Source organism: Bos mutus, chromosome 12 (assembly GCF_027580195.1).
Source record: "Bos mutus isolate GX-2022 chromosome 12, NWIPB_WYAK_1.1, whole genome shotgun sequence".
Lineage (NCBI taxonomy): Eukaryota > Metazoa > Chordata > Mammalia > Artiodactyla > Bovidae > Bos > Bos mutus.
In genome coordinates, this window is record NC_091628.1 from 16321190 (window position 1) to 16393278 (window position 72089).

The 72089-nt window shown below is 44.0% G+C and overlaps 1 protein-coding gene across 1 annotated transcript; it reads right to left on the minus strand.

Moving 5' to 3' along the window:
• Positions 1–2246: 2246 nt before the first annotated feature.
• RUBCNL (rubicon like autophagy enhancer) lies at positions 2247–30398 on the minus strand. The gene is given in 15 exon segments (XM_070380282.1): positions 2247–4401; positions 5811–5864; positions 5867–5900; positions 7096–7249; positions 9925–9986; positions 11280–11518; positions 15239–15303; positions 17021–17166; positions 18770–18902; positions 19673–19733; positions 20478–20576; positions 22674–22884; positions 23347–23429; positions 26951–27577; positions 30258–30398. Coding segments are annotated over 14 exon segments (1989 nt in total). The 5' UTR covers positions 27486–27577; positions 30258–30398; the 3' UTR covers positions 2247–4288.
• Between the last annotated feature and the right edge of the window lie 41691 nt (positions 30399–72089).

Sequence of the window (72089 nt, forward strand, 5' to 3'; positions counted from 1 at the left end):
TGGCAACCGGCTCCAGTATTCTTCCTGGAAAACCCCATGGACAGAGGAGCCTGGTGGGCTACAGTCCATGGGGTTGCAAAAGACAGACACAACTTACAAACCAAACAACAACAAAAGTCACAGCTGATTACTTCCCCCCAAGATGCTGCACGTGAGCTCAGGCCGCTTCTCTGTTCCAGCAGGCACCTGAGTGAGACAGAGCCTCTATTACCATGGCTGGGAGGAACCACAGTCCAGTCAGATGTGTACACTGGCTATTCCAATGGCTGCATTCTTCCTCAAAACAAAAATTCACAAGTATCACTTCCTGGGTAGCTCCTGTGCACTCTTCCTCAACAAAAGATGTGTCACACACCCGTGCGCAAGCACGAATACATACTCACACAGACCCACACACTCACCAGTGCCTCACAGACATGGCAGCCTGAACACAGAGCCCTTCATGCAACGCGTGAGCCACAGCAACTCCCGCAAATAAACACAAGGGAAGGATGCGAGAATGCCCTCGGCACGATGCCACCAACTTGGGGGTGACCAGCTCTTACAAGTTAAAGGTGTCTTTGTTATCATTTCCAAAAGAGACCACGGAAGAAGTGGAGGCTGTGACACAGTCTTTGGAGGCAGGCAGAATACGCTACCTGTGGGAACCTAGGGAAGTTATTTCTCTTCTCTAAGTCCCAGTGTGCTCACCTGCAAAGAGGAGATAATGACAGGAACCTTGTGGAGCTGTTCTCAGGAATATCAACATGTCCCTCGGACTCTGAGTTCCTAAGAGGGAATGTAAGCTATGGGTAAGACTAAAAGATTATCAGAACTTCCCTGGTGATCCAGTGGCTAAGACGCCTCGCTCCCAATGCAGGGTGCCTGGGTTCCATCCCTGCTCAGGGAACTAGATCCCACATGCCGCAGTTAAGACCCAGCGCAGCCAAATAAATAAATAAATAAAATATTTTAAAGGAATAAAACATTGTCTTAAATCTCATCTCACTTATCCTCAGTTCAGTTGCTCAGTTGTGTCTGACTCTGCAACCCCATGGACTGCAGCACGTCAGGCTTCCCTGTCCATCTATGTGCCTAAATTTCTATTTAAAAAAGACCCAGCTTAAATAATGAAAAGGGGCCCTGTTTTGGCAGAGGTACCTGAGACAAGAAAACATGGACAGAATGAGAGAATACCCGTTTCACAGGAGACACTCATTTCTTGCATGGATTCAATTTCACCCCAGGACTACCCCGGTGGCTTTGCAGTAAGGAATCTACCTGCCAATGCAGGAGATGGGGCTTCCATCCCTGGGTCAAGAAGCTCCTCTAGAGGAGGAAATGGCAACCCACGCCAGTATTCTTGCCTGGAGAATCCCATGGACAGCGGAGGCTGGTGGGCTACAGTCCATGGGGTCACAAAGAGTCAGACATGACTTAGTGACTAAACAACAACATTAACCCACTGAATGAAACACACACACAGGACTCGGGGGGGCGGTGGGGGGGGGGAACCGCCTGTCCCACTTTACTGCCGGCCGTGATGTTTGACAGGCTCATTCCGAGCAGGTTTCCTCAGGGCATGGGAATCCCGGGGATATGACACCACATTCCAGACTAAAGATGTGCTGAGAAGGGACCCAGCCCCAGGGCTCTTTCTCAAGCAGGATAAAAGTATATAGGAGGTGGAAGAAAAAACAAGCTCACATGTTTCAAGAAAGCATGCAAACATAAGAAATAATAGGAGTACGAGACAGCAAAAGAGACACTGATGTATAGATCAGTCTTATGGACTCTGTGGGAGAGGGAGAGGGTGGGAAGATTTGGGAGAATGGCATAGAAACATGTGTAATATCGTGTATGAAACGAGTCGCCAGTCCAGGTTCGATGCACGATACTGGATGCTTGGGGCTGGTGCACTGGGACGACCCAGAGGGAGGGTATGGGGAGGGAGGAGGGAGGAGGGTTCAGGATGGGGAACACAGGTATACCTGTGGCGGATTCATTTCGATATTTGGCAAAACTAATACAATATTGTAAAGTTTAAAAATAAAATAAAATTAAAAAAAAAGAAATAATAGGAAAAAGGGATTCATAAAGGTTCAGTGATTCACCGAACCTTGTTAATGAAATGTCTGTGATTGTAGTTATTACTAGCATCACATTGTTCATTAACAGCATTTCCCCTGTATTTGAAGACATAAATAGCTTATTTACGTTTTCAACTACTTTATGTTCAATTTTATATCTGCAAGACAAAGTTCTGAAAGGCAGGGATAAAGTTCTAGTCACCCACACATCCCCTGACTTTGTGGAATAGAGTTGACAAGAGGTTTGATTTGTGCCCTTTGAAGGGCGCCATCTAGAGGCAAGTACTTCAAATAGCACCTCCATGCTCTGTTAAAGAAACTCAAAACTCATCCATACATACATGTAACTGCAAAAGTAAAGCATACCCCGGACACAAACCCTGGAAGAAGTAAAGTCTCTATGATACAGTTACAAAATTGAATTTAGGCCAGAAACAAAGCCAGAGAATACAGATTTTTGTTTTCAGTTTTTGTTCATTGAAAGTAACAATTCCTTTCACAAAACAAGCTTTATAGGAATAGGAACTGAGTAATTCACCTTGTCAGTTATAATTCATAAAAAACAGGCTCCACCATTAGCTAAATACAACCATTTAAATACAATTTAAGAAGTATCAAAAACCCTTAAAAAAAACACCAGTAGCAGCAAAAACATTGAACATTTGTAAACAAAATCACCAGTAACAGTTCAGGTCAGTTCAGTCGCTCAGTTGTGTTCGACTCTTTGCGACCCCATGAACCACAGCACAGCAGGCCTCCCTGTCCATTACCAACTCCTGGAGTCCACCCAAACCCATGTCCATTGAGTCGGTGATGCCATCCAACCATTTCATCCTCTGTCGTCCCCTTCTCCTGCCCTCAATCTTTCCCAGCATCAGGGTCTTTTCAAATGAGTCAGCTCTTCGCATCAGGCAGCCAAAGTATTGGAGTTTCAGCTTCAGCATCAGTCCTTCCAATGAATATTCAGGACTGATTTCCTTTAGGATGGACTGGTTGGATCTCCTTGCAGTCCAAGGGACTCTCAAGAGTCTTCTCCAACACCACAGTTCAAAAGCATCAATTCTTCAGCGCTCAGCTTTCTTTATAGTCCAACTCTCACATCCATACATGACCACTGGAAAAGCCATAGTCTTTTTGGCTTTGGCTTTGGCATAGTCTGTCTTGACTAGACAGACCTTTGTTGACACAGTAACGTCTCTGCTTTTCAATATGCTGTCCAGGTTGGTCATAACTTTCCTTCCAAGGAGTAAGCATCTTTTAATTTCATGGCTGCAATCACCATCTGCAGTGATTTTGGAGCCCAGAAAAATAAAGTCAGCCACTGTTTCCCCATCTATTTGCCATGAAGTGATGGGACCAGATGCCATGATCTTCGTTTTCTGAATGTTGAGCTTTAAGCCAACTTTTTCACTCTCCACTTTCACTTTCATCAACAGGCTCTTTAGTTCTTCACTTTCTGCCATAAGGGTGGTGTCATCTGCATATCTGAGGTTATGATATTTCTCCCAGCAATCTTGATTCCAGCTTGCACTTCATCCAGCCCAGCGTTTCTCATGATGTACTCTGCATATAAGTTAAATAAGCAGGGTGACAATATACAGCCTTGACGTACTTACTCCTTTTTCTATTTGGACCCAGTCTGTTGTTCCATGTCCAGTTCTAACTGTTGCTTCCTGACCTGCATACAGATTTCTCAGGAGGCAGGTCAGGAGGTCTGGGATTCCCATCTCTTTCAGAATTTTCCACAGTTTATTGTGATCCACACAGTCCAAGGCTTTGGCATAGTCAATAAAGCAGAAATAGATGTTTTTCTGGAACTCTCTTGCTTTTTCAACAATCCAACAGATGTTGGCAATTTGATCTCTGGTTCCTCTGCCTTTTCTAAAACCAGCTTAAACATCTGGTCCATGCTTGAAACATTCATGGTCCATGGTTTACATATTGCTGAAGCCTGGCTTGGAGAATTCTGAGCATTACTTCACTAGCATGTGAGATGAGTGCAATTGTGCGGTAGTTTGAGCATTCTTTGGCACCAGTAACAACTCTACTCTTAATAACAAAGATCCGAAGTCTCCAAAAATATTAAATATATATAATAAAGAGAATATTGGTCATCTTTTTTCTTAATAGACAATAGTCAAACAATGTTATCAACAGGAGACACAAGCGATGTGATCGTAAGGCATGTTGCATGGTCTTTCTCGATATAGTCAAGTACATCATGTTGCTGCAGAGGGTAGACTTTCCAGAAGTCTTCTCCTCGCTGTGATCCTCGCACACCGGGGGCACTTGGAGGACTGGAAGCACTGCTTGTGAAAGCAAGCTCTGCACGCTGCAAGCAAGGAGGAGAGCCGTCAGCAAATGGGTAGCTGGTTTCTCAAATATGTAACAGACACTCATCCCCAGCCTGGGGAAAGAGGACCTAAAACCAAGAGGTCCCTTGAAGACAAGAGGATTTGTCTCCAGTAGATCATGAGGATGGGCCTCCCTGGTAGGTCAGTGGTAAAGAATCCACTTGCAATCCACTTGCAAGAGACACGGGTTCCATCCCTGGGTCGGGAAGATACACTGAAGAAGGAAATGGCAACCTGCTCTATATTCTTGCTTGGGGAATCCCATAGACAGAGGTAGGCTACAGTCCATGACGTCACAAAGACTCAGATACAACTTAGCAACTAAACAAAAACAACAACAAGGCCATGAGGACCAGTGAAACCGGCCCAAAGAGCCTGGGTAGTGGACTGCAGTGCCTCCCAGATCCGCTCAAAGACCATCCACCATGGGTGCCGGGCGAGCTGGTGGCTGATGGCTCAGGAGGTGACATCCCTTCTCTAGAAATGACCCTAACTAAAGAGAGCTGCCTCTATCAAGGTTATGCCCCCTTGCTGGTCTCAGACCATATCCAGTGACTGGTCAATATGAGCTTTAAAGGCCTGGCTGGCTCTCTGTCCTTAATTTGGGAAAATGGTGAAAATCCACCCCAGCTCTAGAGTTCCCTGAGAGATGCACTGAGCCTTCATGACAACCATACCATTTTCAACTTCTTCCTTGGCCCAGTCCTGCTGCCTTCATACCCTCGTGGGCGTGGAGCCTGAGAACAAACCCCAGGGCAGCGGTTCGCAAACTTTTGGCACCAGGGACCAGTTTTGTGGAAGATACTTTTTCCATGGGTCAGGGTGGGGGATGGTTTTGGGATGATTCAAGTGCATTACATTTTTTGTGCATTTTATTTCTATTATTATTAGGTCAGCTCCACCTCAGATCATCAGGCATTAGATCCCAGAGGTTGGGGACCCCTGCAGTGAACTTGGGGTTGACTGTTCAATTACAAAACAGGTGCAGCTGTAACTTGCCCTGATGTAGAAGAACTGGGGGACAGGTCAAGCAGGGCCACCTCCTACCTCTGAACTCTGTTCCCTGAGACATCATCCTTTATCCCTGCCCCACTCACACCTCCTCCCTGTGCATCCAAAACTTTACCAGCTCCAATTCAACAGAGAAGCACACACTAGATCATTATACCTTAAGGAAATCACACTATGCTTTAGTTATTAAGCTGTTATTAAGCTTGATAGCTCAGTTGGTAAAGACTCCGCCTGCAATGCAGGAGACCTGAGTTTGATGGGGTCCCAAAGAGTTGGACACGACTGAGCGACTTTCAGTTTCAAGCTTAAGTTAACAAACTTTGCGCTTATGTTATTATACTGCTATTAAGCGTACGGTATTATGGTATTAAGATACCTGAACATCTTCTACACGTTGCAGTCTGAAATGGGAAAATGACAGCTGTACTCCGCAAAATTCACAAATGAAGCCCTTTCCTTGACATAGCTGTAAGAATAGGAGTCAAAAGTTAGTCTTCATGGCTAACATTTCTCCTGATGGAGAAACTGAGTTCCACTTTCACAGAACTCTATAAACACCAGATTTCCACAGTCCTCCACCCCAGGTATTAAAATTTCTTATTCTAAAATCCCCTAAATTGGTTGTGGAAGTAACACGTTTCTGCATTTAAAAGGTTTATATAAATCTGTGAATTGCAATTTTCATAGAAGTCAAAATGAAACATTCTGCACAGGACAAAAGATAGGCCTAAGCAACAGATCATATTTGCAGAAGGCCACCAAATGTCATGGATACAAGTAACAATTAAAAAACCTGTCTATGTCAAATGAAAGAAAAATTTCAGTTTGGTATTCTATAAGCCAAGATGGTAAACTCCTCTCACTATGCAAGAGTTCTAATGATACAGTTTCAAAAACATCATTTTTTAAGTGTCTGTGACTCCAGCCTCTAGAAGGAACAGAATACTATCTCCTGCCACAGTGGATGGGTCAGAGCAATAACTGTGCGTCCGTTTTGTCTGGACAACTGCATCAGGGTAGTTTGAGGCACCAGAGAAAGATCATGATTTTAAACATGTGTTCTTAAATGATTTCATTTTATTTCTGGGAGCTCCCCTGCAATTCATCAGTCCGTGAAGACACAGAGCTCCTGTCCCACTGGATCCTGAGTCTATGCGGCTGCACTTGGCACACCAGAGCAGACGAGAATGGAGGGAGGCCACGCACCGGGCTGGGTGCTCAGACAACCAGTCGCTTGGCCCAGGCTTGCATACCAGCAGGACACTCTTGGTCTGGTACTGAACAGCTCTGAACCTCATTTCACTCATCTGTAAGGAGTGCAGGGGCTTCCCTGGGGGCTCAGTGGTAAAGAACCCACCTGCTAATGCAGGAGACGTGGGTTCAATCCATGGACTAGGAAGATCCCCTGGAGAAGGAAATGGCAACCCATTCTAGTATTTTTGCCTGGAAAATTACATGGACAGAGGAGCCTGGTGGGCTACAGTCCATGAGGTCGCAAAGAGTCGGATACGACTTAGTGACTAAACTACGGCAATGAAAAGTGTTGCTGGCACTTTCCTCAGTTTATGAGGGTAAAGCAGCTAAGTGCAAAACAGCCCACCCAGGATCGGCCGCAGAAAGGACAGCTCAGGGACACACCCGCTGGGGCAAGCAGATCTCACCTCACAGCTGGCCACGTGCTCGAGGGAAGCTTTCAGAATGTCCTTGAGCAAGGGCGCCAGCAGCCCTTTCTTGACCTTGACCATGTCCTCCAGGGAGAACAAGTGGAGCGCCTCCGTCAAGTGTCCCGGCAGCTGCTCAAACTCCTTTAATGTGCTTCCGGAGAGAAAACCAGAGGAAATCAGAAACCCACCCACACAGGTCGGGGCAGGAACCAGGGACTGGGGAGAAGGGTTTGTTTTTTCCTGGCTCTCAAAACTGAAATTTTTCAACTCAACTTAAAAAAAAAAAATAGCCGTAGGAACAAGTTAACTCCCTACTTTACATTTTGCAAGTTTTGCTTGGAAGCCAGAAAGTTAAAATTCCGTAAATAATGATTTCAAAAAGCTGAATGAGAAAAGTGTCCCTGACAGCTGCCCATGTACACTGAGTGAAAGAAAACTTAAAATTTGGTTTTTGAGTCTTGACAACACGTACTGAGATAATAATGACCACTTTCTTCAACTCCAGCTCAGTTTCAAGTCCATCAGTGTGACTGATGGATATCTCAGGAAGAGTTATTGATGCTATGACTCCCAAACCTCAGGTCCAGCACTGATATTAAGACACAAGCATCCAACTGAGTTGGGAAGATCCCCTGGAGAAGGAAATGGCAACCCACTCGAGTATTCCTGCCTGGGAAATCTCATGGACAGAGGAGCCTGGTGGGCTGCAGTCCCACAAGGAATCGGACACAACTAAGCAACAACCACAAGGGCGGGCTGCTTAAAGGCACTTGGATGCCCCGAGGGCATTCAGAACTGTATGTAATCTCCTCCGAGCCCTCCGGTCTCTTTCTGAACCCCCTATGTCAGTTAGCAGCATCACCATGCACTGCATTCCCAAGCCTACACTGAACTTGATGCTCTAGGGATACTGCTGCTGAACCCAGTTTAATTCTCTGCCCAGCTACGGGTGGTCCTGGCTCACACTATTTCCTCGGCCGGAGGGCCCCTGAACCCTCATTTTTCCTCTGACTTGCTCTTCAAGCTCTGGCTTTGTCCCTAGGAAGCCTTGTGTGCCTGCCTCCCCACCTTGTCCCTTAAAAAATATGTGCTGCCCCTCCCCCATGCCCTCAGGAGCACGTGCACCAGTGACAGGCAAATCTTTGGCAAAGATCTCTCTGTGCTGACTTCCTCTCCAGACTTCCTCTGAACACGTGTCCTGTGGCTTTTTCATCGGAAGCACAGAGTGGATATTCAAGACATTTTTGCAGATGGTAAGAACTGTGGATGTTGTTACATGTTACAGAGAAAACTGAGGCCCTGAGAAGAAACTAATTTTTCACCCCAAAGCCAGGTGGTAGAGCTCAAGGCCATATGATTATAAAGGACAAGCTCCTCCCCAAGAAATGTAATTCAGAAGTAGTGCATCATTAAATAAAGATCAGAAACAGAAAGCAGCTTTAAAAGAGAACAAAATTTTTTTGAAAACCTGTAATCCCAACTGGTAGCTCAGATGCTAAAGAATCTACCTGCAATGCAGGAGACCCTGATTCAATCTCAGAGTTAGAAAGATCCCCTGGAGAAGGGAATGGCAACCATTCCAGTATTCTTGCCTGGAGACTCCCATGGACGCACCATGGGGACACAAAGAGTTGGACACAACTGAGAGACTAACACTATGATCTCAGCTATTAAAACAAATAATCCTAACTCCTTGAGTAAGCTACTTTCCCTCCTCTTAACAATATCTCTGCTGAATGAATTCATGCCTGTGCCTTTATGGCCATGGCCTCCTATGGACATACCTATGGATGTGGTCAGAGATTCAGCTGAAGCTTAGTGTTTGGGTGTGATTTTTTTTTTTTTTTTTGGATAACAAAAGATATTTAAAATGTATTAGGTGTTCAGTAACAGGACAATACTTAAATGAATACCACATCATAGTACAGAAAAATATTATACAGCCAATAAAAGTTGACATGCCTCTTTATCACTGTTTTAAAAGGCAGTGGTACACCCATGAACACAGCAGCACTGGTCACAAAAACCAAAAGAAAGCAACCCAAGATAGATGGATCAATCAACAAAAGATGGACTATACAGACAATGTATGAATACTCAACATCACTCCGCCTTTCAAAGGAAATCCTGACATGGGCCACAGTGTGAGTGAAGCTTGAAGACATGATGCTACATGAAACCCCAGGCACAAAACAATAAACACTGTGATTCCACTCATATGAGGTACTTAGAATAGTCAAAATCATAGAGACAGAACAGAGAATGGTGGTTCCCACAGGCTGGAACAGAGGGTGGAGAACTACTGTGGGTAAAGAGTTTCAGTTTTACAAAATGAAAAGAGCTCTGTGGATGGATGGTGATGGTGGTTGCCTACCAACATGAATGTACCTAACCGCTTAACTGTACACTTAAAAATTTATGTTATGTGTATTTTATCACAACTTAAATCCCCTGCAGAAGGGAAAGGCTACCACTCCAGTATGCTGGCCTGGAGAATTCCATGGACAAAGGAGCCTAGTGGGCTACAGTCCATGGGGTCACAAAAGTTGGATACAACTGAACGACTTTCACTTTCATTTTTTTTCCCCAAAATAATAATAAAAGTCCACTGGCTAGGGTTGTTTTATGCTTATACTGGTCCATTCTTCTTAATGTGTTAAATTCCCTGGTAGTGAGTAAGAACGTTTAGCAACGTTCAAGAGAGTGTCTACATCGCCAAGGAGAGGCATGAGACGGTCACTCTGCACTGGTGGAGACGGACCACAGAGTGTGGAGGTTATCAGACCTCCCATTCATAGCCCAGCCCAGCCCAGCCCGCAGCAGTACCTTTCAGCAAACCTGCAGGTCTTCAACAGCTTCTTGATATGAAACAGCTGCTCCTGGATTTCCTAATGTGAGAAACCAAACGGGGGGAGGGGGGGAAGTGTAATATGATTAGTAACACTGGACATGCATAAGTCAAAATTAAATGTTAGTTCTAACCTTGAAATGCTACAACTCTAGACAATAAGCCTTTGAAATGCACAGTCTATAAAGCATATTGACTGTGCATATATATAAAGCATATAATGCACAGTCTATAAAGGGGCCCATGACTGAGTCCAGAGATCTACAGAGGGTCCAAGAAGGACCCAGGTCTTGGGGACTCTAAAGCTTACACAATGTTGGGGGCCTTCTTTTTAAAAAACACCAAACTATGTACAAAAGAAGGAGATTCTGTGATTGGAGACACCATGGATGTACCTGGAGGACATAATGCCAAGTGAGTGAAGTCAGACACAAAAAGACAAAAACTGCCTGATCTCATTTATACAGGGAATCTAAAAAAGTCAAGTACATAAAAGCACAGACTATAAGGGTGGATCCTGGACTGAGAAGGTGGGGAAATGGGGAGATAATTGGTCCAGGACACAGAGTTACAGTTACCTAGGATAAGACCATGGGGTCGCGAAGGAGTTGGACATGATTTAGCAACTAAACAACAAGGATAAGTCTAGAGATCTCATGTACAGCATGATGACTATAATTCACGAGACTGTATTAAAAACTGGAAATTTGTTAGGAGAGTAAGTTTCAGGTGTTCTCATCACATACACAGGTAACCCTGTGAGGGGATGGATGTCTTAATTAGCTTGACTATCAATCATTTCACTGTGTATATATATACATCAAGTCATCAGGTAGTACTCCTTAAACACATACAATTTTTCTTTAAAAGATGGTGGTGGTTGAGTCGCTAAGTTGTGTTCGATTCTTGCATCCCCATGGACTGTAGCCCACTAGCCTCCTCTGTCCCTGGGATTTTCCAGGAAAGAATCCTGGAGTGGGGTTGACATTTCCTTCTCCAAGGGATCTTCTCGACCCAGGGATCTAACCTGGTCTCCAGGAATGCAGGCAGATTCATTACTGACTGAGCTAGCAGGGAAGCCCCATTTAAAAGATAATAAAATTCAAAAGCTAGGTACAAACAAAACTAGGCATAAAGGTAAGATTTGGGTAGGGGCTTTGAAAAGAGCCAAAGCAGGAGAAGGTCTCTGAAGCATAAGCTCCAGCTGCTGTATGGTTAAGTCCACCCCTTCAAGGGTCTGTCTGGATCGCCGGAGCCGGGGGAGACGTCCACTTACTGCCGCAGGGCCCTTTCGGCCGCTGGACTCCCTCCCCCAGGAAAGGTGGCTGCTCACCCTCACTCTGTCCAGTTCCTTGGCCTTGGTGTACAGGCCGTGGCTGACGTGCAGCAGGTTGAAGATGGGCTCGTGCCATATGTGGTCCAGCAGGCGTTTGGAGAAGTTGCTGACGTAGTACTTCCGGAAGTCCCACATCCTGAGGATCCGGGCGGGAATGCAGGACTCCGAGTAGGAGTGGCAGCAGTCGCAGAAGTACTTCCCCAGGTATTCGCAGTACCGGAGCCGCTTCACGAACTCTGCCGGGGTGCAAAGGACGATGAGCACCAGGTCACCTGAGGCCGGAAACCCACCCGCGCCCCACCCTCGCCTCCAACGCCGGCGCAAGGTCAAGACTCAAGATGGCTGTCCTCATGCTGCTGAAGCCATGCTGGGGAGAACAGCAGACACTGGAGGCCCTGAGTCACGGAGGGTCATGAGCTTCACTTTTGTGGAATGGGTGTTGGAAAACAGAACCCTCCCCCCAGCACTCCTGGATTTGGAATATGGGCCTTTAAACTGACACGGGGCCAACAGAACATGAGATTCAAGGTCTGGGGATTTGGTGGGCGTGCAGACCCAACCTCCTACTTGGCAGGAAGACTCTGACAAGCCCGAATCTCTTCAGGCTAATTGTCCTGAAGCCACCAAAACAGCCCAGAATTGGATTCTGTGATACCACAGGTATGAAAAATGCTTTGTAAATGATAACGCATTCTATGTATGCTATTGGAAAGTAGTACCCTAAAAGAGTTCCTGGATAAATCCATGAAAAAAAAAAAAAAACAGAAAAATGCACAAAGGATGGAAATACATGGGAAGAGAAAACATAACCAGTAAAGATCTGAAAAACATATATGGTGACCCCCATCCCCTACACACACACACACACACACACACACACACACACTCCTTTGGGGACAATCACTTCCACACACACACACACACACACACACACTCCTTTGGGGACAATCACTTCCTTAGGCAACTTTTCACTCCCAAGCCAATAAGCCTGGATTAAGTTCCCTGGCTATAAAAACCATAGCATTCTTGACTTTCTCTTTCATTGAAAGTATCACCCAATTGTTTACTTGGCTGATGACATCCTGTCAGCAAGCTCCAAGAGGGAAGGACCACATTCCAATCAACATTGCACACCTACATCTTCACATCTGAACAAACTCTGGGAGGTACTTTAAAAGTTGGTGGAATCATAGTCACACATCTTCACAGTTTCAAACTCATACATTCAGTATTTACTGAGGCACCAGGATACAGTGGTTAACCAGAGAGATATGGTCCCCATTAGACTTCATCTGGGAAGATGAGTCATTGAAAGAAAATCACTTCCAACTGTGATGCATGGCAGGCACTATCATTCTACCATGGCAGGCATGGTAGAAGGAAGTTCAGATGGACTTATGCTTCTTGTTTTTATTTCTTGAGGTGGAGATGCTCAAAGTCTTACTCCATCCCAGAACGCCTATCAAAGGCCAAGGGAACCCTTTCCAGCAAATCTTCTCTTCCTAGGCTTTCACAGGTCAGACCTATGGATGCTCTCACAGCAAAATAAGTGATTCCCACTCTCAAGTGGGCAACTCGCCTTTCTGATTGGGTGAAACCTGATTTTCTAGGCCCTCAGGCCACTCCCTCAAACTTTCTCAGAGGAGTCTGGTTAGGTCCTAGGTAAGCCATCCAATCATTTAACAAATATCTTTCAAGTCCCAACTGTGTGCCAGGCATACTTGTAGGAGCAGGAGATAAAGCAATGGATAACACAGACCACATATTGATAATATGTATATAATAGGTAACTAATGAGAACCTATTGTATAGCCCAGAGAACTCTATTCAGTGCTCTGTGGTGACCTAAATGGGAAGGAAATTCAAAAAAGAGGGGATATATGTAAACATATAACGGATTCACTGTGCTGTACAGCAGAAAGTAACACAAGATTGTAAAGCAAGTATACTTTAATAACAGTCAATTAAAATAAAACAAACCATGTATCTGTCCTCATGGAACTTAGAATCTAGTGAGAGACAGATAATAGTAAGAAAAATCAATAAGAGTATTTTAGGGAGATAAGGACTTGAATAAAAACAAAAAGGAAGGCGAATATCAAGTGTATGTGTGTGTTTGTGGCCAAGAGGGTGATGAGGTGGAGTTTCAATAGGGCAGCCAAGGAAGACCTGAGAGTGCAGATGGGAAGGAAGGAAGGGAACTGGGCCTGGTTGGGGGAGGTGGGGGGGGTGCGTGACCAGGGGAGGGCATTCCAGGGAGAGAAAAGCACAGATGCTCACAGGAGTGAGCCTGTCACCTTCAAGAACCAGCAGGGAGGCCATGTGGCTTGAGCTCAACGCCCGATGGGGCAAGAGCTGGGAGATGAGAGTCGGAAAGTAATGGGCAGTCACAGTGAAGGTCACAGTGGCCTCTTCAGCAAAGAGAGGGCAGTGTTATGAAATGACTATAACAACTTCTCATCGTGGACACCTCTCATAAAAACAACGCATGTCCCCCCTTTCTGTGCTATACACTAGGTTCTCACTAGTCATGTACTTCATTCATAGTTGTATACATACATCAATCCCAATCTCCAACCCCCAAAAGAGAAGGTACAGTCTATTTGCAGGACATACATTAAGTGAACCTTAAATACATATTCCAGTATACATTCAGTTCAGTTCAGTCGTGTCCAACTCTTTGTGACCCCATGGACTGCAGCATGCCAGGCTTCCCTGTGCTTCACCAACTCCCAACTCCTAGAGCTGGCTCAAACTCATGTCCATTGAGTTGGTGATGCCATCCAACCATCTCATCCTCTGTTGTCCCTTTCTCCTCCTGCCTTCAATCTTTCCCAGCATCAGGGTCTTTTCCAATGAGTCAGTTCTTTGCATCAGATGGCCAAAGTATTGGAGTTTCAGCTTCAGCTTACAATATACATTAGGTGCAGACAAATACTATTTGATTGCACTTACGTGAGGTACCAAGAAAAGTCAAATTCATAGAGTCAGAAAGTACATTGGTAGATGCCAGGGGCTGGGGGATAGGAGGTGGGCAGAGGGAATGAGGACAGTGTGTATTGGGGACAGAGTTTCAGTTTAGGAAGGTAAAAAGTTTGAGAGATGAATGATGGTGAGAGTTGCACAACAGTGTGAATATACTTAGTGCCACTGAACTATACAGTGGAATGTGGTTAAAATAGTATGTTTTATCCATACATGACTAATGTGGATGGACTAGTGATGTATGGATGTGAGAGTTGGACCATAAAGAAGGCTGAGAGCTGAAGAATTGATGCCTTCGAATTGTGGTGTTGTAGAAGACTCTTGAGAGTCCCTTGGACAGCAAGGAGATCAACCCTGACTATTCACTGGAAGGACTGATGCTGAAGCTCCAATACTTTGGCTACCTGATGTGAAGAGCTGACTCATTGGAAAAGACCCTGATGCTGGGAAACATTGAAGGTAAAAGGAGAAAAGGGTGGCAGATGAGATGGTTAGAAAGCATCACTGACTCAATGGACATGAATCTGAGCAAACTCAGGATGATAGTGAAGGACAGGGAAGATTGCATTAATGCAGTCCATGGAGTCGCTAAGAGCTGGACAGGACTTAGTGACTGAACAACAACAAGAGTATGTTTTATATTATGTGACTTTCAAGACAATTAAAAAACATTAAAACAATAATGATGCAAACTGCTCAACTTTCTTTGGATGTATAGAGAGATAAATAGGAAATCTAAAATTGGTTATTTGGGGGGCTTTTTTACTTATGATATTTAAAAATGTAAGAGTATGGGTATGAAATTTTGTAAATTTCATTCATATGCTTATTAATCAAATCACTGTTGAACAAAAGATTTGTTGCTATATATTGTCTTGCATGCACTTGAGAGAAATGAATATACCAATATTTATGCTTTAAGGTAAAAATATCATTGCCTAATAAGTAAGCAACCCAAAATCCATACTTACTAGGTTCTATTGGAGTTCCACAGCCAGCACAGAAAAAATTTTGGGCTATTACCACGAGATCCCTCCTGAGGACAGAAAATGATAACAGTTATATTTCAGAAAAGGCCAACAGAGCATTTTTCACTGATTGGAAAAGAAATTGACATGAGGATGTTCTTCTTAGCTTCAGGGCTTAATTTTATCATTTTTTCATTTGGGAAAGAAATAAAATTTTTCTTTCCCAAGAACAGAGCTTTCCAGTTGAAATCTCTGGGTCTTTTAAAAGCTCTTGCTACCACCAAAGCAGACGTCAGTATCACAAATAACCATTCCACCAAAGAGTCTTTAGAGACTTCTCATGGGGCATCACAGAGTTCTCTCTCCTGAGAGAACTAGAAGCATATAATACATGGGAGGAGGTTCAGGGGGATAAGACACCATCCCCAAACTTACTTGGGAAGTTTACAAATGGATCCAGGGACATTTAGATGAATATGAGGTATTGTAAGACAATGCTGTCAAAGATTTTTGGTGAAAGATAGAATATTGAAGTGTTTGCTATTCAACTGTTAGTGTTACAATTCCATATGGGATTTGGCAATATGGAGAAAGTTGTAACACTTTAATACAGTTTAAGGTCAGGAAAAATGGCCAAGGTAAAAATGCATGGTAAAAATATGTGTGCGTGGTAAAAAATGTGTGCTTTAGAGAGAACCCAGAAAAATCCCAGAGGAAAGACAATCCACGTCAAGGGAAGTGACCCCGCCCAAGGCTTGGAGAGGGAACTCTTCTCCCTAAGCAGCCCCAGAGAACTTCCTCATACTCTCCCAAGAGGAAAAAAGGATATAAGGCACCTCTGTGGGGCACAGGCAATGACCACTGCCAGCCCCTTCATAACTCTGCAGTTTGTACACTGTATTAAATACCAACCAAGAGGAATGAAAAAGAATGCATTTGGTTAAAATATCCTTTTGTCTACAATGTCATATACTCTCAGAATAAACAAATTAAACTACTACTTTAAATTATGGGATTCCCAGGTGACTCAGTGGTAAAGAACCCACCTGCCAATGCAGGAGATGCAGGTTCCATCCCTGGGTCAGGAAGATCCCCTGGAGGAGGAAATGGCAACCCACTCCAGTATTCTTGCCTGGAAAATTCCATGGACAGAGGAGCCTGGCAGGCTACAGTCCATGGGGTCACAAAGAGTCAGACATGACTGAGCAACTCAGCACAGCACTACTTTAAATTATTGTATATATTTATATATATATCTATATCCTTTTTGCACCATCTTATTTCTTTGTCTTTTAGAATTTTGTTACTTCTTAGAGAACAGAGATGTTTTCATTTGCATTCTGTCACGTTTTTTAACTGTAAGAGCTCTCCTCAAGATGAAATTTTCCTTTAAAAAAATGAATTCACTGACTTTATTTCACATTGCCCTGGAAAATAGAGTGGTCTAGTCTTAAAATTACTGTATGATATTTTTAAGGTTCACCATTAGCCACTTAATATGAGCCTGTTTACTTTTCAATTATTATGTAATGTTCATAGTTAAGGAAACATAGTTAAGTTCTCAACGTGTCAAAACTTACAGAGACCAAAAGCCCACTATATATGGGGTGCCAAGAAAGCTAACTCAGAAAAATGTGCCCAAGTTTCTTTTTCCTAAAACAAATTTTCCTTTGTCCCTTGGTGTTTTATTTTTTGCCTTCACCCATCTCTATGAAGAGACAGAAGGAACCCATCACAACTTTTGTTTTAACTGGACTGGTGGTCCAAGCAGCAACCTAGACTTACTTGAGTGGTGGATGAATATCAAATATGATTTGAAACCTAGGGGGCGCCCAGTCTCCAGTCCCTCTGATCCTCGACTTCAGTTTAATTTCCTGGACAACATCTGTGCTGGATTCAAAGTCTTTCTGGACCCGCTCTTCATTTATAACCTGCATAAATAACCCAGAAGAGGATTCAGGAGCAACTTAAACAAGCACATTTCAGGAACTGAAATAAAAAGAATGTTCAGATGTATTCCCAACATTAACCTTTACCTTGAAAAATAAAAACTGCCTTTAAGTGAATAACAGAACCTGGCCAGAGCCGTCTCTGTGTCTAAAACCCTCTGCAGGAGAACTGCTTCAGACGCCACCCAGCTGAGATCACTCTGCTCGGTATTTTTAGTTAGTTCTTTTGTTTCCAGACTGCGAATTACTGTAAGTAGGTCAGTGTGAACTGGAATGCCTTCCTGCCTTGCAGAAGCCGAAGCCTCACCCTGCCTAGTCAAGAGCTGACAGACACTGTGGATCTGAATCTCCTTCTCCAGGAATTGTTCTCTGCAGACACTGCCCAGCTTGTACACGTGCAGACCCCACCTCTGACCATGAAACTTTTCTCTTAGCATCTAAAATCAAGACTTCTCTGATTACCATCCACATCCTCCACAGTTTGGCCGCTTTTGAGCCTTACTTCCCAGGAAGATTAAGATGAACGATCCCCCAAACATACCCCACTACCCACAAACATGTTCTCCAACTACATTAAATGACTCTGCTCAACAAACACCACGGGGACTTCCCCGGTGGTCCAGTGGTGAAGACTGTGCTTCTACCGCAGGGGGCGCGGGTTTGATCCCTGGTCAGGGAACTAAGATGACGCAGCCAAAAGAACCAAAACCCAGAAGCACCGGGCACCTCCCAGTCACTTCTACTCCAGCTGCTCCTTTGCCAAGAGTGCCCTTCATACACCCCTACCTGACCTGCTACAGTTCTGCCTGGCCTGATACCTGGCTCAAGTCCTGAGATCTCCATTCAGCCTTTTCAGGTTCCCCTGATGACGTGGAATACCGCCTCCCTTGCACTTCCAGTGTGCTTTCTCTCCTACCCGATGACAGCCTCTGCCACCCCATCCTCTGCCCGCACTGAGCTGCCTGTTTGGAGGGCAGAGCACTCCACAAGGGGACCAGCCTGGACTTTCAAATGAGGCAGCCTGGGAGCTCAACTCCTGCTTTACCACTGACCAGCCCCGCTGAGGGTCTGCAACTAACACCTTAAACTTAAAATAACGGGCTTCCATGGTGGTCTAGTGGTTAAGAATCCACCTGGCAATGCATGGCACATGCGTTTGATCCCTGGTCCGGGAAGATTCCACATGCCGCAGGGCAACTAAGCCTGTGAGCTGTAACTACTGAGCCCATGCGCTGCAACAAGGGAAGCCACTGCAATGAGAGGCCCTTGCACTAGCCCCGGCTCACCACAACTAGAGAAAAACCTGTGCCTAGCAATGAAGACCCAGCACAGCCATAAATGAATGAGTAAATAAATTAAATTAACAATAGCATCTACCTCACAGGAGATATGTGACGATTAAGACATGAATTGCTGAGCACAGGCCCTGGTGCATTACAAATGCCCAATAAACATCAGATTCGTCCTTCCTTTCGAGTCTCCCCTAACGCCCAGCAGCCATACAAGGAAACACAGAAACCTCTGATGTGGAGAGCAGGCAAAATGAGAATTTAAGAACTGAAGATCAAATTCTGTTGAGACTTACTATGGAGCCAGCTGCATCGAGAGAGCCTGTCAGCTGATAATGAACTTCTGCCAGCATCCAGCATTTCCTGAATACGCGGTATAACTCTTTGGCTATTAGCTCAGCAGAATTGAAGTTTGGCTCATGAATGACACTGCAATGTAAGAGATGCAAACATGGAAAATTATTTTCATAAGAAGTGTGTTAAGGGTCTTTTGCTGTGGGTTTTTAACTATTTCCCCTCCCCCCTTGAAAAAAGCAGAGGAGATGACACAGAGCAGACCATGTGTGTGTCAACCACACCCCAGTGGTTATCTTACTTAACTCAATCCTTCCACGTTCCACAGAGCAGCTTGTGTTTATTGAGGGTACCAAGGTGGGGAGGGGTGGTGAGAAGAGGACCAGGTTTAAAGTCAGAAGACCTGGGTTCAAGCCCTCTCTTTTGTGCCCCCATGGACTGCAGCCCAGCAGGCTCCTCAGTCCATGGGATTTCCTAGGCAAGAATACTGGAGTGGGTTGTCATTCCTTCTCCAGGGGATCTTCCCACCCAGGGATCGAACCCATGTCTCCTGCATTGGCAAGTGGATTCTTCTCCACTGAACGAACTGGGAAGCAAGTTCAAGTTCCCCCACTGCTATTTAACAGCATGGTGTCTGGATGTACATCTCATCTGAACCTCAGTTTCTACACCCATAAAATTGGGTTTAAAAACCCCTGCCCATCCCACCCATGAGGATTAAATGAGAATGTGTACAAAAGTCTTTCAAACACTCTAAAAACACTGTAGGAACTTTCGTGGTGATTGTTTCATTTCTAAACAGTGATCCCTGTCATTGGAACTGACTGAATTTGGCCCAAGATGTCAGAGGCCTGGTGTGATGGCCTAGGGGTCTGTGTGCTAATGAAAGTGGGAGGGAGAGATACCTCTTAGAGGTGTCGGAGGAACATCCACAGGGCTCTGTGGTATTGCTGAAATCTCCAAGTTCTGTGGGAAAATCAAAGAAAAGGTAATGGAGGGCTTTTAGTCTGTTTCTCTTAACCACAGTCAATTTGATACGAACACAAAACTGCTGCTGCTAAGTCGCTTCAGTCGTGTCCGACTCTGTGTGACCCTGTAGACGGCAGCCCACCAGGCTCCCCCGTCCCTGGGTCCCTGGGATTCTCCAGGCAAGAACACTGAAGCAGGTTGCCATTTCCTTCTCCAATGCATGAAAGTGAAAAGCGAAAGTGAAATCGCTCAGTCCTGTCTGACTCCCAGCGACCCCATGGACTGCAGCCTACCAGGCTCCTCCATCCATGGGATTTTCCAGGCAAGAGTACTGGAGTGGGGTGCCATTGCCTTCTAACACAAAACTAGCTGCCTACATCTCAGAAAGGACCAGTTATTCAAGATCTCCATCCTTCAGGTTCTTTTGCGTTTCTGTTGTGAGACAACAGCTATTATGAGGCCACAGATGGGATTTTATATATGCTTATCTGAAATTTCACCAAAATATAAAGGAGGGGGCCAAACAGATATCAGACCCTAATGGTATCTGCTTTTGCATTCAAATCTACGTGAGATGAGGGATTAATATCAAGACATCGTATTTTTTTTAATACCAGGGACACGGTCTGATTTGGGGAGGGCTTTCCCTGAATGACACCGTCATGTATCGTGCGTGATGCGTGTCATCAGGCGTGTGGGGGAGGGTGCCTCCGTCACGGCCCACGAGTTTCCAAATCTCACCTACGATAACGAAGTCATCAAAGTCACATTTGCAGTCCTCTTCCGTCACCTCAGAGAAAGTAGGTGTTTCAACCACCGGGCTGACCTGTAACACGCAACCTAGAGAAGACAGGAAGAAGAGAAAAAGACTGTCCAACCTGCAACACCCGGCTAAATTGAAACGGAGGAATGAAAGGGCTGCGGTGACTTGAAAAGAATTTTAAAATTCAGCTGCAATAATCAGGAAGGTCAGGGGGTGAGGAGGGAGGTGGGAGGGGAGTTCAGCATGGCGGGGACACATGTATGCCTAGGACCGATTCATGTTGATGCATGGCAAAAACCATCTCAATATTGTAAAGTACTTATCCTCCAATTAGAAAGGGCAGGGAGCTATTTTTGTGTTGTCCTTATGTTCACAAGATTAAGTGAAACAGACTGATGAGTCTATTGGGGTCCATAGGAGTATTCTACTTATTTGGAAGTTTGAAATTTCTACAATACAAAGTTTAACAAATGGAAGAGACGGGAGAAACAATCTTTTGTTGTTGTCGTTCACAGTAAGGAAAGGAGTACAGGTGACATGAACATTGCACTAGGTTGAGTGTGCGTGCTCGCTCCCTCGGTCGTGTCCAACTCTTCGTGACCCCGTGGACTGCAGCCCTCCATGGGATTTCCCAGGCAAGAATAACTGGAGTAGGTATCAAACCCATGTCTCCTGTGTCTCCTGCATTGGCAGGCAGATGCTTTACCATTGAGCCACCTGGGGAGCCCACTAGGTTGAATATGTTCCCCTAAATGTCCCCTACCAGCACCTGTGAACATGACTTCATACGGAAATAAGGTCATTGTAATCAAGTTAAGCTGTGGTCATGCTGGATCAGGGTGAGTCCTAGAGCCAATGTGAGTGATGTTGTAAAAAAGACAGAAGTTTGTACACAGACACGGATACTCAGAGACCAAACATCCTGTGAACATGGAGGGATGCTCTACAAGCCAGGAGCAGCAGCAACTGCCCAGAGTCTGGAAACAGGCAGGGACCAAATTCTCCCTCAAAGCCTCTAGAAGAAACCAACCTTCCAGACAATTCCATGGCCGACCTGTGACCTCCATGATTGTGAAAGGATCCATTTGTGTCGTCTTACGCCACCCAATTTGAGTATTTTGCTACAGGTCCTTCAAGACACTAATACAGATATGTTCATGCTTTCCTATCCCTAATACCAGTTTGGAGAATTAGCCTAAGAATGTCTTTACACAGAGAGACAGAAAAGTGAAAAAGGAAGGTTGTGATCACAAAGGAGTTTTTAAATCCATTTAAAGTGTTAAAATATTGTAAGCCACCTAAATGCCAAATAACTGGGGAAAGACTTTGCAAATCATGCTGTTACTTCAAGAAACACCCTCACTGAAAAACTGTGATCACAGATAAACCATTCTAGCTGGGGGATATCAGCTTCTCAGCTTTGGTTTCCTCCTGGGTTAATGGGGGCAGTTTCACCCACTTCTGTGTTTCTTACACTCTTTTGATCATGATCAGCAGTAACATACAATTTACTTTGTAACCTGGCACAGGCATAAAATATATATAACTGATAAAGTTCCAGGAAGCATCGCTCACCCCATGTGAGGCGTGTGCTGATACTGTGCAGTTGTTTGCTTGCCTTTTTAATACTGTCTGGATCAAGCTGCAATTTGTTGAACTCTGCTCTACCTCATGAAGTAACCTCTATGACCACAAATGTCACAAGGGTGATACTTGATATAAGATCAATTTTTTATCTGGGTGGTAGAAATACTTTAAATTTTTATTTCATATATTAATATTAAAAAATTTCAGCTAGACATGAGCTTCCAGTCAACCATTCAACACATACTTATAAAGTATTTCAGGCAAAGCCCTACCTGTGGATTCCCAACATCTGTGGATACCCAGTGCATCACGGACTCCTTGTTACCAGGATGAATGAAAGAGGACAACGTAGGGAAGGAAGCCAGTGTAAAGAAGAGGAATGCTGGGTGACAAGACAGAGGAAGGGGAAGAGCAGGATGGAGCCTAAGAAAAAGCACGTGGATTTCACAACTGAGTGGTACATGGTGACCACTTCCAAGCCAAGTGGCAGAAATGGCGGGGATCATCAGGTTACTCCAGAAGGACAGGGTTTGACAGATGTGTGGGGAGAATACAGCAGAAAGCTTCCTCATATTTCCCCCACTCACCTTCATAGCCACTGTCAGATGAAGTGGAAGACCCAGATTCCTGCTTTACGTGGGTATAAAAGGTCCCTTCCAAGTCTGCCTGACTGTTCCCAAGTGACCTGCCGGCCTCTTCTGTACTCCAGGTCTCTGTGTGCTGCTGACTTAGAATATTACACTTCATTTTCTCCATGACTGATATAATCATATCTGCAACGTAAAAGTGGGCATTTTCCTGCAGAGGCAAAGATGATCAGTTAAAATTCTCACAAGCATAATCAACTTGGTTTTTTTTTCCCCCCAGTGAGGGTGTATTAGATTGAAACATCAAGAAGTTATATTTAAGTGAAGTTAATGCATAGACATGTATTTATTTCACTGTGTTATCATAGGTCATTACATCAAGAATAGCCCATATCTTCCAGAGGTGGAAGATTTAGCCCACTGCAACCAAAAGATGATGCAAGTTGAATTTCCTGTGGTATTAAATCCTAGATTGGTGGTGCTGCAATGGGAGACATTACTCATCAATCATGGAAAATTTCCCAGCTGAGGTCAGACCCTACCAGTCAAATGTTGAAATGAAACATTTGCCATGCCTCCTCCAGTGCGGTTTACAGACTGAAATCAGAACAGGCATACTCCCAAGTGTTAACCCTCTTGGTGGTTTTAAAAAGAAGAAGGAAGCCATGTTCACCTTTTCTACATCAACAGGGAGAACGAATGCCTCTGGTGAGAAGGAATTTGAGGAAACAGTTCTTCCGCCAACTTGAACAGCATCTGCCAATACAGCAAGTTATTAAAAATGGAGAAAAAGAAATTCAAAGTTTATCTACGAAAACAATTTTAGGGAGTGACTTTCAAATGTTGTTTAAAATATTAGCACAATTCTAGAATAAAATAGGATGACACAAGAAGAAAGACTCCTCTGATGGTAGGCCTTGTAGGTGGCAGAGGGTCATTATTTCTGCAAGAAGCTATTGAATAACTTGAGAGGAACCCTTAGAGAAGGCACGGGAGAACCATGGGAATGGAGGAGAGCAATGAGGAAAGAGGGGAAAGAGAAGAGAGTCATGGAAACTACCTACAGGAGATGGAGGGTGAGAAGGAATTGTCTGGAAGCAAGACCATAAGAATTACGGGATCCTTCCTCCAACTCACTGCAAATGACCTAAAACTTCCTGTTTACAGTAACAAAATCTATCTGAAAAAGGTCAGCACCGCTTCTCTAAAATGATCTTCCTCTAGTCAGAAACAAGAAGAAACTGCAGAGGTTATATTCGGCTGACTCATCCATTCTGCATCCTTATTAAGCCACTGCATTACTGGCAATGAACGCCACCAAGACAAAAATGAGGTCTGTCATGTGATATCTGATTGCAGCACATAAGGCAAAACATTTCTGTGACATCCATGAGCGCTGCTGTGTCAACCTGATGAATCAGAACCAAGTGCTACAGATGTCTTGATGGTTTTAAAGCTCTCGGGGTGGCAAGCAGACAGGCAAGCAGGATTCCTCCAACTATTGCAGGGAAAACTGACTCCATGACGGGTCTGCTGCTTTTACTTTAACCTGTGCTTCCCCATTGCTTTGGTTCACTATCCTGTCCATACCTAATGGTCTGCCTCAGGGAACCCTGCTGCTCTGCCTGAATGTTAAACCAAAATGCCTTTTGTTTAGGACCCTGTCCTCCAGTGGATGGCTATAGGAAGGAAGAAATTAACACATTCCTTCCTGGAGGCTGGCCATTCCAGGAGGTATTTGTAAGATTAATGGTCTTTTTTTACTTTACATCCTCACTTCCCCCATATCTGTTCTATAAAAGAACCTGGCATCCAGACCCTCATAAGATGGTTATTTTGAGACATTAGTCTACCATCTTCTGGGTCAGCCGGCTTTCTGAATAAAGTCATAGTCCTTGCCGCAATACCTCATCTCTCAGTTAATTGACCTGTCGTGTGATGAGCAGAGTGGGTTTGGACTCAGTAACATAACCCCTTCCTTGCCTCGTGTTCAAGAACTCCAGTGTTCCATTGAAGACTTTGGTCCTCTTAGCTTCAGAAGCCATCTGGGGTGGGCAAACTTTTTCTGAAAAGGACTAATTATAATAAATGTAGGACCTGAGGGCCACACAGCACCTGCTGCAATTATTACTTGGTTCTGCCATTGCCCTGAGAAAGCAGCTATAAACAAAACAAACACAGCTTTATCTATAAAATCAGAAGTCTGGTGGCATTTGGTTACAGGTCCTGGTTTGGGGACTCTGAGGATAGAGGGGGAAATGCAGAGAAAAGTCAAGCAGTGGCTTCCAGTTCCAGCTCTCTACACACCAGCCGTGCCTCTACAGTAAAATTTCCTCATCCTAGGAATTAGGATAATCATTTTATTAGGAAACCGAAGGAGCTAAGGAATGTAGAAGCACTGTAAACGTGTAGATGCTTTGCCAACAAAAGGAACTGTTTCTTACAGCCTCAGGAAATGCAGACAGGCTCAGCTGTGTTTCCTTCCCATATAATCTAAGAAAGGAAATTCCCGCTACTGCCATTTGAGATGCAGCAGATCCAGGAAAATGCCTCATAATGGCAAATGCCTGTTCTGCCCATTGCTGCCCCTACACCAAAGAAAGAAAGGACCAGGTCACTCGGGACTTCTTTTCCTTAAGCCCGGGGAATGAATCCCCTCGCCAGGTTTAAGACAGGTGGCCAAAAAAATGGAGTGGTTTGTTAAAGGTCTTTAGAGAGATTGCTAGGGTCACTGTCTTTGGACAAAAGGGGCTGGTGTGTTTGTTTTCTTTCTGGGGCAAAGGATAATTTTATTTACTTTTCTTTACAGATATCCTTTGATTTGGACCATTTTTTTTAAAGCCTTTATTGAATTTGTTACAATACTGCTTCTGTTTTATGTTTTGTTTTGTTTTTAAGCTGAGAGGCATGTGGGATCTTAGCTTCCTGAGCAGAGATTTAACCTGCTCCCTCTGTACTGGGAAGCGAAGTTGTAACCACTGAACCACCAGGGAAGTCCCAGAAAGGATAATTTTAAACTGCAGAACAACTTCTTGCACAGGAGCCAAAAAGTTATTTGGGGCAGGGGTACACTAGGTCCTAAAGATCATCTGCTCTTCATAACTTGTCGTGGTGGTGGTCTGTGGGAAAGAAGACTTCCAATTTTCTCTCTTTTCTCCTCACCCTCCCGTGAGACAATCAAGTAGGAGACTAATTTCTAAGTTTTCAACCACTAAATTTGCAAGTCACTTTTTTCCTGAGAACTATCCAGGCAGGTGAGCAAAAGGAGAAAAAAGGCCTGCAATCAGACTGAGCTGCTGAGCACGCACGCCATCTGACTGTGCCATACTGCTCAAACTTGGTTCTTATCTCAAAGTTAGCTCATTGAAAAGATTGTCCAGAATCTGCTTATTCTTAAATTGTATGTTAAAGATTGTCACCATCTTTGAGTTTTCAAAAGTTTCAGTAGAACAAATAAACCTCATATCTTAGAAAAGGGAGAGGACTGGTTTCTGCTAATGAGAAATAAATATACGTGCATGTACACACACACACACACACACACAGAGGCAGCTTTTAAATTGCTTTGAAATAAACTTCCTTGACTATTTGAACTAGGATTCCAACAAAAACACAAATTAATGCAAAGTGTGAATATAGTATAATTAATATTTAAAATTACCTAACCATGCCAGAAATCATAACAAGAACAGCTTAATTTATTGACTCAAGTGGCATCTGGCATGGATTACTTGGGTTTCAGAATTTTGGCATTTTAGGAATATGTGCCTGACCTTAGAGCAACGGGAGACCTGGTTTTAATTGGAAAAAAGTTTTGTCCAGTTTGGAGGAATTGTGGTTCCTGTTTTTAAACCTTACTATTTTTCTAGTCACACTCTGTCCAGGTAAATCTAACAGGTGAGGCGTGTTCCTCTCCCACACGAGCACTGGTGTGAACTGGGGCTCACTCTGTGGGGATCACCTTCCACCATCATGCTAAATGCAGAGCACTTCTGGTGCTCTCCTGCAGGGCCCATACCCGTGCTCTAAGATGACAGCTGACACTGATTATTGAGTAAGTTCTCCTACAGTCTCAGGAGAAAGGGAATTCTTGACTCCATCAGTTGTGACCCTCCCAGTGGCTGGGCTAAAGACGATATGAACTGAGCTGGTGCCCTGGCTGGTGAGCATCCTGGAAAACCGGTAGCCTTTTCCTCACGAGGAACACTCAGCCTCAGCCCCAAGCAAGAGCAGGTGTGAGATCAGACAGGAAGGGTGGAAGTCCAAACTAGAGTTACCTGCATCAGCAGAAGCTGTCAGCTGGGAAGGCTTGAAAAAAGCCCTGCCATCCTCAGGACATGGGGGACCGGACACAGTCTTGGAGCTCGTGATCAGAGACGTGTGAGGACAGCGTCTTGGAAGCCCTGCCCGCTCTTCCTTCAAGGTAACAGAGGAGTCACTGCCATTGCCAGCTGTGCCCCAGGCAGAGGAGCTGCCCAGAGAGTCTGTGGTGCCCTTCGGCAGTGATGTCTCCACCACGGAGTCACCAAGAGACAAGGGTGAAGTGCCCAAGGGAGATTTGGTGTTGGACGCAGTGTGGCTCTCTCTGTTCCCCACTGCGAGCACCTGGGGGGATGCATCCTGCAGCTGTTGCTGCGCACACGGAGGGTTAATCCAGGCAGCTCTGTGCCTTGTGAACCTGATGTCTGATGGGCAGAAGGGGTGCTCAGTGTCCAGGAGGCTGGGCAAGCCATCAGTGTTGCCTGGGTCATCGCTGACCCCTTCCCAGGGTTCCACAGGTGAGTCCTGCCGGCCCGAAGACTGTGACACCATCTTCAGGGCTCAGGGCTAGTGTGAATTCCCTTGTGCTGTTGGACTGGACCTTGAACTCACCACATGGTGAGTTGGAGGGCTGGAGAGCTTATCTGCAATGAGTGAGAAACATTTACCATAAACAAGGGCTCAATCATATTTTTTTAACTCCACATTCTTATGAGGAAGCAAAGAAACTTCATGTTTCAACAGAGTCTGGATTTTTCCCTATACAACACAGTAAACTCCACTTAGATTTACAAGTAAAATATTAATAAATAAGTTGGCCATAAAACTAGCAGCAAATGTAAGGGATATGACACTGAGATAGGAAAGGGGTTTCAAAGCATAAAAATAATTCTTTTCATGCAAGGATAAAGCCGTATAAGGATACTGCTGATAAAAAACTAAAACAACAGCAAAATGTAAAACATCCCATGCATTATTTCAAAATTAAATGTCAAACCCAAAATGGGAATGCTGCCTAGGAGTAAAGACATGTTTTTGTAGGTTTTTAAATTATTATTATTGGGGTATAATTGCTTTACAATGTTGTGTTAGTATCTGCTGTACAAAAGAAGTGAATCAGCTCTAAGTATACCTATATCCCCTCCCTCTTGGATATTCCTCCCAACCCCACCCACCCTTCTGGGTCATCACAGAGCACTGAGCTGAGCTGCCTGCTTAACAGTAGGTTCCCACTAGCTAGCTATTTTACATATGGTAGTATATGTATGTTTCTTCTTTTTATTTAGTTTGTGGTCGTATTTCAACAAAGTGGACCCATGGCATGTGAAACCGAGAACAACCAACAGCACTAAAAACTTGGTTTTGTGTAACTTTACACGAGCTTATGAAACTTACTTAGATTATAAAAGCAATAAAAATTCATGATTTGCTTACAATATCTAAAGAACACACTGTGATCTAGATGCTGTCTTTTTAAAACGGTCCACTCGCTTTTTAGCTACATTTTTAGCATTAGTAAATTAGGCAATGATTACAATGTTGAGAGCGACACAGATGAGAAGCACTCATCACTAATTACAGCCCAGCACGTGTGTCTTCCTAACACTCTCCCACTGTCCCTCACATTGTAAAGCTGAGCCTTCAACAGTCACTGTGAGATTGGCAAGGGGAAGGTTTAGCAATGAAGGTGTCTGCTTGGACACTGAGCCTAAATGAAGGGTGAAGTCCATGGGTACTGTTCAATGAGCCGAGGCTCTGGTCCTCATAAAGTTCCAGGGCTTTAAACGTCATCTTTATGTATACAGGTGACTCCCACATAGATCTGTATTCCTGACCTCCCCTGACCTCCCCTGAACTCCAGACGAGTGTATCCTACTGCTTATTTGACATTTGTCTAGGGGCATCACACCTGATATATCCAAAGAAACACCGATTTCTGCACTGCACCCCCCACCCCGCCCCTCCAGCCAAATCTGCTCCTTCCTGGTTTTCCCCATCTCAGGAAACATACCCCCGCCTCAGTTGCTGAAGTCTCAAATCTAGGAGTCATCATGACCCTATCTTCCAGAGCTCTCCATCTTTAACCCACCAGCAAGCTTATTCCTGAACTTCCCCAGTAGCTCAGAGGTAAAGAATCTGCCTGCTGATGCAGGAGAGGCAGGAGACTTAGGTCCGATCTCTGGGTGGGGAATATCCCTGGAGGAGGAAATGGCAACCCAATCTGGTATTCTTGTCTAGGAAATCCCAAGGACAAAGGATCCTGGCAGGTTACAGTCCATGGAGTCACAGAGAGTCAGACGTGACTGAGCACAACAACAACGAGCTTACATCTATAGCTGCCACCTAGTCTAAGGCACCATTTTTCCAGTGGTCTCCCTGATTCTTCTCTCACCTGCTTATAATCAAGTTATTCAGAGATATCTTTTATAAATCTAAATCAATCCCCTATCTGACCCTGTCAACTACACATTGGCACTTGCCGTCTACCTCTACAAGGATTAAACGAGACGCTGAAGCTACTGATTTTCAACACTCCCTGAAGGGGTTCAGGGTGGAGAGCAGAAAGGAGGCACCCTGTGCTCCGGGGGCGAGCAGGACCGGCAGGATAGGTCTCCAGATAGTTAGATGTTTTCAGGAGCTGATTTTATGATCCAACTCATATATCTCCTCATATCTAGAAAAGCCCTAAAATCCTTCATGGTGATGACTACTCATGACTAGCAGAAAGCATCACGAAGCCTAGCAGAAAACTTTTGGGAAAATATGTGCTTGATTGCATATACTCTCGCAATACTAAAATCACATATATACTGACCTTCCCCCGCCTCCTTGGAGCAGTTTCTCAGAGCTATCAGAGGTGCTGTCTCCCAGGCGAGACCCCTCATTTTGCCTCAAATAAAACTTAACTCACAGGCTTCCCTGGTGGCTCAGTAGTAAAGAATCCGCCTGCCAATGCAGGAGACACAAGTTCGATCCCTGGACTGGGAAGATCCCACCTGCTGACGAGCAACTAAGCCTGTACACCACAACCACTGAGCCAGTGCTCTACAGCCCAGGACTCAACTACTGAGCCCACGAGCTGCAACTAGAGAAAAGCCCGTGCAGCAACAAAGACCCAGCACAGCTAAAAAATATATAAATGAAAATTATGTAATTATAAATCACATCAATACTTATATTAATAATTATAAATTATATTAATATAAATAAAGTTATATAAAATAAAACTTAACTTGTAACTCTCACGTATATTTTTTAAAGTTGACAACTCCCACCTCCATCATAGCTTCCCATTAAATCCTGAATAAAATCCAAAATCCTTACCTTGTTCTCCACGCACGACACAACCCTGTCCTGCAGACTTCTCTGGCCTGTCCACCCTCTGTCAGTCCCAGCTATGAAGCAAGCTCTTGACTCCCACAAGCTCTTGTTCAGCTTCTGTTCTAGTCCCTCTGCGTGGACGGCTCTCCCCTCAAATGACCACACATCTGACACCTTCCTGTCTTATATACTCCTGGGTTTATGAATGACTTCCTCAAAGAAGTCTTTCCTAACCACCACACAGTTCCCTGGTTACACCTTATCACACCACTTTGCTTAATCTTCAGCACAGCAGCTGTCACTTCCTGCTGCTTACTGTCATCCTCGTCTACCTCTCCACCCCCGAGTAGAAGCTCCAGGAAAGCAGGGGCCTTGTCTCAGAGTGGCCGATGGGGGCTCAGTAAGAGCTACAGACTGAGTGAACAAATCCACCAAAATGAAAACAGAGTTACAGGCTAGAGAAAAGACTTCTGTGATTGATACAACTGCTGTAGTATCATGGCAGACCTTCTCATCAGAGATGAGAGTGAATCCCTGTTTCCTAAAGATATGAAATTTTTCTCACCCAATGCTTACAAATAGACCCAAAAAGGCAATGTGAAAATCGTTCTAAAAATCTTTGGGTTTTCTTGATTTGGGGGTCTTCCATTCTAGGTCACAGCTTTTGGAGTGATGCAGGAGACAATGTTGTTCAGTCACTAAGTTGTGTCCGACTCTTTGTGACCCCATGGACTGTAATCCACCAGGCTCCTCTGTCCATAGCATTTCCCAGGCAAGAATACTGGAATGGCTCGCCATTTCCTTCTCCAGGAGATCTTTCCAGACCAGGAATCAAACCTATGTCTCCTGCATTGGGAGACAGATTCTTTACCACTGAGCTACCAAGGAAGACTGATGCAGGAGACAGACAGACAGTCATATATGTGTGTGTGTGTGTGTGTGTGTGTGTGTGTACACCAACTCAATGGACATGAGTTTGCATAAACTCCGGGAGTTGGTGATGGACAGGGAGGCCTGGCGTCCTGCAGTCCATGGATTCACAAAGAGTCAGACACAACTGAGCGACTGGACTGAACTGAATGTGTATATATATGCCATCCTGAGAACACAATCTCCAGATCATCAGTCACAAAATATCACAGGATTTGGCGATAAACTGCCAGCTGTCACTATCTGAAGTGTTTCATCTTCCTTCTCCTGAGCTCAAATCCCACCTGTGCCCCAATTTCTGTCACACATCTTTTCCTCTCCAGTAATTTCAAGTTATAATTACAAAAAAAAAAAAAGCCAACCCATGACTATGGTTTTATAAAATGCCCCAAACATAGAAGTCTAGAGTAAAAAGTGAGGCCTTCTCATCACACCAAGCCCCACCAACCCCAATTCTTTCCCAGAAATAACACTGTTAACCATTTTATTCCTTCCAGATCTTCTATGAATTAACATACATATGTCAGATCAGAAGATTTGTCATGTTTTCTTTTTTATACACACGTGATCACATGGGACATATGCTGAATATACTTTCTTTTTCTCTCAATAATATGTCTTGAGGGCACATACTCTTTTTTTTTTAAACTATCTTACCACTTTTAGGGTATAAATGTATCATAATTTCTTAGTCATATTCCTATTAATGAAAATTTATCTTCAGTTTTTTACTATAATAAAATATACAGCAATGAACATCTTCACATAGCTTTTGTTGATTTTCTTTTATTATATCTTTTCTTTTACTACTTCTAATTTTAGTTCTCAGCCCATGGCCTGTGATAATCTTACTATTTCCAAAAGAATGGAGCTATGTAAGTCATGTTTTATTCTCATATTTCTACATATCATATTTAGTTTTCTGTGATAGATGATTACAGCTGAGAAATCATATGGTAAGTAATAGTGTGATCCCTGTGTTTTTATAAACAGATTAAAGTTAATAATTCAAAGAGAATGATGTTAATTATGAGCCTCTCAGATATGGAAACAACTGCACTGAGCAAAAACAGACTTTCTTATAAAAAGTAATTTTCAGAAGCAGGTGCTTGTTCTACTTCCTTCTAGAAAAATGTTCTTGTTTCACACAAAGAGCCCACAGATCTTGGCTGTGCCAGGTTATAAAATAAGAACTTTTTAGAGCGGGAATAGAACCACAGAAATTCAAGCTATATCTAAGGTCACAGCTGGGTAGTGGCAGAGAAAGGATGGCAAGCCAGGCTGAACACTCATTAAGAAGCAGGAGTTTCCCTGAGAGGCACTTGAACACAGAGGGTACAGCAATGATTGGAAACAAAGTCCAGTTCCTGGTGAGAAGATATCGTCTCTATCTCTTGATCTTTGGGGCAACAGATGATTCATGAGCTATCAAGAAATTGTTGCTGGTTATGTTGCTTATTGCCACACTGGTTACAAACTGTAATTCAACTAAACAGATATTTATTGAGCATATACTACATGACTGGCATTGTTTTTGTTTTGGTAGCACGGGGGGGTAACAGTGGTGACTAAGATAAGCTTCCTGCCTTCCAGTAGCCTACATTCTGCCAGAGAGGGGACAGGGACTAAGCACATACGTTGATACATCACAGGTACTGACTGGCAGTAGATCATCTGAATCTAAGGAATGATTGGCATCTTCTCAAAGTCCTTCCCACTGTCATAAATGAGCTCCTTTGGATCAGAGATGCTTATGTGCAAAGATAAAAATCAATCTCCAACCACATATTAAAGGAAGAGAAATTTAGTTGCAAAGCTTACTGTCATTGCTACTGGGATTTTCCTTTTGAGAGTAAACACAGGCCAGATTACTAGTTAACACATGGGCAGCAGCAAAGGCCCTAGACAAAGGAGAGATTCCAGGACTTCCCAACACATGGGCAGCAGCAAAGGCCCTAGACAAAGGAGAGACTCCAGGACTTCCCCCACCCACCCTAAGTCATTCTGGAAGGTCCCTGTGCACTGGACTCAGTGGTCCCACTGAGAATGACTGGGGTACAACATCCACTCCAAAGATGCAACCTTTGCAAAAGGGGAAGATGACTCATTGTGAGCCACCATGACCTCTAGAGTGGCCCCCAAAGCCCAGTAGATCACAGTATTAGTCGCTCAGTTGTGTCCGACTCTCTCTGATCCCACGGACTGTAGCCCACCAGGTTCCTCTGTCCATGGGATTCTCCAGGCAAGAATGTGAAGTGCGTTGCCATTCCCTTCAAGAGGGGATCTTCCCAGCCCAGTATCGAACCCAGGTCTTCTGCATTGCAAGCAGATTCTTTACCATCTGAGTCACCAGGGAGGCCCAAGCAGCCAGCGTTTTGATGGTAGATAAACACCTTTAGCAGCCAATACCCCTAACAATCTTAAAGATACTCGATGAATAGGTAAAGTACGTCAGGTTTAGGATTTGGGGTTTTCTCTGCCTCAGCATTAACTAGTGCCTGAACACATCGCTGGGAGCATCAGAGTAAAGGCTCAGCTTAAATGTTATCTTCTCAGATCGGCCTCCCTGGTTACCCTATAAATAATGGCAACTGCCCATCCCTAATAGCTCCCTCCCCCTTGGCAACTCTATTTTTTTCCTCCTTACTCCTCACCACTAATCATCATTTTGTTTAACCTCAATGACTAACACCCACTCGAATGTAAAATCTTTGAGGGCTCTTTTTATTTATTTATTTGGCTGCACTGGGTTTTAGTTGCAGCATGTAGGATCTTTGACCTTTGTTGGGGAGTGTAGGACCTAGTTCCCTGACCAGGGATTAAACCCGGGCCCCTTGCATTGGGAATGCAGTCTTAGCCACTAGGGAAGTCCCCAGGTTTTGGGGTTTTTTTGTTTTAATTGGAGAAGCATTGCTTTACAATGCTGTGTTAGTTTCTGCTGTACAATGAAGTGAATCAGTGATGTAATTTTTATTTTGATCACTGCTCTGCCCCTGGTATCTAGAACAGGGGCACATAATAGATAGGTGCCCAACAAATACATTGAGTGTATGAATAAAAGAATGAACAAACTCACCAATAGTACCTAAGCATGGTTATATTGGCTATTTCTATTGCCTAAGAAAGGAATCCAAGAACAGGCATCACCCTGTAGAAGAAACTGGAGATCACGACCTAAAACGGCTGCCAACAATTTCCTTAGAACAGAGGATGTTAGAGAAGAGAAATCGCACACAAGAGTTGAGCGTGAAAGGTCACATTCATTCTTTGCAGCTTTGTGGTGTCTTAGTGAGCATGCCCAGTAAGAGACAGAAGCAACCAGAGACTGAAACGATCTTGAGCCATGCCACGTGAGCCCTTTGGTTAAGACAGTTCCCCAGAACCTCTTCCCATCTCTCTGTATCCACTTCCCTTTGTGTTTTGACTTTAAACAAAGGCTCATATCCCTCCAGGACATCTGCCAGACTCCAGCAATCACAGCTCACCCAGAAATCATCAAGATGCCCACTAAGGAGACTTCGCGGCTTCCATGTCAGGGGCTGGGAATCGGAGTCAACTGCAGTTTGCAGACAGCTGTACCTTCCCTGTGCATGTGCTGCACACTGTGCTCTCAAGAGAACAGCGCAGGGAGCAAGCAGTACCAGCCTGCAGAGGTGGCTGGTGGCACCACCTGACTCCTCTCTGGGCAGCTTAACCTTGGCAGTGACCCTTACTCGTGAAGGTCATTTGTCAGAAGAACACAGAGGAAGGACAGAAAGCAGGGTGGGGTGGGAAGGGAAGACCCAGCCAGGGCAGAGGTCAAGGAACCCCAGATATTTGCCTAAGAAGACTTCAGGGTTGCCCAAGATGCACAAATGACTGACTTCCGCTGTGGTCACTGCATATGTCACACTTAACACTCTCATTCTGCACAGTGAAAAGTTATGACGTTTCAGGTGTTCTTAGGCCAGTCTGGGAACTGAAGTGCAGCCCATCAAGGGACTCGCCCAAAGTCTATTAGCAATCAGCAGAACAAAAATAAAAGTCCGACACCTGATGCAAAGCTCCTTCCCCTGGTAGTTACGTGTTCCATGTGGGCTGAAAGTAGCAGGATATTTTCAATTTCCTTAGCAAAGTAATTTTAAGAATTTCCCCATCAGATGTGTCACAAGCATGGGATTAAGAACCACACCGCTGCATATATTTGATCCCATGCCTTTAGAACAGTTGTCCCCAGAATTTTATATGACTTCCTATTTGATATGACTATTTACTTATAAATCTTACATATGCATAGATATTCTGATACATTGTGTAACTATAAGGCATTGTTGAAACAGATCCAAGAGCATAGCATTTTGTTCTTGCTTTCCAATGACTCATCTTGTACCCTAAAGGTACATAACTTCCCCTTTAGGGACCACTGCTCAAGTAATGCTTTACTCAAAATCTTATATACAAAAGTCAATAACAAAAAAGACTTATACATGAATATAATTAGATAACTAAATAAGACTTAGAAAAATATTAATATAAAAGTTTACCCAAAGTAAGGCTAGGTACCTGTACTTGAAAAATGGCTAGATTCCCATGTTTGGGCCAAATATTGGGTTGGAAAAATCCAGATGAACTTTTTGGCCAGTTCAATAAAGTGGGGAGCCATATTAGACAACAGTTTGAGAGTTCTTCAAAAGGTTCAACACACAGTTACATGAGCAAGCAATCCCATTCCTGGCTACATGTCCCAGAGAAACAAAAGTATATGTTAACATAAAAACTCCCATGTAAATATTCTTAAATTGAGATATATTTCAGTTTAAGGGTACAGCATAATGATTTCATTTACATACATCATGAAGCCATTATCACAGTAAGTTTAGTGAACATCCATCCTCTCATAAAGTCATAAAAGTAAAGAAAGAGAAAGAAATATTTTTCCTCGTGAAGAGAACGCTCAGGATTCACCCTCTTGACGACATTCACACATAACACACAGCAGTGTTACATATATTCATCCTGTTGTACATTCCAGCTCTAGTACTTATTTATCTTAGAGCTGGAAGTCTGTACCTTCGACGGCTTTTATCCAGGTGTCCCTCCCCGCTCCCTCCACTGTCATCATTGGCAACCAAATGTCTGATCTCCTCTTTTAAAATTTGTTTTTGGAGTATAGTTGACCTCCTACACTGTAATAGTTCCTGTTACACAACACAGTGATTTGTTATTTCTATACACACATGAGTGTTAGCGGCAGCATTGTTCAGAACAGTTAAAAAGTAGAAACAACCCAAATGTCCATCGATCAATAAATAAAGGATGCTACTCTGGCCACCTGATGTGAAGAGCCAATTCACTGGAAGAGACCCTGATGCTAGGAAAGATTGAGGGCAGGAGGAGAAGGGGGACGACAGAGGATGAGATGGTTGGATGGCATCACCAACTCAATGAACGTGAGTTTGACCAAACACCAGGAGATGGTGAAGGAAAAGGAAGCCTGGCATGCTGTAGTTCATGGGGTCACAAAGAGTTGAACACAACACAGCAACTGGACAGACAGACAGCCATACAGTGTAACATCGTTCAGCCATAGTAAGAAGGGAAGTACTAATACATGCTACAATATGACTGAGCCCTGAAAACATCCTACTAAGTGAAAGAACTCATTGACAAAAAATAGTTATTTCTTTATGAATGAATGAAATTGTCCAGAATAGGCAAACCCATAGAGACAGAAAGTACATTAGCAGTTCCTTTGGGGGATGGGAAGATAGGGGCGACAGGTAAAAATATCTTTCTGAGGTTCTAAATGTTTTCAAATCAACTATGGTAATGCTGTCACATATCTGTGAAGATGGGTGAATTTATGCGATGTCAATTCTATCTGCATCTCAATAATGCTGTTGAAAAAATGAAATGGGCCAAGGCCATCTCCCTTCCAAAAGGTCTAGAAAGACTAGAGATGCTGTTAGTCTGTGGACCACGGGCATCCAAGGAGCATGAGCTGAGAGTCAGGCTGAGAACGGTGAAGCTGAAAGTTGAAAGGGGAAATAGAGACTAGACAAAGGGAGCAGGAATAAATATGCCGAAAGTAAGTATGGAGAAGGGAGAGAGCAAGAAGTAAGAATGCCACGACTGAACCTTGCAGGAAAACCCCCAAGGGCCGGTAACAACACCACCACCATCGGTGAGATGGCTGAGTTCCGGGCACTGCTTGTTTGCGCTGAGGGTTCCAGGCGTCCACCCTTCTCTTTACACCAGCACTGCAGGGGAGCTTCTACTGGTCCCAATTTATAGATGGGACGACAAAGTCAGAGCGGTTAGGTATCATGGTCATGTTCAGTTAAGTGCCTATCTTTCAGAAACATATACAGAAGGATTTAGAATGGATAGAATTTCTTGGATGTGTTTAAAATAATACAGCGGGAAGGTCCAGGGAGGGATATGGTTGAAACACGATGGGCCACGCTGATCATCGTTAAAGATGGGAGGAGGGCACATGGACTGTTCTCTCTACTTACTGTTTGAAATTTTCGATAAGACAATTCCCAGGTTAAAAACAAACAAACAACCTTCAACATGTGCTATGTCTTTCTGTGTCCCCGAGTTACCTGTCTGTCCTCACCTGTCACCTCTACAACCTACGCCTCTATACCCCTCTGCACCCTACACCCTTCTACCCTCCTCTTCCCACCCCTGTCCTGATCTTATTCAAGTCTACCTTTGGACTGAGACATTCCCCATCACCCTTTTAAAAGCTGCATCCCTACAAGTGTACACTCTCCCCATTTACTGACCTACTGTGCTCCATAGCACTTAGCCTCTGATTGCTTACCCATCAGCAGTCATTCATTACTAACTCCTGGAGGGCGTTTACTACATGCCTGACACGGTTCTAAGCTTTCTAAACACATACACACACACTCAATCCTCCTAACAACCTAAGAGGTAGATAAGACCACACCATCTTTATTTCACAGAAGAGAAACTGAGGCACAGTTAGTCAATGGAGCCAGTTTCCAACCCAGGCTAGTCTTGCTCCCAGTCCACGCTCTTACCCACAACACCACAGGGGTGAAGGGAAGACTTACATCTCATGGACTTAACCATCTCTCCAGAAGATTATCAGTCACCAAGCAGAGAGTAGCTGCTGGGAGCCGGGTAACATTGGTAACACTGACATGGTGACCTCCCCCAGCCCAAATCTCCATACAGACCAGAGTCTAAACTAACAGTGAGAACCCCAGCCCCAGAAAAAGATTGTATGTAGGTCATAGACAGTTCAAATGATCTGACAATTGAACCATATTGTTTAAAGTACCCTTGGGACTTCCCTGGTTGCCCAGTGGTTAAGACTTCACCTTCTAATGCAGGAGATGTGGGTTCATACCAGGTTGGGGAGCTAAAATCTCACATGCCTCCAGGCCAAAAAAACAAAACATAAAACAGAAACAATATTGTAACAAATCCCATAAAGACTTTAAAAATGGTCCACATTAAAAAAAAAAAAAAGCAAACTTAAAAAAAATGCCCTTAAAAGTAAGTATATTCAGAAGTTCAAGTTTCCTCACCTACCAGATTTAAAGTGGCCGTCCTCAATTTCCAAACAAAGAGAGAACACAGGAATAACTTACATACATTTTCAGGACTTAGTTGTTCTCTGACTCACTATAGCTTGTTGGAATAAAAGAACGTATAAGAATATAAGGATAAAAAAAATAAAACCCTCCACCCTCCAATTTTCATCGCCTGAAATCAACCACAGAAAAGCATGAGTTGGCCCTGGGTGCCATTCAATGTTCCCTGCCAGAAAACGATTGAGGTCTAATTTGCGTTTATCTCTTTTAATGACGGTAATGCTAAGGATCTAAGAGAAGAAACTAAAGACTTTTTAAAAACAATTTTCAGACATAATTGCTGGGCAAATCACCCCATGTGTAGTTCCCTCCAGGTTTTATTTATTTGCCATCTGCCAGTCATTTGTTACAGCTGACAAAAACAGGACTCTGAAACTTCCCTTTACACTCTGAGAAGCATTTCTTTCCAGTTCACACTCCACGTTCCAGTGAGAAATAAAGCATTCACTCAACATAGGATCGGAGAAGGCGATGGCACGCCACTCCAGTACTCTTGCCTGGAAAATCCCATGGACGGAGGAGCCTGGTGGGCTGCAGTCCATGGGGTCATGAAGAGTTGGACACGACTGAGCGACTTCACTTTCACTTTTCACTTTCATGCATTGGAGAAGGAAATGGCAACCCAAGCCAGTGTTCTTGCCTGGAGAATCCCAGGGACGGGGGAGCCTGGTGGGCTGCCGTCTATGGGGTCGCACAGAGTCGGACACGACTGAAGCGACTTAGCAGCAGCAGCAAAATAGGATTATTAGCACTGTTTTGTCCATGAGAGAAGTGAGGGTCAGAAAAAGGAAGTAAAGACCACACAGCAGGGCTTCCCTGGTGGCTCAGTGGTATAGAATCTGCCTGCCAATGCTGCAGACACAGGTTCGACCCCTGATCTGAGAAGATGCCACAAGCCCCAAAGCAACTAGGTAGGCCCATGTGCCGCAACTATTGAGCCCAAGAGCCATAACTACGAAAGCCCGTGAGCCCTAGAGCCCATGCTCCAGCAGCAAAAGAAGCCACCACAACAAGAACCTACGCACCGCATTGAAGAGCCATCCTAGGAAGCAGCAATGAAGACCCAGCACGGCCAAAAATAAAATTAAAAAAAAAATAAAGACCACACAGCAATTTGGCAACTAGTTCAGCATCCAGGATCCCTGCTCCAAAGCCTTCAGTCTCTCTCACCCCGGCTGGGAGAAAACCCAGTGCAGATGTTAAGAAGAAGAAGAAAAAAAAAAAGAGTACCAATCAATTACAATCATTATGCCAATCGAAGAGAAATTCCTCATTGCTCACTGTGTGACCTTGGGCAAGGCACTCAAACTCTCTGTGCTTCAGTTTCTTTACAGATTGTTGTGAGAACTAAATGGACTGTAATATGCATATCTGAGTCTGGCACACAACAGTCTAAAAGTTGGCTTTATTATCACCATCAGGGTTATTTTATAAGATTTACAGTTCTGTGCAAGACAGTCTCAGTTGTATTTCCCAAACTCTTAAATGAGTCATCTTTCAACTCCTTTTAGTTAAAATGGAAAAGCCAATCAGAGGTCCTATTTGGTATCATAAAAAGATAAAATATGACACAAGCGCTCTAGTATTGCTCACGTTTATAATCTCTGGAAGGCTGGACATGCTTATCTAAAAAGGACTGCTTAAATTTTAACAGTAAGGCAACCAACCAACCATGCAAATCTCTCCTTTCAGTATTAGAAATATGAATCTAAAATTAGTAATAAGAGAAACTATTCAGATTCCTCCCTGCTATTATCATGTGCTGTGTGTGACTTGTGTAGGAAACATATCCAGAGCTCCCATCTTCCTCTGAAGATGTTCGAATTAAAATGCTTATTCTTGGATGTCTACCCTTGGCTCTGACAGAATTTTCCCGTCAGAAAACAAGAACTCCAACTTCAGAAAATGTTTTTGGAGCTAACTGATCTCCCAGAGAATATGCCCAATCAAATCTAACCCCTCAGGGGCTTCTCCGGTGGCTCAGTGGGAAAGAATCTCCCTGGCAATGAGGGAGGCCCGGTTGGATCCCTGATGGGGAAAGATCCCACATGCCACGTGGCAACTAAGTCCAGCGAGCCACAGCTACTGAGGCTGTGCTCTAGAGCCCCGTGTTCTGCAACAAGACAAGTCACTGCAATGAGAAGCCCCCAAACGCAGCTAAAATAAGCAGAGTAGCCCCGACTCGCTGCAACTAAAGAAAGCTTGCACACAGGAAAACCCCTGCAAAGCCATAAATAAATAAAAATTTTAAAAAACCTCTAAGTCCCCCCCACCTAGCCGCCACAACGACGACTTTCAACTTTGCTCAACTCTCAGAGCACCGCTCCCACTTTGTACACGTCCTAAAGTTGATGAACCAAGCAAAGTTCTCATGCCCTGATGTCACACTCTGTTGGGCAGAGTAACTGGCGCCTGTGCCGTGAAGAGGAATTGCAACAAGAAATTGAGAAATCGGTACATCTCACCCGGCAGGTAACCAGGAAAACTCCAGCGCTGCTGAGAAGGTCCTTATCTCCGCTACAAGCAAGGTTCGGTTAGGGGCCAGGAAGGAGGTGTGGTCTGCGATGCTAAATTTGTAGAAACCACAGGTGATGCTTTTCAAAACCCCTCCCTGCCTCCGTTATCTTCCAAACCACCCAGGGAGGTGGAGCACCTCCGATCCTCCCACGTCTCACGCGAGCAAACTGAAGTTCAACGAGGTTTCCTGATTTGCCGAGACGTATTATTCGACTTCAGGACAGGGTCCAAGACACCCAAGTCGGCCGAACCCCAGTCCTTTGCACTCTTGCCTGCAAACCTATTTAAAGATCCTTTCAAATTGCACTGTAGTAACACAGGGCAGCGCTTGATCATCCCCTTTCCTTTGGGTCTTCATTCCCATTGAGGCTAGATGACCCCTCTTCGGAAGGTTCTCTACAGTCCCCAAGCTGACAGCATCAACTCCGCGGGAGATCGGTAGCAAACCTCCCGTGCGGTCACCGGCCAGGTGGGGTGAGGGTGAAACGCAACGGGCGCGTCCCCGCCACAATCTCAGCAGGTGGATCCCACACCTGGCGCTCGGCCGAAGAGAAGCCCCGTGCGCCGCTTTCGGGCTCTCACCTACTTCGGTTAAGCCGCAGAAAGTGGCTGTGCCAGTAGTTTATTGGGGCGTGTTGGGGAGGTGGTCCTCTGGGGGGCCCTCGCCATCTGGGTAAGCGCTTTTGTGGAACCGAGAAAAGCCACTCTGCATCCGGGACCGCTTCAGGGTCTGCGCTCACGGGAGAGTCGCTCTGCGCCCTGCATGTCTGGCGGTCCGGCTCCTGCGCCCCTCCGGACCCAAGCCGAGCACAGGGTCGCCCACCACCCCGCACTTCATCCCTTTGCAGGTCAACTCCGCAAAGATCTCCCCGGGTCGGGGGGACTCAGCATTGCCCTGACCTATCTTGGGGTCCCCCTCCCCCGCACTCTCCGCTGTGCGCACGCCTCTCTGGCATCCCTTCCACCACCCTCCTCGCCCTCCCCCGCCTCCCGGGCCGGGTTCCGCTCACCTCAGCGGCGGAAAAGCCAGCTGGGCGCCGCGCGTCGGCTCCTCTACGGGCCCGGCTCCGAGCGGCGTCGCGAGGTCACTGCGCCCCCCAGCGACGGAGAGAGGGGGCGACGAGGGGGTAGCGGCGCCCTGACACCGTCCCCCGCCCACATCTCCCCGCGCCAGCCAAAAATATCCCGGGCTCCAGCAGCAAATCCGAGAAACGCCCCCAGCGGAGCGAAGCGCCACTTCCCCGCCTGCTGCTCGCTGGGAGGCGACGGGGAGGCGAGCTGGAAGGAACGCGGGCCCCCTGCCCTCCTCCCGACCCCGGGCCCTGGTGGCGCGGGCTGGGGTCCGCCGGAGCAGCTGTGCACCCCCCCCCCCCGCCCCCAGCTCTCCGCCCGGTTGCCTCCGGAAACCCCTCCCTAACCCTAGCCGGGGGACTCGGATGGAACCTTGCTTTCCGGGGTGGAAACGAGATCATCACAGACCTGGCGGACGTCCACGCCCAACCCCAGAGTCCCAGACGGGTGGTCTCTAGCACCAGTACAATTGCCTGAAATGATTATCTTAGCCATTTGGATTCAAGTGTGCGCTGCAAGCTCTGGGCCTGGCGGGGACCTGCAACTTACCCGGAGCGTGAGCCACGTCTCACTGACCTCAGCGGGCTGCACCCCGCGGAACCCCACCCGAGGACGCCAGGGTCAGCATCCGTCCAACCTAATCGTCCTTGTCCGCTGGCAGCCAGGGTTTAGAATCCCATCACAGCTGTGCCGCGGGGAGCACGCGCATCGCGGGGGAGGCTGGGGAGAAGCAACCAACCAACACAGAAAGTTTTCACAAATAGAAACCCAAGCCCTGACAGTTTCTACGGCCGAATGCATCACGTCCCACACCACCCCCCAGGGAGTTTCAGCGCGCTCCAGCAGCTCCCCCATCGTCTGTTGGGGAAAGAATCTCCCAGTTACCTGCCGGGTAACAACACACAGGTGAGCCAGTCCTGGCTGGCTTAGAAGAGGCCCTTCTGCTCGGTAAAACCAAACCCGCACCGCACTCCTTTTAGGTTCTTTGGCTTTGCCCTGTGTCAGTTCCAGGTTGTGTAACCACGTCGCAGGTGTTTGGGGCTATATTGCCGGGTGTCTCTTCGGAACACCCCCCCTCCTAGGTGCAGTCTGGCATGGAGTAGTTAAGGGGCAGCGCCGCGTAGACGTGGCTTCTTGGATGAAGCCCTAAGTGAGAATCAGGATCACGAGCCAAATGAGTGCGTGCTATCAATTACCCGCTTCCTTTGAGGAGGTGGCCTGAATGGTAGAGAAACCGCCTGCCAATGTAGGAGATATAAGAGACCCGGTTGGATCCTTGCGTTGGGAAGATCCCCTGGAGGAGGCGATGCCAACCCACTCCAGTATTCCTGCCTGGCGAATCCCATGGACAGAGGAGGCTGGCGGGCTACAGTTCATAGGGTTAGGAAGACTCCTATACGACCGAAGCTTCTTAGCACACACTGCATTCTTGCTGAGCCTAGATTGGCCTGACCTGAAAGAACTCTGGAGGCTTGGTGGTCTGTCCCAGGAACTCAAGTCCACTGAAGGCCGGCTGGGAACAGTTTGCATTAAATTAAATCAAGAAGGAAAAGGGTATGGGGTGCATACTAACATCTGAGTTTCTGGTATGCAGCAGGCACTTTTCCTAATTATTTTCAGCAATCCTAGCAACATCCCTGAGAAAAATCGTTTGTTCCCTTTTCACAGAGGAGGGATCTGTGGCTAAGCTAGGTTAAGTTACTTGCCCAGGGTCACACAGCTAGGAAGTAGCAGAGTCAGGCTTTGAAGGCAGGTATCTAACGTTAAACTGTGTATCCAGTTGCCAGCCAGTCACTAGCAAGACACAGAAGAATGAAATGAAGGAGGCCAATGTCATGCAAAGTAAATCAGAGAGTCTACTAGTCAAAAAAACAAAGCAAAAAACAAGTAAACAAACTGAGTCGGTGGTAGACTGCACAGAGTCCCAGGTTAGGATAGTGTTCTTGTAGGGAGACTAGGAGATTTTAGACCAAGATGGTATGGTTTGGTCAGTTCCCTCTGAAGCCACTTTGAAATCATCTTTACTAACAGGTAGAGAGGTATATCAGAGAAGGCTATGACACCCAACTCCAGTACTCTTGCCTGGAAAATCCCATGGACGGAGGAGCCTGGAAGGCTGCAGTCCATGGGGTCACTAAGAGTCAGACACGACTGAGCGACTTCACTTTCATGCATTGGAGAAGGAAATGGCAACCCACTCCAGTGTTCTTGCCTGGAGAATCCCAGGGATGGCGGAGCCTGGTGGGCTGCCATTTATGGGGTCGCACAGAGTCGGACACAACTGAAGCGACTTAGCAGCAGCAGCAGCAGCAGAGAGGTATATGGGCTTCCCTGGTGGCTCAGATGGTAAAGAATCTGGCTGCAATAAAGGAGACCTAGGTTCAGTCCCTGGGTTGGGAAGATCCCCTGGAAAAGGGAATGCCAACCCACTCCAGGATTCTTGCCTGGAGAATTCCATGGACAGAGGAGCCTGGTGGGCTACAGTTGTGGTTGAAAGAGTCGGACAGGACTGAGCAACTAACTTTCACAGAGAGGTAAATATACTGGCCTTGCACTGCTGTGAGGGGCATCCTAAAATTTGAATATCCACATTCCATGTCTAGTCACTGACAGAGGAGGCCCACATTCTGGAAGAGTATCTCTAGAACTAAGAAAGTTAGAGGACAGATTTTCTTTTTCTTTCTTTCTTTTTCTTTTTTTGGCTGTGCTGGGTCTTTGTTGTAGCATGCTTCGGGCTTAGTTGCCTGGCACAGCATGTGGGATCTTAGATCCCAGACCAGGAATCGAGCATGAATCCCCTGCACTGGAAGGCAGATTCTTAACCACTGGACCACCAGGGAAGTTCCCAGATTTTCCAAATTAGGAATACTCATGGAAATCTGCTCTATTCACCCTTCCCCTCTCCCCACCAACCCCCAGCCCCCAGGAATCTGGAAGCAGAATTTCCCAGGCACTAAGTGCTGAGGAATAGCCTTTCCAAGACTGCCTCATCGACCGGTCAGTCCTATGAAAGTCACAGGTAATTACAAACCAAGAACCATGCAGGAGAAGCAGAGGCAGATTTTATTTTTCCTGGAGAAGGTCGTCTTCCTGGTCGCAGTGTCCCCCCAGGCCCCAGGTCTCAAGGGCAGTGAGAGCGAGTACCAGGAACGACTCACCGCTTTAGCCAGCCGGGCTTCCGCCAGTGCCCGATGGTCACACACACAAAGTTCCTTTGTGGCCAGGGCGCCCTTGGAGGAGACTAGAAGCCTGGCAGCCGCCCGCCCCAACCCTGCCAGGCTGCACAAGAAGGGATTTGTGCCAGCAGGAGAGAGGCAACTCTGCTTTTGAGCTCATCTGATAGAGCCGGCCAAGGAGAAATCAGCCTCTTGCAGAACAGGAAGGAAACCAAACAAGCTGAGATGAACAGCAGAAGGGGCTGCAAGGAGGATCCTCATGGGCAGCGTCGCCACGCAGATGTGCAGGGAAGGAGGGACCATCCTGTGTGGGAGCGAAGCCAGGACACGCGCTAGGGAGTGAAAGAGCCAAGGAAAGTGGCATTTGGCTTGTCTCCCTTTCTTTTCCTCCTGTCTGTCTGCCTGAAAGATACCCACTTTTTTTTTTAATCCACAAAACCCCAAATTTGTATGATTTCATTTACATGTGGAAGCTAGAATAGGCAAATTCATGGAGACAGAAAGTAGAACAGAGGGTACCAGGTCCTGGGGGAGGGGGAGGGGGGAGTTGTTTCATGTGTACAGAGCATCGGTTTAGGATGCTGAGAAAGTTCTGGAAATGGATGATGCTGATAACCGGTTGCACATTATTACAAGTGTGCTAAATGCCACTGAATTATAGTCTTAAAAAATGTTTAACGAATTGTCCAACTTGCCATCTTCTTTTATTTCACTTCATGCCAAGTGACTTGGTGAGACTGGACTCCAAGATTTTTGAATATTCAGTCAAAACAGACTGAAAAGGGGAAAATAGTTTCAATAGTAAAGGTTATTTTAGCTTCCCAGGTGGCGCGGTGGTAAATAATTCACCTGCCAGTTCAGGAGACATGGGTTCTATCCCTTGGTCAGGAAGATCCCCTGGAGAAGGGAATGGCAACCCACTCCAGTCTTCTTGCCTGGAAAATTCCATGGACAGAGGAGCCTGATAGGTTACAGTCCATGGGGTCACAAAGAGTCAGACATGATTGAGCACTCACACATTAATATCTTACCATAATAAAATATTTTAATATTTTATTGTATTTTATAATTATTTTATTGTATTTTATAATAAATACATACATGTGTATTGAAAATCTACTGTCACAAGGCCTTCCTGATGGTCCGTGGTTAAGACTCTGCGTTTCTAATGCAGGGGATGTGAGTTCAATCCCTGGTTGGGGAACTAAGATCCCACATGCCTAGTGGCTCAGCCAAAAAATAAATACAATATTTTAAAAAGAAAAAAAGAAAATCTACTATCATAATGTGATACTTCCCCAGAGTGAAAGACCAGGTAAGAGCAATACACTAATAAGAGAGGGGCTCTGACCCCTGGGTATTAGTTTCTTAAATTTTAATAAACCTTGCTCTCTTTTGCTTTCATTGAGAGGTGCCACAGCCCAGCTTTCAGGTTGTTTATTGCACATCCCCCATTCAGAAGGAAGAAGAGCCCTGCCATGTTCAAATCAGAGCTTTGCGAGGCTCACAGAGATGCCACACCCCGAAAGAGCCTCTTTACCTTTAAGGGACCGAAGCAGTTAAGACAAAAGAAAGAGACACGGCAGTCCCACAGCTTCAAGCAAACCCTGATCCGCAGGGTCAGCGTGTTCTACTGAGATGTTAGGATGAGGGACTGTGCCCTTGTCTGACAGATAATGAGAAATTCTTGTCCTCGAGTCCTCCTCCTCTGTCTTCATTACACAGGTCCTGCTTTTCCTCTTTGAAGATGCCCTTAGCTGGACGAGTAGAACCGGAAGCTTCCCCTGTCCTGTGGTCTATTTTTATGACAAAAAATGTGGTATACATAAAAATCTGACGTCTCGCATGAGTGCAGTGGTAAACAGTTACTTGCATTAGGACTAAAAATATTGAATTGTTAGTATTCTGTTTTTGCCCACTGGATGGTGGCTCCAGGGGACCTTATTCATTTCTGAATTCCCTCCCTCATGTTGCTTCCTCCCCAGAACCTAGTCCTGTGCTTCATATGTTTTAGGTGCTTCATAAAAATTGTAACTATTCACGTGGCTTATGGGGTGTGGTTTAAATGCCATCTTACAAAAGAGGAAGACGTTCAGCTAAGATGATCCCATGTTCGGGGACAGTTAGCGTGCTCAAAGTTCAGTGTCAACATTGAAAGTGTTCTTCACTATAATCTCAACCCAAATTTTCAGTCTCTTCTACCCCTGCCTCAGGGCTTCCCTGGTGGCTTAGATGGTAAAGAATCTGCCTGCAATGCAGGAGATCCTGGTTTGATCCCTGGATCGGGAAGATCCCCTGGAGAAGAGAATGCTAACCCACTTCAGTATTCTTGCCTGGGAAATCTATGGACAGAGGAGCCTGGTGGGCTACAGTCCACGGGGTTGCAAAGAGTCAAACAAGAATGAACAATTAACAATTTCACTTCATTTCCACCCCTGCTTCAGTTACCCTAAGATCCACAAAGGCTCACCAATTGCTCTGGGAGAATTCTTCATATTTTCCTACCTTTGTATCTCAAGCCATTAGCCACATCTTATACTTTGCACACCTGCTTCCCAGTCTCATGCCTTACACTGCATTCGTTTCTGCGGGAGCCTCCTAGCCCAGGGCAGACAATACCTCAAGTCATTTCCCCATGGACTATTTGATTAAAAAGAAGGCTAAAACACCTAGAAAAAAAATCCTGTATGGCTTGTATTGAATTTTCTCCATAATTCTGTTACCAGAACAAAGTTACCTAATTTTTCTAAAATTTTCTAAAGTAAAGTAAGTTGGACTTGGTATTCCCACTGGAATAAGTGGGAAGAAAAATCTGTCATGTGGTAGAGAGACTTGTTTCCTCCCAGAGTTTCTCAAGAGCCCAGATGCTTATGTAACATCCGAGTGAAGATTTCTGGTCTTTGTTCCATCATGGTCATTGCATGTTTTTTTGGTTTTTTTTTCCCCTTTAATTGTTGGTTGCCCTGGGTCTTTGCTACTTTGCGAGGGCTTTCTCTAGTTGCAGAGAGCAGGGGCTGCTCTTTAGTTGCAGTGCTCGGGCTTCTCACTGCAGTGGCTTCTCTTGTTGAAGACCATGGACGCTAGGTCCAAGGGCTTCAGTATTTGCAGCATTCGGGCCCAGCAGCTGTGGTACATGAGCTTATTTGCTCCGAGACATGTGGGATCTTCCCGGACCAGGGATTGAACTCTTGGCCCCTGCATTGGCAGGCAGATTCTTAACCACTAGACCACCAGGGAAGGCCTCTCATTGCATGTTCTGAAGTCTATTAATTTGGAAATTTCCATCACTCTCTACCAAACATGGGCGCAAGGCTCCTTAACCAAACTCTTTGGGATGCATTTACTTAGCAACCAAATGCCCCTTCAGAGAATCTGCCTCTCTCTCACAGGCTCTCTATGTCTTTTCCATTCAAAAAAAAAAAAAAGAAAACAAAACAAAATCTCTCTTCCTTAGCTCCTTCTTGAGGAAGCTACTTCCCACTCAGGTGACTCCTGCCTTTCTTCTTATTATATGACAAAACCACAATTATACCAAATATAAAAATCTCTTAATTCTGCCCTGGGGGACTCAAATCCCTGCCCATCCTTTTCAAGGAGGTAAGAAAAAAGTGATCTCATTCATTCAAGTTTTTCTGCAAAGCAGTAAGAACACAACAACCGAATTTCTCAATATTTTGCCACATGAAATTTAAAAATTAAAACACATGCATTGTACCAGTACAATGAATACCAATGGATGAATGGAGGTTATATCTTTATAACATAGATGGATCCAACCAACATCTTCTTTCTCACCAATTCATTTCAATAGCCTTTAAAATCATTCAGCTTGATTTGATGTTCTGATTTCACGCTCCTCAAGCTATCTTTATTTAAAAATTGATTCTCTGTGTCCATTTGCCCACAGGGAAAGGAGATGCTGATTAGCCAACATGGGCATTCCCACCTCCTCCACGCCCCCAAAGTTATATGTGTCACAGTTCAGTTCAGTTCAGTTCAGTTCAGTCGCTCAGTCATGTCCAACTCTTTGCGACCCCATGAATCACAGCACGCCAGGCCTCCCTGTCCATCACCAACCCCCGGAGTTCACTCAGACTCACATCCATCGAGTCAGTGATGCCATCCAGCCATCTCATCCTCTGTCGTCCCCTTCTCCTCCTGCCCCCAATCCCTCCCAGCATCAGAGTCTTTTCCAAGGAGTCAACTCTTCGCATGAGGTGGCCAAAGTACTGGAGTTTCAGCTTTAGCATCATTCCTTCCAAAGAAATCCCAGGGCTGATCTCCTTCAGAATGGACTGGTTGGATCTCCCTGCAGTCCAAGGGACTCTCAAGAGTCTTCTCCAACACCACAGTTCAAAAGCATCAATTCTTTGGCACTCAGCCTTCTTCACAGTCCAACTCTCACATCCATACATGACCACTGGAAAAACCATAGCCTTGACTAGACGGATCTTTGTTGGCAAAGTAATGTCTCTGCTTTGAATATGCTATCTAGGTTGGTCATAACTTTCCTTCCAAGGAGTAAGTGTCTTTTAATTTCATGGCTGCGGTCACCATCTGCAGTGATTTTTGAGCCCCAAAAAATAAAGTCTGACACTGTTTCCACTGTTTCCCCATCTATTTCCCATGAAGTGATGGGATTGGATGCCATGATCTTAGTTTTCTGAATGTTGAGCTTTAAGCCAACTTTTTCACTCTCCACTTTCACTTTCATCAAGAGCCTTTTTAGTTCCTCTTCACTTTCTGCCATAAGGGTGGTGTCATCTGCATATCTGAGGTTATTGATATTTCTCCTGGAAATCTTGATTCCAACTTGTGCTTCTTCCAGCCTGGCATTTCACATGATTACTCTGCATAGAAGTTAAATAAGCAGGGTGACCATATGCAGCCTTGACGTACTCCTTTTCCTATTTGGAAACAGTCTGTTGTTCTATGTCCAGTTCTAACTGTTGCTTCCTGACCTGCATACTGGTTTCTCAAGAGGCAGGTCAGGTGGTCTGGGATTCCCATCTCTTTCAGAATTTTCCACAGTTTATTGTGATCCACACAGTCAAAGGCTTTGACATAGTCAATAAGGCAGAAATAGAGGTTTTTCTGGAACTCTCTTGCTTTTTCCATGATCCAGCAGATGTTGGCAATTTGATCTCTGGTTCCTCTGCCTTTTCTAAAACCAGCTTGAACATCTGGAAGTTCACGGTTCACATATTGCTGAAGCCTGGCTTGGAGAATTTTGAGCATTACTTTGCTAGCGTATGAGATGAGTGCAATTGTGCAGTAGTTTGAGCATTCTTTGGCATTGCCTTTCTTTGGGATTGGAATGAAAACTGACCTTTTCCAGTCCTGTGGCCACTACTGAGTTTTCCAAATTTGCTGGGATATTGAGTGTAGCACTTTCACAGCATCATCTTTTAGGATTTGAAATAGCTCAACTGGAATTCCATCACCTCCACTAGGTTTGTTCGCAGTGATGCTTTCTAAGGCCCACTTGACTTCACATTCCTGGATATCTGGCTCTAGGTGAGTGATCACACCATTGTGATTATCTGGGTTGTGAAGATCTTTTTTGTACAGTTCTTCTGTGTATTCTTGCCACCTCTTCTTAATATCTTCTGCATCTGTTAGGTCCATACAATTTCTGTCCTTTATCGAGCCCATCTTTGCATGAAATATTCCCTTGATATCTCTAATTTTCTTGAAGAGATCTCTAGTCTTTCCCATTCTGTTGTTTTCCTCTATTTCTTTCCACTGATCACTGAGGAAGGCTTTCTTATCCCTTCTTGCTATTCTTTGGAACTCTGCATTCAGATGCTTATATCTTTCCTTTTCTCCTTTGCTTTTCGCTTCTCTTCTTTTCACAGCTATTTGTAAGGCCTCCCCAGACAGCCATTTTGCTTTTTTGCATATCTTTTCCATGGGGATGGTCTTGATCCCTGTCTCCTGTACAATGTCACGAACCTCAGTCCATAGTTCATCAGGCACTCTATCAGATCTAGTCCCTTAAATCTATTTCTCACTCCCACTGTATAATCATAAGGGATTTGATTTAGGTCATACCTGAATGGTCTAGTGGTTTTTCCTACTTTCTTCAATTTAAGTCTGAATTTGGCAATAAGGAGTTCATGATCTGAGCCACAGTCAGCTCCTGGTCTTGTTTTTGTTGACTGTATAGAGCTTCTCCATCTTTGGCTGCAAAGAATATAATCAGTTTGATTTTGGTGTTGACCATCTGGTGATGTCCATGTATAGAGTCTTCTCTTGTGTTGTTGGAAGAGGGTGTTTGCTATGACCAGTACATTTTCTTGGCAAAACTCTATTAGTCTTTGCCCTGCTTCATTCCGTATTCCAAGGCCAAATTTGCCTGTTACTCCAGGTGTTTCTTGACTTCCTGCTTTTGCATTCCAGTCCCCTGTAATGAAGAGGACATCTTTTTTGGGTGTTATGTGTCACAGTAAATAGTAATAAATTATCATTCTTGCTTACACATGAATCTCCAGGGAATTTCTTCAGATTAAATCACATCCTCTGATAGGGAGAATGAAAAGAAGTCTCTCAGTTGTGTCCAACTCAGTCCATAGAATTCTCCAGGCCAGAATATTGGAGTGGGTAGCTTTTCTCTTCTCCAGGGGATCTCCCAATCCAGATGATCAAACCCAGGTCTCCCACATTGCAGATGGATTCTTTACCAACTGAACTATCAGGGAAGCCCCAGAAGAATGATGGTCCCCCAAAAATGTCCACATCCCAGTCCCCAGGTTAGGGATTAGGATGTAGTTATGTTGCACAGCAAGGGGGAGTTTAGGTTGCAGATAGAGTGGGTTGGACTCATCCAGTGAGAGGACTTCCCTAGTGGTCTAGTGGTGAAGAATCCACCTGCCAATACAGGCAGCACGAGTTCAATCCCTGGTCCGGGAAGATCCCACATGCCTTGGAGCAACTAAGCCAGTGCACCACAGCTACTGAGCCTGAGTGCTGCAGCGTCGCCGAGCTGTCATCTTGATTTTGGCTCCATGAGATTCATTTTAGACTTCTGACTTCCAGAACTGTCCAACAGCAAATTTGTATCCTTTTAAATTCTTTTTCCCCCCTAATGTTTATGTATTTACTTGTTTGTTTTGGCCGCAGCACGTCTTAGTGGTGGCATGTGGGATCTTCAGTGTTTGTTGCAGTGTGCAGTATCATATACCCAAGCAGGGATGCGACTTGGGCCCCCTGCACTGGGAGTGCTGAATCTCCCCCGGTGGACCACCAGGGAAGTCCCTTAAGACACTAAATTCTTAACGGTGTGAATCGGCAATAGGAGACTGCTACAGCTCTATGATAGGGAACCATTACTATCACATCGAGCAGGCGGAAACTAGTACAGACCCCAAGGGACTGAGTGATTTTGCTCACACTGATGAATACTATTCCTGGAGTTACAGTATGGTATCCCTGCCAAATTGGTTCCTGGACTCCCCTGAAGATAGCTCAATGTTTTTCCCCCTTCTCTGATCATCAAATTCCTCTAAACATAATACAGGCTGTTAAAAATATGTGGTGAATCAATGAGTTTTTGGCAAAATATAGAGACTGTGAGCCATAACTGGTGTGTTTTTGAACCTAAAAAATTTAAGGCTTAACCCTCTTTCTCTCCAGTTATGTATGAATGCCTCCTCTATCAAAAAATGTATAGTTAAATTATATGGAATTGAAGTAACACAGAGTTTGTGATGAGAATGACTGGCTATCTTTTCCAGTTACAGGGAAAATGTGGATTCAGTTTAAAAAATCATGTATATCTGTGGCGGATTCATTTTGATATTTGGCAAAACTAATACAATTATGTAAAGTTTAAAAATAAAATAAAATAAATCAATGCCTAGTCTTCGTCTCCAGTAGTAATTTCGCCGCTGCAAGAGGAAGCTTCGTTTCTATTCTGAGGCATGTGGAAGCTCTTCAGGCTGGTGGAAGAGCTTGTGACGTTCTTGTCAACACAGCTGACACCCATATCACCTCCAACACTAAACGCTAGGCCTTTTTTAAGGAGGAAAGGCAAGTAGAGCGTATCAGTGAATCATCACAACACTTGGTCAGCTAAGAAGGGCTCCCAAGAGTCCTGTAGTCATTCTCTGGAGCTGAAGCTGCTGTCAGAGAGTCAAACCAAGTGTCAATAAAAAAGTGAAAGTCGCTCAGTCGTGTCTGACTCTTTGTAACCCCCTGGACTAAACAGTCCATGGAATTCTCCAGGCCAGAATACTGGAGTCCAGGGGATCTTCCCAGTCCAGGGATCAAACCCAGGTCTCCCACATTGCAGGCAGATTCTTTACCACCCAAATCACAAGGGAAGTCCGTAAATAAAAAGGTCCTTTGGAAAATGTCATCAGTTGCAAGTTGCTGACTCAAGAGCCCTCCTGGGAAGAGATGTGCTTCTCAAACTGAGTTGTGTGCAGAGCTAATGCCCTGAACCTGACCACATCCACACTTACCAGGCTTCTATGAGCTAGGAAACCTCTTTTGTATATTCATCATTCCTAACTGGTACTTTGCTGACAAAAGTCCATATAGTCAAAGCTATGGTTTTTCTAGTAGTCATGTACAGATGGGAGAGTGGGACCATAAAGAAGTCTGAGCGCTGAAGAATTGACATTTTCGAACTGCAGTGTTGGAGAAGACTCTTGAGAGTCTCTTGGGCAGCAAGAAGATCAAACCTAAAGGAAACCAGTCCTGAATATTCATGGGAAGGACTGATGCTGAAGCTGAAGCTCCCATTCTTTGGCCACCTGATGCGAAGAGCTGAGTCATTGGAAAAGACCCTGATGCTGGAGAAGATTGAAGGCAGGAGGAAAAGGGGGCAACAGAAGAAGAGACGGCTGGTGTCATCATCAGCTCAATGGACATGAGTTTGAGCAAACTCTGGGAGATAGCGAAGGATAGGGAGATAGCGAAGGATAGGGAAGCCTGGAGTGCTGCAGTTCATGGGGTTGCAAAGAGTTGGACATGACTGAGTGACAGAACAACAACTTCCAGGTGTGTAGGAATTACCTTGAATCTACATAAAATGCAGATTCCAGTCCAGTAGTTCTCAGGTGGGGCCCCACAGGCTGCAACAAGTTCCTGGGTGAAGCCAGGGCTGCTGAGCCTTAGACTATGCTTTCAGTAGCAAAGGCTGGAACAGAATCGCTTGTCTGCATGCATCATGGATTTTTTTCAGAGCCTACCAGAAGGCAAGGGAGCAGCTGGAGCGCACACACAAAGCTCCTTTCCATCCTCAAAAATAGCTGTGTGTTTTCCTGGGGTGATCTAATAGCCTGAGCAGAGAACATTGTGGCAATGTCCTTAGTCATTCATTCTGAGCGCTTCATTTGTTCTGGACAATTACTCGGACTCTCTGCACTTTGAGCTCAGAACTCTCTGTCTCGTCTTGCTCTCTGTGTACTTAGTAACCAAATAGGCGTTGAAATTCTTTTTTCCTGCTGTCTTGAGCAGGATAGATTTCTCCAGAACTCTTGAGGGTGACACCAAACCAACAACTTCACATTCTTCAAAAATGATCACCGTGTTGTGGTTTGGTTAATTTAGGGATGTGAAGGAAGGCTGCAAATAAACAAACAGGTTCATTTAAATTGATAGTGCAGAGACAAACACAGGACTCTTCTAGCCTTCGTTTTGTCAATATAGGACACGTATACACCATTGTATAGTATAAATGAAATGGTAAATGTATTTAGCACAGTGTCTATCTAGCACACAGGAAGCATCCGATATACAGCAGCTATTATTATCAAAATATGTACTTGTCAAGCTGTGAGAGTGAACTAACATGTGAAAAGCACTTAGAATCGCACACGGCAGATGCCAATCACACTACAGCAATCATGTATATGCAAGTTCGTGTGCCCCTGTGCGCAGTGAGAGCAGATAAACTGAAATGTCAGAGTCTGGGGCAGAGAAAGGTTTATTGCAAGGTCACACAAGGAGACGAGGTGGCTCATGCCCTGAAAAGCCCTGAGCTCCCTGAAAGGTTTTGGCAGAGCATTTTTAAAGGGCAGGTGAAGAGGAGGTCGAAAGGTAGTGATCAGCTTGTGCACGGCCAATTCTCTGATTGGCTGATGTTGAGACAGTCAGGTGGTATCACAGAGGTTATCAGTCCTTGGGCTCCAGGAGGCCTGAGGCTGTGTGCTCATGGTCAGCAAGTACTTCCTCCATCTGAGGGGGCAGGTGGTTCCCATCTGCAAAACAGCTCAGGAAATGTCCATCAGATACTATTATCTAGGTACTCCAGATAGGGGCTAAAGCAGAGGGTATGGCGGCGGGGGCCGTGGTGGTCTGTCCTGGGAAGGCCCCATAGGGTTCTTGTTGTTCAGTCTCTAAGCCCTGTCCAACTTTTTGCAACCCCATGAACTGCAGCACGCCATGCTTCCCTGTCCTTCACTTCCTACCGGAGTTTTTGTTCAGATTCACGTCCACTGAGTCGGTGATGCCATCCAACCATAGGGTCCTGCTTGGTTATAATCATGTGATGATGATAATGAGGAAGAGGGTATAACAATGATGAGCTTCCATTCCCTTTTCTCTCAATAGAATTGTCTTCCTATGATGAGACTTCAGGAGGATTAAGGAGGTAATCTGCTGCAATGCAGGACACTTGGGTTCCATCCATGGGTTGGGAAGATTCCCTGGAGAAGGGAATGGCCACCCACTCTAGTGTTCTTGCCTGGAGAACTCCATGGACAGAGGAGCCTGGCCAGGGTACAGCCCATGGGTTCGCAAAGAGTCGGACACCACTGAGCAACTATGCTTGCACTGAAGGAGGTCAGGTAACATGCTTAAGCTCATTTTGACAACCAACAATTACAACATAAGTCAAACCCTTTCTTGGCATTTCTTGAGTGTGGTCAAAGGTGATCCCTCTCATAACTCTACCCCACCCCCACTTCATTGAATTCCTTTCCCCCTCCCCTCTAACTCATTATACCCAGAATCTACACCCAAGCATCCCCCTTCTCCAAATACCACTTTTTACCACCACTTCAACTTACTCAACTGACCATGGCTTCCACAGTATTTGGCACAGAGCCCACAACATCGTGAGGGCTTAGCTAACATTTGTGGAACTGAATGTAGTTTTATCAGAATACAGCATTCTTACTCTAAGAGTACTAGAGTAAATGGCTATATCTTTAAAATGAAGTGAGTGAAAGTCACTCAGTTGTGTCCCACTCTTTGTGACCCCATGAACTATACGGTCCATGAAATTCTCCAGGCCAGAATACTGGAGTGGGTAGCCTTTCCCTTCTCCAGGGGATCTTCCCAACCCAGGGATTGAACCCAGGTCTCCTGCATTGCAGGCATATTCTTTACCAGCTGAGTCACAAGTCTTTCAAATAAAAATTATTTATTTGGCTGTGCTGTGTCTTAGTTGAGGCATGTGGGATCTAGTTCTCTAGCCAGGGATCAAACCTGGGCCCCCTGCATTGGGAGCTCAGAGTCTTAGCCACTGGACCACCAGGCAAGTCTCTAAATGGCTAATTCTTATCAAAAAATAAAAGTAAAACTTTCAACCTCAGTCACTTCTCAAGCACACAAGACAGAAATGAGCCCTAGGAACAGGTTGTGGGCATCTCCTTGACATAATGACACATCAGCCCTTCCCCAGCCTATTAGGTTAATTCAATAGGATGGTGACCAGGGAGTGACCTAAGTTCAAAGTCAGGGTGCTGGGTGCTTCTCTCCAGCTCTAGAATGCTCTTAACTCCTTAGGATGTAAGGAGATGCTCTCCAAAAGTTCACAGCCTACTTTTTCAGGGGTATCCAGGTAACCACAATTATTTTTTAACTCATACCAAGGGGAATTGAATCCTGTTCTGCAAATTAATCTCTCCTCATCACCTCTATCAACCCAGATACACATGTGTATCCGCTCTCACTATTCTGATGAGTGAAGGCGCCTGTCTTGGATCCCTTGGATCACATCACAGCAGCAGAGCCCTCGGAGGCAGCTGACCCTAATGCAATTATAATAGGCTATTAGATAACACTTCTGGGGAAAAAGGAAGGAAAAAAGCATAGTCGGGAGTTCAAGAGAGGTCTGCAATACCTTTAAATATGGTATTAAGAGACTGTCTGATAAATGACTTTTTCTGATTTGTAATCATAGAATTTATAAAGTTATAAAAAATTACACTAAACTTACTTAAACATTTACTAATTTGCTTTTGTTGGAAAGAGAACAATGGAAGTTAATCACACTTACCTGGAAAATCCAAGAAAGAAGGCTACCTTGCCCATATGGGTTTGGTTCAAGTGCTACTGGGCCTAATTCTAAAAGCAGCTCAAATTCTCCACATCAGCTTGTATGCTTGGGATTCTGTTTTTTCTTTCTTCTCAAATTTAAATGGCTACAGATTTACTTTAACACACGTTAAGCCTTCTTCTCTTTTCTATTTCCTATCTAAAGTAGTCATTGATGGGCTCAAATATGATTTGGTAACAGCTCAATCCTATTTGCATTCCTGTGTGCTCAGTTGCTCAGTTGTGTCCAACTCTTGTGACCCCATGGACAGTAGCCCACCAGGCTTCCTGTGTCCATGGGATTATCCAGGCAAGAATACTGGAGTGGGTTGCCATGTCCTACTCCCTGGGATCTTCCCAACCCAGGCATCAAATCTGCCTCTCTGGTGTCTGCTGCATTGGTAGGCGGACTCTTTACCACTAAGCCACATGGAAAGCCCTCTCACATGGAAGAATAAATACCTTTATGATTTGAAAGTGAACAAAGATTTACCTAATCAGGACATAAGAAGCACTAATCATAAAAGATATGATGGTATTTGAAATAATACATTTAATAATACCTACAATTTAGCTGTCTTTTGTATCAGCTGTGGTTTTCATTTGTTAGAGATTCACAAGGTATTGTGAATGACTACTCAGATGGATCCAGATGCTCGCTCTCTCTTTCTCTCTCTCTCTCACACACACACACACACAGCCTTACATTTCACATTGATTTCATGGCTGCATGACAATTGCAAAATACCAGACCTTTCCCAACTCATGATTTACGAGAGAAAGAACAAAAAAGAGGAATTAGTTGTGCTCTTAGAATCCCCCTAAAAAGGCCATAGGATGGAAAGAAAACCACCTCTCAGTGCACAGAGCTGCTGATGGGGTGTCAGCAGGACTTGAGTCACGGGACCCTCCCAGCTGCTGGAGTGATGATCTTGCTTTGTTCAAACTTTTTTCAGCAGGTGATTCACCATCAGACCTAAGGATGAACTTACTAATATTAAAAGGTGGGTAGTTCTGGGGAAGTCTTTAAATAAAATGCAAGACCACGATTTGTGCAATGAATGGTACATTGGATTTCTCTATCGGAAAAATAGGACAATAAAGTAGATAATTTCTGGAAGCCCTGTAACATCATGATTCTTTATTACCTTTTTTTTTTTTTTTTTTGGCTGCACCATGTAACATGCAGAACTTCCCCCACCAGGGATTGAACCAGTCCCCTTTGTAGTGGAAGCACAGAGTCTTAATCAGGAAAGTCTGATCCTTTATCACTTTAACTGCTTTTTTCCAAGCTAAAATTTACGTCACACATTTGATTCACTGACTTCATACACCACCTTATTCATTTTAGTTTCTTCCATAAATCTTCGTCTTCCCCTTATGGTTTTTGGTTCCCTTCTTAAATTCTTTCGAAGTTAACAATAAGAACAAGCTGAAACAGGGTTGGTGTCTAAGCCCAGTCTCTCTTCCTCGGCCAGCAGTCTTCTGTTTGTTTGGGGAAATGCTGAGCGGGGTGTTTAGTGCTGGGGCTCAGAGGCAAACATCTGTAGGTTTCCATCCTCTTTGTCACTTATGAGCTATGTGCCTTGAGCAAAATACTTCTCTCTGAGCCTTACTTCCCTTATTTGCAAAACAGACCTAATATTAAAACCATTTAGCACATAGCATTAGATATCCGGATCTTAGCACAAGGTCTGGAGCGGGGAAGCTAACTATTCATGGGATGATCAGACCTCTTTGATGCTCCAGAGTTGCACTCTCTTTTCACCCTACACTGAGACTCCATAAGATTCAACCCCCAAAGGCTTCCTGTGCAGTCAGACTTTCCTTAACTCCTAGAATCTGAGCTTCTCCGTGTCCCAAACACTAGTGTACATCACATTATTGTGGAAACTACAGAAAAATGGACACCTTTAAGAGACTGAGATCCCAGTTTGAGGATATGGGATCCTCCTTATCCCAGCCATTCACTGATGATCATCAATGGAAAAGTAACTTGCCCAAATTTGTCTATTGGTTTTGGAATGTATTTCACAGAGATAGGCCAAGGACTAAAGGGGACTAATTTTTTTTTTTTTTTAATCAAGGACGCAGAGCAATCAATAGTATATACTACACTATACGACATCATCAACTCAGTGGACATGAGGCTGAGCAAACTCCGGGAGATGGTGAAGGACAGGGAAGCCTGGCGTGCTGACGTCCATGGGGTCGCAGAGTCAGACATGACTGAGCGACTGAGCAACACTAAATTATACTTGATGCAGCTGTGAAGTCTAATTGACAGCCTTCAGCTTTTGAATTTTTAATGAATTGCAGTTATGAACATAAAGTGCAAATAAGATGATAAAATCTTTATAGTTGTGAGATATAATTATGAGATTTTATAAGATAAAAATCTTATAACTGCACTTGGGAATAGTTCAGTTTGTGGGAAGAATCTTATAACAAAGTTCCTATTATTAATTGGATAAAAAAATAATAGTATAAATGATGTATGTTCGACATTAGACCTGACATTTAAGGTCTCTAAGCTTCCATTTGCTTATTCATAAAGCATGTTCAGTGAGAAGAGTATCTAATTCAAATAGTGATTATGAAGATTAAAATACATATATGAATATTTAGTATAGTCTCTTGTATAGTAAACACTCAAACGTTGTTGATTTTTAATGCTGATGATTTCATTATGACTTAATTTCTCCATCTGTAAAAGAGGATAAAATACCTGTTGTATAGGTCTTTATGAATATTAGATGAGATAATGCTTTAAGATATGTGTGGTACCGTTTCTGATCAGTGTAAGAAATTACTAAATGCTAGCTTTTTAAAACAAACTTTTGTTAGCTGTTTATTTCACTAGCCACGTAGACACACACACACACACCTGTATGTGCATTTTCCCTTGTCACCATTGATATTGTTGAAAAGGGACAAAAGGGGTGTCCATTTTAATGTATTCTTTTCCCTGAATAAAACTATACTTGGGGGTTTTATAATAACCTAAAAAGGGAAATAATCTGAAAAGAATAGATACATATTATATATAACTGAATCACTTTGCTGTGTACCTAAAACTAACACAGCATTGTAAATCAACTATACTTAGTAAAAATAAATAAAATAAAATTCCTGGAAGCATCAAAAAGATTGTACTTTGAGGGATAAAAGGGCCATTTCTATTTATCCTATGTCCATTGATTTCCACCCCCCCCAATCCAAATGGAAATCATAAACCACATAATCTGTTTGAAACACAGATTTCCCTGTGGGATTGTTCTCTCTCCCCAAGTCATTGTCATAAGAAGCCAGTCACTTCCCATCTGGCAGCTCATAAAGCCCAACTGGTGTGGTCTTTGTCCATCAGCCCTCAGGTCATTTCGCTCTCAGTGAATCCACATCATCTTTTTTCACAGACTTTTATGTTGAGACGTATGAGTAACTTGGTAATGTGGAAATGGGTCCCAGTAAATGTTTTTTTTTTTTTTTTTTTTAACAAAGGAGCAGTTGTTTAAGTGGCTAAATATAGTAATTACTCAATACATTTTTTCCTCCTCCACATATTTTTAGGAAAGGAACTGTGTTCTGTTGTTCTGTGGCAATGAAACAAAGCAATTGAGTATAAATGATGTGAAAAGCAGAGACATTACTTTGCTGACAAAGGTCTGTCTAGTCAAAGCTATGGTTTTTTCAGTAGCCATGTATGGATGTGAGAGTTGGACCATAAAGAAAGCTGAGTGCCAAAGAATTGATGCTTTTGAACTGTGGTGTTGGAGAAGACTCTTGAGAGTCCCTCGACGATCATAGAACCTCAAGGGTTCTATGAAGACCTACAAGACCTTCTAGAATTAACACCCAAAAAAGATGTCCTTTTCATTATAGGGGACTGGAGTGCAAAAGTAGGAAGTCAAGAAACACCTGGAGTAACAGGCAAATTTGGCCTTGGAGTACAGAATAAAACAGGGCAAATGTTAATAGAGTTTTGCCAAGAGAATGCACTGGTCATAGCAAACACTCTCTTTCAACAACACAAGAGAAGACTCTATACATGGACATCACCAGATGGTCAACTCCAAAATCAGATTGATTATATTCTTCGCAGCCAAAGATGGAAAAGCTCTATACAGTCAGCAAAAACAAGACCGGGAACTGACTGTGGCTCAGATCATGAACTCCTTATTGCCAAATTCAGACTTAAATGGAAGAAAGTAGGAAAAACCACTAGACCATTCAGGTATGACCTAAATCAAATCCCTTATGATTATACAGTGGAAGTGAGAAATAGATTTAAGGGACTAGATCTGATAGAGTGCCTGATGAACTATGGATGGAGGTTCATGACATTGTACAGGAGACAGGGATCAAGACCATCCCCATGGAAAAGAAATGAAAAAAAGCAAAATGGCTGTCTGGGGAGGCCTTACAAATAGCTGTGAAAAGAAGAGAAGCTAAAAGCAAAGGAGAAAAGGAAAGATATAAGCATCTGAATGCAGAGTTCCAAAGAATAGCAAGGAGAGATAAGAAAGCCTTCCTCAGTGATCAGTGGAAAGAAATAGAGGAAAATAACAGAATGGGAAAGACTAGAGATCTTTTCAAGAAAATTAGAAATACCAAGGGAATATTTCATGCAAAGATGGGCACAAAAAAGGACAGAAATTGTATGGACCTAACAGAAGCAGAAGATGTTGAGAAGAGGTGGCAAGAATACACAGAAGAATTATACAAAAAAGATCTTCACGACCCAGATAATCATTATGGTGTGATCACTCACACTCACCTAGAGCTGGACATCCTGGAATGTGAAGTCACATGATCCTTAGGAAGCACCACTACAAACAAAGCTAGTGGAGGTGATGGAATTCCAGTTGAGCTATTTCAAATCCTGAAAGATGATGCTGTGAAAGTGCTGCACTCAAAATGCCAGCAAATTTGGAAAACTCAGCAGTGGCCACAGGACTGGAAAAGGTCAGTTTTCATTTCAATCCCTAAGAAAGGCAATGCCAAAGAATGCTCAAACTACCACACAATTGTACTCATCTCACACACTAGCAAAGTAATGCTCAAAATTCTCCAAGCCAGGCTTCAACAATATGTGGACCGTGAACTTCCAGATATTCAAGCTGGTTTCAGAAAAGGCAGAGGAACCAGAGATCAAATGGCCAACATCCACTGGATCACAGAAAAAGCAAGAGAGTTCCAGAAAAACATCTACTTCTGCTTTATTGACTATGCCAAAGCCTTTGACTGTGTGGATCAGAATAAACTGTGGAAAATTCTGAAAGAGATGGGAATACCAGACCACTTGACCTGCCTCTTGAGAAATCTGTATGCAGGTCAGGAAGTAACAGTTAGAACTGGACATGGAACAATGGACTGGTTCCAAATAGGAAAAGGAGTACGTCAAGACTGTATATTGTCACCCTGCTTATTTAACTTCTATGCAGAGTACATCATGTGAAATGCCAGGCTGGAAGAAGCACAAGCTGGAATCAAGATTGCCAGGAGAAATATCAATAGCCTCATATATGCAGATGACACCACCCTTATGGCAAAAAGTGAAGAAGAACTAAAGAGCCTCTTGATGAAAGTGAAAGAGGAGAGTGAAAAAGCTGGCTTACAACTCAACATTCAGAAAACTAAGATCATGGCATCCAGTCCCATCACTTCACAGCAAATAGATGGAGAAACAGTGGAAACAGTGGCAGACTATTTTGGGGAGCTCCAAAATCACTGCAGATGGTGATTGCAGCCATGAAATAAAAAGACACTTACTCCTTGAAAGAAAAGTTATGACCAACCTAGACAGCATGTTAAAAAGCAGAGACATTACTTTGTCAACAAAGGTCCATCTAGTCAAGGCTATGGTTTTTCCAGTAGTCATGTATGGATATGAGAGTTGGACTATAAAGAAAGCTCAGCGCCAAAGAATTGATGCTTTTGAACTGTGGTGCTGGAGAAGACTTTTGAGAGTCCCTTGGACTGCAAGGAGATCCAACCAGTCCATCCTAAAGGAAATCAACCCAGAATATTCATTGGAAGGACTGATGCTGAAGCTGAAACTCCAATACTTTGGCCACCTGATGCGAAGAGCTGACTCATTTGAAAAGACCCTGATGCTGGGAAAGATTGAAGATGGGAGGAGAAGGGGATGACAGAGGATGAGATGGTTGGATGGCATCACCAACTTTATGGATATGAGTTTGAGCGAGCTCCCGGAGTTGGTGATGGACAGGGAAACCTGGTGTGCTACACACAGTCCATGGGATCATAAACAGTCAGACAAAACTGAGCGACTGAACTGATAAATGATGTGCATTTTTTTTTTTATCTTGGACAAGATGGTTAATTTCTCTTAGTCTTGGTTTAAAAATGAAAATTTGATAGTATGAATATTTAGTACAGTCCTATTCTTATTTTAGACAACGAATTATCTGTTAAAGGCATCTAACTTATAGGAAAGAAAGTTTTCCTATTTCCCATAGAGTCACTACACATTTATCCTCGTGGTCACCATTTCCAGTGTCCTGCAGTGCTCTGTGTGGACCCAGGTAGAGCGGAAGTAGAGCGCAGGGCCCCAGGTTCCTGCAGTTCCTGTCTGAGCCTACACCGTGAGTGCAAGTCCAAACCAATCTCTAGGCTTCCTGGGAGGAACCCCCTCAATGCCAGCACACCAGTTATGCAGGGTATTCAATGGAGTTGTAAGCAAATAAGCACCTTCAGGTTATTCCTGGGCATCACTTATCTCCTGGCAGTGATCATGCCATTGACCCTCTAAAGGAAAAGGACTTTGAACTGCTTCTTCAGCAGTTTTCAGTGGCTTTTCTTTTACAGACAACTCTGTAGCATGTGGCCCAGAAATCAAAGTGAACAGTTCACAAGACAATGAAATTTATCTTCTTGGCCTTAACGACATCTACTTTAATCACCTTTGCTAGTGGTTCCAGAAAATATATTATTTAATCTGGGAGTTACAATTCTTTAAAATATTCAAAATGTAGATTTTCCCCCCCGATTTTATTTATTTATTTATTTATTTTTTGTGATATAAGAATATTTCAAGATAAAGTTTAAATTTTAAGATGGAATTATGATATGACATTATATTAGAACATCTCAGATTCTAAGAATTTCATGTAATTTCTGAATTTATTTATAAGGAAGATGAAAGGTTGCTGTTGAATCACGCGAATACACCGGGATTCTTGGCCCCCGGAGGAGAAGAATTCAATCCGGGGCCAGAGACGAGGCTTGATCGCTCAGAGCTTTTGTGTAGTAAAGTTTTAATAAAGTATAAAGGAGATAGAGAAAGCTTCTGACATAGGCATCAGAAGGGGGCAGAAAGAGTACCCCCCCCGATTTTAAATAAAATGAATCCATTAAAGGATAGTTGGAATGGAAAAATATCCTAAATTTCTAAACCATACATAATCTTACAACTTACAAACCACCATGCTTAATATTTTGTTATATTACTTCTATCTTTTTTGCATACATATGTATGTATGTTTATGTATATGTATACACACATATTACAAATAAGAAATGTACGTACAGTATTATTCATTTAAAAAGTACTATAGCATACACATTTCTGCAATTCATGAAATATCTTTGAAAAAGACCTGATTTTGAGTGACTGTGTGGCAGCCCATCATACAACTGACACACAGTTTATTTAACCAACACTTACCTCTTTTTTTTCTTTAGCCATGGACTTTATTGTTTGACTATTTGCAATTATTATTCTATACACAAACGTTAATTTCTTACAAAGCTCTGTATTCCATATCGCTAGGTCTCTTCACTCTTCATTTTATGTCACATTTCCATCAAGAACTATTTCCCTAAATCACAATCTGCCTGATTGTGTGTTGTGTTGTTCATTTGCTAAGTTGTGTACGGCTCTGCGATGCCATAGACTAGCCCACAAGGCTCATCTGTCCATGAGATTTTCCAGGCAAGAATACTGGAGTGGGTTACCATTTCCTTCTCCACAACACTCACTTCTTCAGATGATAAAATTATTGTTCCACCACAGGGAATCTTGTATTAATGGGAAGAAAGAAATGCATCTCATGTATTGCTTAATATATATTCTCTTTCTGGGGATATAATTTGGTCTTTTAATGCAAAGGGTGAGTCAAGCTCTATTTCTGTAGTTAAAGACCAAAGGATACTGTAATAGTTTAAATACCTGAAGTGGAAGATATATAAGAAATGACAGCAAAGAAGTACTTTGACTAGATCTCCATTTTTCACAATCCCTAAACTTTGCCTTGAAGGGAAACACCTTGTAAGTTTTTACCTGATTCCCATTCTTAGTTTTTCCCTCACGTATTCCCTGCTGCTGCTGCTGCTGCTAAGTCGCTTCAGTTGTGTCTGACTCTGTGCGACCCCATAGATGGCAGCCCACCAGGCTCTTCCATCCCTGGGATTCTCCAGGCAAGAACACTGGAGTGGGTTGCCATTTCCTTCTCCAATGCATGAAAGTGAAAAGTGAAAGTGAAGTCACTCCCAGAGGATCCTAAATAATAAAGCCCCATTTGTCAATTAATTATTAGTTCACTTGATAAACTAACTCCTACCAATTGTTGCTATTCCTCTTGCCTGTGCTGAGTTACAGACGAATGAATTCTAATGTAAGAGGAGATTGGTATTTACCATTGAATGAAAAGGAATACTCAAACTAAGTTAAATGTACATTTTAAATTCTGCTTATAAGTGATATCATTCAGGATTTGTCTTTGTCTGATTTATTTCACTTAGCATAATTCCCTCCAAATTCATCCATGTTGCTGCAAATAGCAAAATTTCATTGTTTTTTATGACCGACTATTCCATTGTGTCTATATACCACATCTTCTTTAATGGTTACCAATGGGAAAGTGGGGAGGGGCAATTCAGGGGTTATAATGGGAGTGGGAGTTGCAAACTCTTGGGTGTAAGAGAGGCTCAATGATACATTATACAACATGGGGAATACAGCCAATATTTTGGAATAGCTGCAAATGGAAAACAACCTTTGTATAAAAATTTTAAAATCTTTTTAAAAAGCAATACAAAGCTTTAAAAACAACCTAACAAATGTAAACTCTTCCTATAAATCCTAAACATACCTAGCTCTTCCTTTTATTTTCAAAGGTGAGGTGTCAATTGATTTTCTTTCATTAAAACTCTTTTTCTGGCATCGCCTAGCTTTGCCGTGAGCCCCAGCCCCACTCTCTGCCTCATGCCAGCCCCTTGTACCCACCACCCCCAGCTGTGAGCTCTCCCTGGCCCTCTAGGGATGGGCTTATGAGAAACCTTCTGCTCACTGCTTCTGCTCATTTTAATCATAGTCTCTTATTGATAGAGCAGCTGAGGGTGAGAGTAATTGACTATAAAACCCTATCACTGCAAACATCTCTTTATCCTTATCTAAAACACTCAAAGGAAGCCATATACCCAGCTACACTATTTTTGAAACTTATACAGCGCTATAGAATTCAAATAATCTTTCATTCAGTAATAACAACAAAAAAAAGTTGTCCTACATTCTGGTGGAGTGGGATGTGCATGGACTAGATTTTATCCAGGGCAAGTGGAAATGAAGAGGAACTTTGGGGGAGGGATGAGAAGGAGGCAGCAGGAGGGGAAGGACATCTAATCACTTTGTGCTGGGATTTTTCTTTTCTTAATCTGATGGCAGCCAAGGAGAGGACAGGGAGAACACAACTCCCAGCCCCGCTTGGGTGTGTTCCCAGCTTGCACAGGTAAAGTCAGCTCTGAAATTAAACTCTCAGCGCTGATTTTTTTTTTTTTTTTGACATGGATCATTTTTAAAGTCTTTATTGAATTTGTTACAATATTGCTTCTGTTTTATGGTTTGGTCTTTTGGCCTGGAGGCATGTGGGGTCTTAGCTCCTCAGTCAGGAATTGAACTCAAACTCCCTACATTGGAAGGAGGCTTCCCTGGTGGCTCAGATAGTAAAGTGCCTTTCTGCAATGCAGGAGACCTGGGTTCGATCCCTGGGATGAGAAGATCCCCTGAAGAAGGAAATGGCAGCCCACTCCAGTATTCTTGCCTGGAAAATCCCATGGACGGAGAAGCATAGTAGGCTGCAGTCCATGGGGTCGCAAAGAGTCGGACACGACTGAGCAACTTCACTTTCACTTTTCTTAACCACTGGACCACCAGGGAAGTCCCAGCATTGACTCTTTGAAGGGTTGCTCTTGTTCAGTCGCATTCAACTCTTTGCCATGGTCTGTAGCCCCCAGGCTCCTCTGTCCACGAGATTTTTCAGTAAGAGTACTTGAGTGGCTTGCCATTTCCTTCTCCAAGGGATCTTCCTGGACCAGGGATGGAACTCAAGTCTCCTGCGTTGGCAGGCGGATTCTTTACCACTGAGCCACCAGGGAAGCCCTTTGAAGGGTATTTTTACATTAAATTCTGCTGTATGAAGTTTCCAGAAGTCACAGGATCCCACTTTCGTGGCTAACGCAGACAACTTCAGTTGCTTTTTGCAGTCACCCAATGTCCCTCTGCATGGAGCCACCAGATGTCTTTGCTTCAGGAAGGAGAGGTCCTGACTTGAAGTCTGTCTGAGAACAAGAAGTCATCATAAACTTCATGTTTCGTTTCCTCTTTTTTCCTGTATTTGATAGCCCACAAAAGGGTATGTGAAAGTTAATCTCACCCGTTCCTTGTCTTATTGGTAAAAGAATTTTCAGCTGTGCAAGGAATCCGGGGCATGAGGGTATGCCTGGGAATGCGGTGCTGCAGGTTCTTATTCCTGAAAGTCAAGAGTATTTGGGGGCTTCTCTGGCAGTCCAGTGGCTAAGACTCCATGCTCCCAATGCCGGGGGCTGGGGTTCGATCCCTGGGCAGGGAACTAGATCCCATATGCTGCAACTCAGGGTTTGCAAACTGCAACTGAAGATTCCCAGTGCTGCAACTGAGACCTGGTGCAGCCAAATAAATTTAGAAGAAGAAGTAGAAAAAAAAAGAGTGTTTTGCTAAGATTGCACAGTCAGACCCCTCTTCAGACCTCAGCAGCTGGGAGCTTGGGTAAGAAATAGAACCTGCTGATGCAGGCCTTTGTAACCACCACACTCTGGCCCACGCTGCCCCAGTGCAGAGCATGAATGAGCTCGGAGCATTGGGTGCATTTATGCAACAATTTCTCCAAACCACAATGGAAGTATCTGACTTGATTGCCAATATAAAAGGTTTTTAATTTTTCATTTTATTTTTTTCATTCTCTGCCTCAAAATGACCACACTCAGTTTAAGTCAGTTCTGGGTGACACCACTGATACAGAAAGCTATGTCTGGAACAACGACAAGAGGCGAGACTTTCATGACTCATGGCAACAGAGAACACACTTGGGTCCTATTGATAAAATCGTGTGACATACATATAGCTGCACATGCAGGCTTCCCAAAAGTTTCAGCTTGAACCAAACACTCGCTCACATCACTACTTTCAAAAAGTTGTTATAATCTAGAATTATATGATCTCAATATCCTTTAAGTGATACGAATATACTCTAGAATTGGGGTACTTCAAAATGTGTTAGTGTGTACCCTTTTAAAGCCCTAGAGAAAAGCTTCTCTTCATAAGAGATTTAGTTGCTCCAGGTTGGTGGTTATTAATCCAAGATCAGCCAACTCATCAATATACTTTTCCTACCAGGAAAATGGCCTGAAGAATTCTCTTTCTTGTCTATAGAATAAGAGCTTGTATATTTACATGTGTGTGTGCGCTTAGTCACTCAGTCGTATTCGACTCTTTGTTGCCCCATGGACTATAGCCTGCCAGCTTCCTCTGTCCATGGGATTCTCCAGGCAGGAATACTGGAGTGGGTTGCCATTTCCTTCTCCAATGCATTAAAGTGAAAAGGGAAAGTGAAGTCACTCAGTCGTGTCCAACTCTTAGCGACCCCATGGACTGCAGCCTATCACGCTCCTCCGTCCATGGGATTTTCCAGGCAAGAGTACTGGAGTGGGGTGCCATTGCCTTCTCCGTCTCTATAGTTTATAGGTGGAGCTATAATTGTGTCTCCTAACTATGTAACCATTCACCCTAAGGTATGGAGAAGCCGAAAAGAAAACAGCTGATGCCCAACGAAGTAGCAGCTGTGGAATCGTGCCCATTCTGATTCCATTTAACCCGTAAGGGTAGTTCTACTCCTGTCTCCACTCAAACATTACCCCCTTATCTCACAGTTCTATACGATTTTTTTTTCTCCTCACAAAGCTGCTTGTAGGTACAAGGAAATAGAGTGACATACACATTTAAGAAATGTGAGTTATATGTGGTTGGCCCAAAGGGAGGGCACACAGTTTAAATAGTCAGGAAAATCATTCATCTGACTTGAGGAACAAGCAGAGCTGGAGTTCATTAGTCAGCTCTTCCACACATAGCTCACTGGTGATCTATGAAAGCGACACTTCCCCTTTCTAGGGAGCAATGAGAAGCATTCCCTAAGCCAGTCTGAGGTTGTCTGACATCGCCTTTCCTCCACCCAAGCCCTCAGGCTTTACTGATCTGATTCTTGCTTCCGCTCTGACCAAAGTGGCACACGCACTCACAGACTCAAGATGTTCTGTGCTAAAACTGGGTCAGTCCCCACAAACTGGGACAGATGGTCAGTCACCCTCTCTGTTTCTCGCTCTGTCTCGTCTCTCCTGTCCAGCCTCCGTGTTTGTCATCGGTGTGGGTGTGCCCAGTTGAAAAGGATGAGGACGCACAGGATGTATTTATAGCTTGCTGAAAGGACTGTGAGGAACTTCAGCTGATTTTTTTATCCAACCTTCATACTTAGATACTGTTCAAGAAGCAATGTGGCCTTATGATTTGGTAAAATTAAAAAAGAGGTATTTTACCCTCTAAGTCCCTACCTAACTACCATACTGTGAACTGGGCAAATAATAAACTTTAAACTGTTGTAAGGCAGATGGAGAGGGGACCTATTTTGAGTATATCCAGGACTTTCGCATGGACTTGGAGCATGCCCTTATAACCAAAAGTCTCTGAAAACAGCCTCTATTCCTTGTCTCCTCCCTCTGTTGTCTCGTTTATGCGTCCACAGCTAAAACATAGATGTTTTCTGAAGGTTATCAGAACATTTGATCGTCAGAGTTCATGAAGAACACATATAAGAATGGCTGGAAGTTAAAAAGCCTGTTTTACAAAGTGCTGGCAAGGATGTGAAGGAATTGGAATTCTCAGACACTGCTGGTGGGAAGGAAAAATGGTACAATCGGTTGGTAAAACAGTTTAGCAGTTTCTGAAAAAGTTAAATATACACATACGCATATAAGCCAGCCTAAGTATTTATCCAAGAGAAAAGAAAGCATGTGTTCACACAAAAACATGAATGTGAATATTCAAAACAGCTTTATTTGTATTAACTGCAAACTGGAAACAACTCAAGTGTCCACTAACAGGAGGATGGCTCAGCAGAGATAGGGACTTTCCTGGCAATCCAGTGGTTAGGATGCCAAGCTTCCGCTCCAGAGGCCCGGGTTCAATCCCTGGTTAGGGAGCTAAGATTCTGCACGTGGCGCAGTGTGGCAAAACAAAAATAAATAAAAACAAACTGGGATACAAACATTTAAAAAAACATTTAAAAAGCACCAAAGATTGATCCATGTATCCATGGTATATCTACAATGGAAGACCAGTCAGCAAAAAGAGAGAGAGACAGGACCAGAAGGCGGGGGAGAGAGTGAATGTTGGAGAAAAACAGAGAGCTATCTGATAGATGCTTCGACAAGGGTGAGTCTCAGCCTCAAAATAATTAGGCCAACTCTCAAAATAAGGAACCAGATTTAAAAAAGAGTTACGATTTTATTTATATAAAACTGTATGATTTCATTTATATAAAACTCTAGAAAATCTAAACTAGTTCACAGTGGCTCTCTATGGAGGGCAGATAGGAGAGGGTGGGGAGGAGGGGTTACAAAGAAGCAGAGGGAAATCTGGGGGGTGATGGATGTGCTCATTAGCTTCATTGAGGTGAGGGTTTTAGGGTATATACATATGTGAGAACCATCTATATGCTTTATTTTTTTCTTAATTAAAAATATTTAATTACTAAAAATGCTAACTATTATCTGACAACACAAATCATCAATTACCAAAGTCATTAATTTATAAAAAACACAATATCTGTGATACACAATAAAGTGAGCTATGCCTGTATTCCAAAACGGTTTCTAAACAAGAATAGTTCTACAGAGGATGATTAAGTCTATTCTCAAAGAGAAGAGCG